The sequence below is a fragment of the Olea europaea genome, chromosome 18, assembly GCF_002742605.1.
Source record: "Olea europaea var. sylvestris chromosome 18, O_europaea_v1, whole genome shotgun sequence".
Classification (NCBI taxonomy): Eukaryota; Viridiplantae; Streptophyta; class Magnoliopsida; order Lamiales; family Oleaceae; genus Olea; species Olea europaea.
Window position 1 is genome coordinate 4259880 of NC_036254.1, and position 71244 is coordinate 4331123.

A 71244-nucleotide genomic window follows, 5' to 3' on the forward strand; every position below is an offset into this window, starting at 1 on the left:
CTTGGCTATCATCTGAGAAACTATACGACACGTAGGATAGTTCATCTTCGCTAAACGGGATGCTTTGAGAAGGAAGTAGTTGAACAACAGGCACAGGCAACTCCCAAGTTATAACATTTGTAATTGTATTTAATGGGTTAAAAATTTCAATAGTCCACTGGTTAAGATTAAATTGAATATTTTATCAGTTGACAACTAAATATATATATGTATCAATTGAAATCGATAAAAAAGAAAAAAAAATTATTGGAAGAAATAAAACAAAAAAGTTAAAATTTTTCAATATTTGATTTAAAAGATGTTCTTTATTATGTTCAAAATGTTCTTTGAATAGAATTGATGGATCATAGTGTTGGAATATTATTTAAATGACAACGAGGAATGATTTTGAAAGTGATTAATCAAGAGAAAAACAAGAGGAAAAAAAAAAACCGAGAACAAAAAACAGCGAAGGTTGAAAAAATGGCAGGCAGCCACCCAGGCTTAAGGCCGGGTTGTAATTATAGTGGCCATTTTGTTGAACTAGGCAGTGCCCAATGTTGTACTCGGCGACCGCCCTGTACAAAAATCTGACCGTTTGAATTATGGCGTCGTTTTGAAGTATTTCACACTCTTTTGCTTGATTTTTGTATTTTTTTTCGTGCATGGTGATTGTAATTCTATATATATGAGTGGTTTTCATGTTAAAAATATATCACAAATATCAAATTCATATATCAACATCCAAAATCAAATATCAAACCAGTTTTTATAAGTTTGTTCTTTAGTTCATTTTTTTTAAGCTTTGATTGCTTTATTTATATTTGGATTAAGGTTTGTTTACTCATGCAAACTATTTGCTATTGAAACCTTCAAGCACTTATCCCGATGGTGGAAATATTGTTTGAGCATAGCGATTTGTAATCGTGTTCGAACATTCCATTTTGATGATTTCTTGGTGCTGGTTTTATTTTCGTTCTTCATCAATTTTGTCCAACAATCTCAAACGATATTTGAAACATGGAGAATGTGATAGCCATGGTTAGATAAAGATGATGAATCAATACCTTGTAATGTTTAACAGATTCGATGGGTCAAACTTTACAAGATGAAAGGACAAGTAGAAATTTCTTCTTCCAACATTAAAGATCTTTTATATCTTGGATCTAGACAGACGCCATTGTCGGAACGAACCCCAAATGACACCGAAGAGACAATAGCAAAAAAGGAAAAAAAGAAAAGAAGATGGATTGATATGTAGAGGACACATTCTGAATGTTCTCTCCGATTGCCTCTATGATCTCTACCCAAAAACACCTCGGTAATGGAGATATGAGAATCGTTGGAAACCAAATACAAGGTCGAGGAGGAAGGTACAAAAATGTTTCTTATTTCTAAGCCCTTGTTTGATTTCCATTATTTCTTCATTAAAATGAAAAATATGACCCTTATACATCACACCAAAGTCACCAAATTTTAATTTTTATCTCTTGTGTGGGGTCCGTAACAGTTATATTTTTCATTCTCATTCTTCCAAAAATGAGAAACAAATGGGGGCTAAGTATTTTGATTCAAATTTTTGGATAACTTGTATTTGTTAGGACAAGTTCAAGAATTGCAAATTATTGTCAACAAAATGAAGGCTGTAAAATAGATCTTCCTGAAACTTTCCAAGTTGGTGCAATCATTATGAAATTGCCATTTTCATGGAAATGTTATAGGAAGAAAATTCTTCACAATTCCTTAGATTACTCTTTGTGAGAAATACAAAAGCATCTTCAAATTGAGGAAGAGATAAGGGTACGAGATCGGAATGAACATTCTCATAAGGGCATTTCCGAAGTCGATATTGTGGATCAATCAAACAAATACAACAAAGATTCCAAAAAGAGAAAATTCACAAATCCCAATAAAGATAACAAGAACAAGAAGAAATCCAAAAAATTGTTATTATGTGTGTGGCAAACTCAAACATTATGCTTGGGATTCTAGATATCACAAACAACCAATGCAAAAAGGCAAAGTGACTCCATTGACCACATCATTGCTACCGTAAGCATTGTAAATTCGGTCAAAAGAAAAGTTCAAGGGTGGTGGTATGCTACTTGTGCCACCATACATGTACGCTATGATAGATTCCTTTTCAAAATTTATCAAGAAGTGGATGACGAATACATTCAAATGGGTAATGAAGTTCAATCAAAAGTTGTTGGCAAAGGAAATATAGACCTACAATTTACATCCGGCAAGAAGATCGCATTAATAAAAGTATTGCATGTATCGAATATGAATAAAAATCTTGTCAATGATGATTTGTTAGGAAAACTGGGAATAAAGTCCACTTATGAGTCGGGCAAATTTATATTTTCTCGAAATGGTATATTTGTTGGAAAAGACTATTATTGTGATGGAATGATCAAAATTTGTACTATTGACAATAATATCAATAAAACTACAAATTGAAATTATGTTGTTGAATCTATTTCTTTAGGGCATGATAGACTAGGAAATATTGACTTTTTTACTTTAAAAATAATGATTAAAACACGAAATGATTTCATGTGAATACCTAGAATATAATAAATGTGAATTATAGGTTAAAGTCTAAAATGATTAAGAAACATTTTCATAGTGTTAAACGGAAATCTAATTTGCTAGACTTAATTCATTTCGATACATGTGAATTAAGTGGAATGTTAACTAGAGAAGGTAATAAATACTTCATAACATTCATAGATGATCATTGTAGGTTTTGCTATATCTACTTAATGAAACATAAGAATGAAGCTTTTAACATGTTTAAGATTACAAAGTCGAAGTAGAAATCAATTAAATAGAAAGATTACAATTTTCAGAATTGATAGGAGAGGTGAATATTTCTTTGGTGAATTTAATCCTTTTGTTAAACAATATGGTATAATACATCAATGTAATGCACTTAGAACACCCAAACAAAATGGTTTGATTGAGGGAAAGAATAGGACACTAGTTGAAATGATAAATGCTATGTTTTTAAATGCTAAGTTGTCATCTAACTTACGGGGTGAGCCTTTATTAACTTGTTGCTGAGTCGCTATATTATATATATGAGTGATTTTCATGTTCAAAAGCATATCACAAACATCAAATTCATTCATCAACATCCAAAGTCAAAGATTAAACCAATTTTTTTAAAATTTTGTTCTTTAGTTCCTTTGTCCAAGTTTTGATTGCTTGATTCATATTTGAATTAAGGTTTGTTTACTCCTGCAAACTATTTGCCATTGAAGCCTTCAAGAACTTACCCTTGGTGGTGGCAAATATCATTTGAGGATAACGATTCATAATTGTGTTCAAACCTTTCATTTTGACAATTTCTTGTTGCTATTTTATTTTCGTTTTTCATCAACTTTGTTCAACACATAGATCTATGTGGGATAAGAAAAAGCGAGTTAGACGTTATAAACATTTGCAAAAGCAGGTCTGGGTTGGGCTTAAAGGGTTTGAGGTTGTGGAATCAACTGCAATTCATTCTTTCTTTTTTCCTCTCCTTTTTCCTCTTTAGGAAAATCGTTGCGGCCAGGCTGAACCGCTCATGTGGCGGCGATCCTCAAATTATGCAGGCCGCAATTAATTACATCCAAAAGACGGCAGCGACTTTAATAGCAGGCTTGTGAATTACATTTATTATAAAACTATAAGTACAAGGATATCTAACACTAATTATAAATTGCCAAAAACATTTCAAGCTACGTCCGAAAGAACCTTGTGAAGTACATTGCGGGCTTTGCACCTTGCCTCCAGTGGGACAGCTTTGGGCATAGAGATCCCTACTCCCTCTTTTAAATCAACTTTCATTTCATTTACCCTTTGCCATTCGAAACACTGTACTAAAGATCCTAAGGTCAAACCCACCACCCGCTGGGCTAGGCCAGCACCAGGACACGACCTCCTTCCCATTCCAAATGTCATCAATTTTGGTGGTCCAACTTCACCAACTTCAAATCGCTCTGGCTTGAAGCTTGTGGGGTCATCCCAAACATTGGGATCCCTGTGAAGGGTCCAAGCATTGACGAGCAATATTGTGCCACGAGGTATATCATAACCCTGAATTTTACAGTTATCTGATGCTTCATGTGGCACAAGTAATGGAGCTGCTGGGAACAATCTGAAAGTCTCAGAAATAATTGCTTGTAAGTAATGAAGTTTGGGCAAATCTGATTCATCGACCAGACGATCATTGCCCACAAGACTGTCAATCTCAGCTTTAGCCCTTTCCAGCTTCTCCGGGTGGTTGAGCAAAACCGACAATGCCCATTCTATGGTCACGGCAGAAGTATCTGTCCCGGCATTTAGCATAATCTGTCATTTGGAATTTCACACACCAAGTTAAGTTAAATTCTAAATTGCTTTTAATGCTCCAGAAGGACATGGGAAACAAGAAATGAAAATTTTACCGTCATAATCCCTTTGATGATTGTATCTGTGTAATATTCGGGCTGTGATTCCTGCAAAGAAAGCAAATGATCGATCATGGTATTTCCATTCTTGTTACGGCGGTGCTCCTCAATCAGACCTTGCAAGAATGCATCCATCTTCTCACTTAGCCTAGCCAAATTCTTCTCATGCCCTTTGTAGTCGATCCATCTCAGAAGTGGAAGAAAATCTCCTGGATTTGAACCGAAACCAAGTGAAAACGCTTCATCAATAAGTTCGCGGAAATGCTTTGCCTCCTTGCTGTCCTCACTTTCTCCAAAATATCGCTTCCCAGCCACCATTCTCATTATAATATTAAAGGACAGTTCTGAAAATAGAGATTTGAGTTCAACATTTGCAAAGTCCCTCTGTGAATTCTGACAGAGCTTTTGCAGCAGACGCTTGATTTCATCTTGTCGTACGGACAGGAACATGTTGAGGCGACTGGAAGAAAATATTTCAACTGTAGTGAAGCGCCGGAGGTTGCGCCAGTGCTCGCCATATGGGGATCCAACAAGTGTTGTGTAGTTATAGCCAATGTATTTGCCTTTGAGAGAACGAGGGCGGTTGGCCAACACAATATCATTCTTGGTGAAGCATTCTTCAGCCACCGTTGGCGATGAAACTACCACCACAAGGCGGGTGCCGAATCGGAGGGAAAAGATTGGGCCTAATTTTTAATAGAGACGGTGTAAGGTTCGGTGCAAAGGTTGTTTCAAGAGGTGCAAATGGCCTATGATAGGAAGGGCCGGTACAGGGCTTGGTGGAATGTGGTATTTCCGGGATGACCAAAACTTAAACACCAGAGCTACAAGAAACAGAGATAAAGATGTGTAAAGCCAAGTTGATTCCATGCCTGAATCTCGATTGATGAACATATAATTTTGTATTAATACATCAACTTGAATGATATATATAAATAGGCCAATTCTTGAATGCAGCCTTTGGGAGCTTTTGGTTAAGGATAATATTTGATCCTTCTCAGTGAGTTAATGCGTCTTTTCTTCGCATTGGCTTTAGTTTCGTGTACGGATCAAATTCGTTTATTTGAATAAGATGAAAGGTGCGTCGTTGTCTCAAATTTATTGCTAAAATAGTAAAGGAAAATGTTCAAGATACACCGAGGTGTCCAACATGGTGTCCAAAATGGACACCGGCACCTCGGTGTTGGCCGAGGTGCTGGTGGGCCCCGACGTGGCAGGCACCTCGGCCAATGCCGAGGTGTCGTGTGTCCATTTTGGACACCATGATGGATGCCACAATGTACCCCAAGCATAACCCAATAGTAAATCCGTTTCGAACTTTTAAAAGTAAGCAAATTGACTTTTAATTGTTTATTATCCTTCATTAATAAATAGGATTTTGAATGTTTCTTACGCTTGAGGCTTAATTTTTTTCGTGATCGATTATGCAACAATTACAAACAATGTTGACAGACAATGCTTATAAACAACACTTGGCGCACATTCATTGAAAGATGAAAAAAAAAAAAAAGACGAAAATCATATTTCAATAACAAATTTGTCAAAAAATTTCTACACTCGCGATTTTTTCCCTTTTTATTTTTTATTTTTTATTTTTATGGTTGGAAATAAATTCGTTGGTCAATCAATAAATTAATCCAACATTATTCTGTTCCTTCGAAGAACTGTGTAGAAATATCTTCAGTATGTTTACCATAGACTTATCTTTATAATGACGCATGCAGTGACCAAATTCTAAGGGAGGGGATTTGTGGTGCGCGTGGTTTGCTTATTTTTGGGTTCGTTTGGTAGGGATTTTGAGAATTGATTAAGGTTTTGACGGTCTAAAATTTTATTTAAATTCATAAAGTACATAAATCTAACTTTTGTGTTTTTCATTTTTTTTTTTAATGGTAAGAAAAAGACATCTATCTACAATATACGTGACTTTTCTATTTTTGTCGTTACGTTTTTTATTTTATGGTCAACAATGTCTTACACATTTTGCCCTTGTTCGTCTATTATTAATTGATTTTTTTTCTCAAACTCATTTTCAATCACATTTTTAAAATAAATTATTGTGCATGCAAACTCAAAAAAATTTCCTACTTTTTAACCACACATTTTAAAAAAATTTATTATTTCAAAACTCATTTTCCTACTTTAGTGATAAAAAAAACAGAGTCTTGATATATTTCCAACATATTATAATGAATAATAATAATTTATTCAGTCTCAAAGTCTAGTATATTTTTAAAGACATAATTATGAGCATTATTATATGAATAATGTTACTTGTACATAAGGAGTCACAAAATTTTTTACAATTAGATGATGTGTCACTTTATTTTTATTTAATTAAAAAAATACTGGTCCAATCATATTTCACTATATCATGGATATACATACCAATCTGTAAATGATAATATATATGTAGTACAATCATTATTATATACGATGAAGGAGGTTCAAAATGGTGAAACAATTAGGGTATTGCGTCAAAAAGGGACCAAATGATAAGTTTATTAAGAAAATAATAATAATATTTAATTGAAGAAACGTTTGGTCATTTGACAATACTCTTCCTCTTTCTCTTCCCACGTGCAGCCATTCTTTTTTTCACGCGATTTAATAATTTCAATCATATACTTACAAGTACTAATTACTACTATCCACACATTTTGTGATACACGCTAATATTTTTCCTTAGTAATTATTTATAAATTTGTCAAATGGAGGCAAAGTTGAAGTTTCTTTTACAATATACTAGTAATAAGCATGTATATTGCAAACGTCTTATGTATTGGATGAATAATGAAAAGCTCTGATATCACTTGAAAGTTACTAGTTTGAATCTAAAATCACCTAGAGGGGGTTAATAGATGAATATCGCGGAATTATAATTATTAATTAAAAATAAAAAGTCACTTTTTATTTGTTCTAGATGGTTAATCAAATAAGTCATATTATCTTATGTTGAACTGCCACAATTTGTAATATGAAAGCAATAAAAAATGCAAAAATTGTTAATGAAGAAACCTAATTGGGTCAAAGCTTCAGGACCAAACCAATAACCTTTATTATGAATAATAAGAACTAATAGTACGATCCAACCTAGAAAATCCACTAGACTTGCTGATCTAATTCCTGCAATTTTCAAGATCCACTGGAACGTGCTTCACTCACTTGATCCAATCTTCTGAAGTTGTCTATTTCCTGTAAATCACCAAGAACATCTTTTTCTTGTATTCTTCCTATTCTTTTAATCCAACCTCCCTTGATTTTTAGCAACCTCTAAAAGTTATTGAGAAAGTACTTTCTTGTATGTGCTTAGGAAGTAGGTGTTTTGGATTACATGAATTTGATGTTTTTCTCCAAAGATGTTGTTCTATGAACTCAAGAATCAAATGATTAATCTAAAGGTAGATTATGTTATTGACTCTTTAAATGATGTTATGACGGAGAAATATAATGAACAACCATAACAAAAAACGTATTAGGGCAAAGATATATATAGTAGAAGGCAATTAGGTAGCATGTCCTAGATAAAACTCTTGAAAAACGCGAACTAGGATTTTACACGTAATACCGTTGCTTAAGTGCTAGCTAGTGACAGGAGAGCAACCGGTGTGTCGCTTGAGCGAGAACTTAGTGACGGAAGGACCACAATATTGTGGGCTGTGTATGTGAGGTGGGGGCAGTATTGATAAAGTGCAAGTTAATGGGATTCACATGATTAGAGCGTGTCTTAGTAAGATTATCCCCCCCCTCTCCTCTTGTTTCATGGTCTTTCTCTCTCTCTCTGTCTCTCTCCAGATATGTACATATATGTAATTGATAAATTGTAGAGAGAAGTTCTTACTTATAGGCAATGGGGAAATACTACTTGATAGATCTTGTATTTCTAGGATTTCAAAAACTTGTTTTTAGTATTGAATTTCACTCTTTCTTGATTGAGCATCAAATTTGTATAAGATTGACCTAAGTGGAGGTAACTGGATTGGCTGAGTTAGTAGATGACAATGGTGGTAAATTGATTTAAATATGCTTAACATTTTGATTGGTGTTTTGTCATTGAACTGACTTAAAGATGCATGCACTGAACAGAGAAAGAGGGGGGATGGTGGTTGTGTCACTTTTTTTTTTTTTGTCATTTACTTCTGTCATTTTATTGATCTGATTCCAATGTTTTAATTTGTGTTTTGTTACTTTTTTTTGTCACTTTTTGAGTGTTTTTAAATTTTTGTAAATTTCAATCATTTGTCACTTCTTTTTGAATTTATATCACTTTTTAAATTTGTTTCAGTTTCGTAGATATATATACAATTTTGCAAATTAATTCATTTTCCCCTTATTTTTCCTCTGTTGCCTAAGTTTATCATTTCTGAAATAATCTTGATTGAAGTAATTGGGAATAAGACTCAAGGATTTGTTGACAATGTGTTAAGGGCAAAATCATGTTTTGATGCTTGTGTATCCTCTTAGGAAGCTTCAATTGACACCAAAGGTTGTGTTTGATGTAATATTTTTAGTGACCGGTTGTCTGTAGAGTTGGCCTTGGTGGAGGTGGAGTGGTGTGGAGGAATGGTTGAATACTTGAATTTGCATAAAATGATATATTGTAAGGTTTTGATTGAGTGCGTGTCAATCTTTTTAAGTTTTTGTTACATTTTGAATAAAATATTTCACTTTTTTCTTCACTTTTTTTTTTTAAAATAAAAATGTGGCATACAATGTCACTTTTACCAAAAAATGAAACTTAAATTTATACAATATTTTTATTTTCAAAAAACTTCTTAGGTGATCAATGGGTTGACAGAGTTGGTGTATGACGATTGTCGTGAATTGACTTAAAGATAGTTGACGTTTTGATTTGTGTTTCGTCGGTCAATTAAATTAAAGATGCTTGACGGTGAATGGAAGAAGAGGAGAGATGATGGTTGTGTCACTTTTTTCTGTTACTTTATTGAATTGATTTCAATGTTTTAATTGGTGTTTTGTCATTTTTTTTATTTGTCAATTTTTTCTGTGACTTTTTTGAGGGACAAACATCATTTTTAAAAAAAATAAAAGTCCATGTCATTTTTTAATAAAAAAGTGACACTTAACTATAAAAAGTATTGTGACAATTTTTATAAAAGAAAAAGTGATAATTAATTTTATATAGTATTTTTACTTTCAAAATACTTTTCATATGATTTTTCGCAAGATCACTAATTTTAGGGATATTTTTATAAGCTGCCCTTGTTATAATTGGTGCTGTCACTTTTTGAATTTGTCACTTTTTTGAATTCCTATTACTTTTTTTTTAGTGTTTATCATTTTTATTTTATTTTTATCATTTTTTTGCGTTTGTCACTTGTTGAAATGACAAATATCATTTGAAAAAATAAAATAAAAGTGACATTGTATGTCATTTTTTAATAAAAAAAAGTGACACGTAAAAATGACAATTAATTTTACATAGTATTTTTTATTTTCAAAATACTTTTTATATAATTTTACATAAGACTCCCACTTTTAAGGGTATTTTGAAGTTAGTGGGTTACTTGACCCACCAGGCTTCACAACATGTTTGTCAGTGGATATGGATGTCAATCGAGTCGAGCGGCTCGCCAGTTTGATCGCTAGCTCGTTATAATGCGACTCGTGGGTGGCTTGGGCTTGAGCTCGTCATTCGATGAGCCCGAGCATGAGTCGAGCAAGGATGTTGTCCAATGAGCTCGTCGCCCATGAGCCGAAATAAATGTGAACATAATGTTTGAAAATTTTAAAAAAATAATAATAATAAAAAAAAAAATCAAGCTCGTGAACTCACGAGTTCATGGACCAAACCGAGCAATTGCCACCACTACCGGTGGACATAAATATAAAGTTTGGAGAACAATAATAAATTTGAGGATATTAATTCAAAAACTCAAATACAAGAAGAGAAATAGTTCTTTTTTTTTTTTTTTTTTTTTTTTTTTTGGTTTTTCTAAATTGAACTCCGTACATTATCAATAAAATAACTATATATAAAGATTATCGTTTTCTATTTTTGAACTTGAGGTCCCTCTTCTTCTAGATTGTTATTTTCAGATTCTTGATTTTCATGAGAATCGCCTCATCACCACCCTATTCATGGTTTACCCTCCCAAAGAAGGCTCGAACACATAATGACTTAGCAAAACTTCGCTCTTCCGCCCCCCAGGGCACTTCTCCACTGGCAAAGGACGGACGCTGTCAAACCTGGCAGAGCAGAGGTCGTGAGTTCGAAACATGGGGCTCTTGGAAGGCAAGGGAACATTTGGAAGGCAAGGATTTATTCTTGGAAGGCAAGTGGGAACTTGGAAGGCAAGGTGCAACTTGAATTGGCTTGCTTGGCACTTTGTCAGACCAGGTGGGGAGCGCTCGGACCCTGGCCAGTTGGAGGCACATCCTGCGATTAACCGGACTGTGTGAAGAGGGGCCGGATCACAGATTCAAGGATTAGTCTAGAATAGGACACCTTGTAAAAAAAAAAAAAAAAAAAAAAAAAACTTCGCTCTAAAAAAAAAAAAAAAAAAAAAAAAAAAAAAAAAAAAAAAATTATTTGAATTGAGTCAAATCGAGCAATAATGCAGAAACATTTGATTTCAGTATATTAACGTCTTCTACGTAATTACGGGCTACATATGTTATTCTACAGCAGATATACTGATATGTAAAGCAAATAAACATTGAATCTGCACGTGATATTGAAGAAATCTCTCAAATATTGATTATAAAACTGAAGTACATGCGTAATAGTATTACAAATATCCAAATAAAGATTCAGGCAACACCAGAAACAACCTTGTGAAGTACATTGCGTGCTTTGCAACTTGCCTCCAGTGGCACAGCTTTGGGCATAGAGAGCCCTTTTCCCTCTTTCAAATCAATCTTCTCTTCATTACTCCTTTGCCATTCAAAACACTGTACTAAAGATCCTAAGGTCAAACCCACCACTCGTTGGGCCAGGCCAGCACCGGGACATGACCTCCTCCCCATTCCGAATGGCATCAATTTTGAGGGTGTAACTTCTCCTACATCAAATCTCTCTGGCTTGAAGCTAGTGGGGTCATCCCAAACTGTGGGATCCCTGTGAATGGCCCAAGCATTGACGAGCAATATTGTGCCACGAGGTATATCATAACCCCCAATTTTACAGTTATCTGATGATTCATGAGGCACGAGTAATGGTGCTGCTGGGAACAATCTAAAAGTCTCAGAAATAATTGCTTGTAAGTAATGAAGATTGGACAAATCCGATTCCTCAACCAGACGATCATTCCCCACAAGATTGTCAATCTCAGCTTTAGCCCTTTCTAGCTTCTCTGGGTGGTTGAGCAAAGACGACAAAGCCCATTCTATGGTCACAGCAGATGTGTCTGTTCCGGCATTTAACATAACCTGCCGTTTTGCAAATTCATTTACCACGATAAGATATTTGCTTAATTCATGTTTCTGAAAGACAGAGGAAAACGATTGTGACTTACCATTATAATCCCTTTGATGATTGTATCTGTGTAATATTCTGGCAGGGAATCTTGTAAAGAAAGCAAATGATCGATCATGGTATTTTCACTCTTTTTAAGGCGTCGCTCATCAATGAGACCTTGCAAGAATGAATCCATTTTCCTACCTACCCTAATCATCTTCTTCTGTAATCCTTTGTAGTCTATCCATCTCAAAAGTGGAAGAAAATCTCCTGGATTTGATGCCCCGCCAAGCGCAAAAGCTTCATCAATAAGTTCCCGGAAATGCTTACCCTCGTCGTTGTCCTCATCTTCTCCAAAATATCGCTTCCCAGCCACCATTCTCATGATAATGTTGAAGGAAAGTTCAGAGAGCATAGATTTGAGTTCAACTTTTGCATAGTGATCATGTGACTTCTGGTATAGCTTTTGCAACTGACGTTTGATTTCATCTTGTCGTATGGACTGGAAAACGTTGAGGCGACTGGAAGAAAATATTTCAACTGCACTGAAGCGTCTAAGGTTTCTCCAATGCTCGCCATACGAGGAACCGACAAGGGTTGTGTAGTTATAGCCAATGTATTTGCCTATGAGAAAATGAGGGCGGTTGGCCAACACAATATCATTCTTGGTGAAGCATTCTTCTGCCGCCGTTGAAGATGATACCACCACCACTAGCCGGTTGCCAAAGCGGAGGGAAAATATTGGACCTAATTTTTCAGAGAGATGGTGGAAGGTTCGGTGCAAAGGTTGTTTCAAGAGGTGCAAATGACCTATGAAAGGAAGGGCCGGTACAGGGCTTGGCGGAAGTTTACCTTTTTTGACTGACAAAAACTTAAAAGCCAGAAGTACGAGAAAGAGAGACAAAGCTGTGTATGGCCAAATTGATTCTTCCATCTTCATTGTTGAATACTTTGCAAGTCTATATAATTTTGTTTGATTGCATTAATTCGGATGAGGCATATATATAGTAGCATGTGTTAAGACAATTCTCAGTGCATTCTTGTATGTCAAGGATTCGCCGGCAAATGGCCGCAGTACTCTTTTGAACAACGAATATTTGTGTGTTCCTTGACCTGTGATACGTGTATTATCTAGGAACACGGACTTGATGACGCAGGTAGTGATCAAAATATGAAGGGAGTCAACTTCTTGTAGTGAGTGGTCGATTTCTTTTCGGTTTTGTGGGGGTGGGACCAAATGTTGGAGTATTTAGGGGTGGCAAACGGCTGGTCGGTTTAACTCATGGACGATTCGGGCTCTTTTTAAGACGAATCATGAATCATGCTGAATGTGTTTTTTTTTTTTCATGATTCGACATTTTTGGCTGGGTTTTGTGCCCGTTTTATGATTTTTTTATTTTTTATTTTTTAAATGAGCCAACTCGTAAGTTTGTGGTCATGAGGTCCATGAGTCAAAATGAGTCTATTTTGTAGACATCAACCGAACTCAAGCGTTTAAGGATCAAGCCAACTCAAGTTGATTGCTTGTCAACCCTAATAATAATATATAAAATTCCAATGGATTTGCCGATGTAGTGAACTTCAAGATTCATGGATTAATTTTTTATGTTTACTTCAAATACTCTATTTGGATTGTATATTCTTTTACTAAAATGTTACTTTTAATGTCAAGCTTTAATTTCAATCATAAGTATTTTTTACTTATTTATCACTCATTTATTGAAAAGTAACTGTTTAGTAAAAATTGAAACCTCACATAGGCAAAATTTTCTACCTCATCTCTTTTTATTTAAATTTTATTGAAATATCTTTCATTCTTAGATTATTTGATGATATAAAATGACTAATAATTTTACGGTTAGTGTGTCCAAATTTTTTAAGGAATCAAATTTCACTTATCTAAACATGACACAATGTTTCTCTTGTAATTCATAGATTCAAATTTATCTATCAAATAATTGATTTGTTCATTTAAATAAGCAACGCTAATTTTGAAGTATGAAAATATATAATTGGCAATTCAATAAAGAGGATTTATGTACTTAACCCATATGATTATGTTCGACGCATCGAATTTGATTGTATATGAAAATCTGTATAGAATCATAATAAATAATTATTATGGTGGATAATATTCTTTAATTTTTTTTCTTTATCAACTATAAAATATAATAAGTATGTTAGATGTGGGTTAAGATATGGTATTTGAATGAAAAATCAAACAATATTATTCAACTCAATTCACCATAATAATATCTACCTAATAATATTCATTATAATGTTATACTAAACTTTTTATAAAGTCTATTTCAGTACGCCAAATGCATCCTACATATGTATTGAGATTTTGCCTTAGATGTGCTAAAAAATAAATTGACCTCAATTAAAAAATAAATAAATTGTGAATCCTTTTGTACGAAAATTCTTTAACAATTGAAAAGGGTGCTCCAAAGTAATCCGTGAAAATGAAGGGTGCGACCGCCTCATGAAAGATTTTCACCTTTCTTGGACCGAATTGTGTAGGAAGAATTAGTTTAAATATTGAGCGTGTAGTTCTTATATATTAATGTATTTTATTCTCTTTTGTGTACTGATTGTTTTTTTTAGAGAGACAAATTTTGAGCCTAGCATCCTTAAGTTTGTGTGATAAAGCTTAGGATTATTTTTCCTTGGGTTTTTGGTAGTTTATAGTTCCGTATGATTTTAAATATTTTTTATATTGTGAAAAATCTTAATTGTCCATAATTTTTTCTGTCTTTTTATATTTTTGGGGAAATAGCACAAAATGTACTTACCTTTTAATGTTATTGTGGACAACGTACATACATTTCATTCTTTGAGATTTGCTCTCCTATTTCCACCTTTTATTGCTCAGAAGGTCATTTTCATCCATTTGTTGACGATTTTAACCTCCTATTCAAATAAACAAAATGAAAAGGAAAGAAAAATAAAGAACTAATTGCAATCATATATAATGATTGATTCGTAATTTTTTTTTTTAAAATTTGGGACTATAGTTACGGTTAGTTCTTTATTTTTCATTTCATTTTTTTTTATTTGAATAAGAGGGTAAAATAGTCAAAAATAGATGAAAATGACATTCTATGCAATAAAAGGTGGAAATAGGGACGAAAGTGTCAAATGTTTTATACAATGAAATTGAAAGATAGGAACGTTTTGTGATATTTACCCTAATATTTTTCTACATGTGAACAAAAGATCATGTGAAAATCAAAGAATTGATTTTTCTGGTCTGCCATATTAGACATTATTTTATTTTGTAGGTCTTCCATCTAGACTTTTGTACATTTATAGAAATCCAGCCACATTTCCGTAAGCAAAAGCTTGTTAGAAAACCTTAGTATGCCTTACAAAGAACCCTCATCAAAAAGCCAAAAATTATGTAGAAGAATCATTAATATTCGACATCTTGAACTTACTTATAGATGTATTCCGGAATATAGCAATGCATAATGGCTAACATATGATTCGTCATTAACTATAAGAAAAAGAAATCAAGAATTTTTCTTCACCTTTAAGTTTCTTGATGATAAGATTGTTCTTGTATTAACTTCTTTTTGAAGACAAACACGTCCTCCAATTTAATGTCATAATCAAAATACCCTTACCAAAATACCTGAATGGAGTGTACACATCCATTTGGCGAAGCAAAATGGACAAAATTAAACCACAAAGATATTTTGCACAATGAAAGGTTGATATGAGGACTCAAATGTCAAAAGTGTAACAAGGGAAACGATTTACACAATGAGGATAAATGATATGAACTTTTTGTGCAAATTGCCCAAAATGAATAAAAAGTAAGATTGAAATTTTAAAACTATAAACTTGTTTAAGAAAGATTTCTTAAAATTATTTTCAATCACACATTCTATGAGACCTTTTAACTTTTTTCTCAATTTTTAATCATACATCTTTTATAAATGTATTTTATAAAAATAATTTGGAGCATTGAATATAATTATTTATAATTAATTTTGATGACTTACGACTTATAGATGTTACTTTTGTTTTGTTTGCTAAAACTTGAGGCAAATTGGGTAAATTGAAAAAAATAAGCGAAAAATAAAGAAGCATAAAGTTCAGGACCAAATTACAATTATTAAATAGTTGACTCAAACCACAAAACGATAATTGAAGACTACTAGGAGTCAATTGGATGCAATCAGAAATAAAAAATGAGTAAAATACAATCAAAGAATTTTTACTAATCAATTTTCAATTGCAGAAGTTATGTTTTTTGTTTTCAGTTGGAGATTGAGAACAACTTTTGACATAATAAACATTTGAATTACAAATACTATTTCAACGATAATTGTAGCAATTTGAGTTATCTTTTTAACACGATTTGAATCACCTCAATCAAATATCAGGAAAGAACGTTAAGAACAAAATATTGACAATTGTGCAAAGACATATAAACATGCGGATTTGGACATAATTATTGACATAATTTTATCTTATATAATGGAAGACATGGGCAACCATTAAAAGCTCTCTCTCTCTCTCTCTCTCTTTTGATCACTTCCGTATCATAAAATCATTCAAGAATGAGGGGCAAAACCATCATAATAAGTTGGAGTGGAGAACAAGAATCTGAAGGATCAAAGCTCAGGGTAGATAATAAAGAACAAGAATTAGAATGTGACATCTCTTTCTTATATTTATAAATTTCACGTGATACTTTTTCATCCTTCTTGTCGTTTTATCATTGAAAACATGGTTAACTAGATTATTTGTATTCGATGAGATGAACCCTATTTTTTAATATGTTGCGATTGTGATTAGGGAAAATTTATATTTAAGAGAGTAAGTGTGCTACATTTCAAAATTATGAAACAAAGTTTAAAACTTCAAAAATCAGATTTTATTAAATTTTATTTATAAAATAATTAATTAAACATATATTTTATTAATTATATATATTAAGGTCATAATTTTATACAATTTGGTCACAAATTATTGAATTAATTAATTACAAATTATTTCTCGATCACAAGAAATTTTTTTTATAGGTCACCAATTATTTCACAATCATAAATAAAAAATTTTATAAGTCACAATTTGTTTAGTTCACTAGTCAGAAATTTATTAAATTAGTATGTCATATTATTCATTGATCATAAATAACTAATTTCATAAGTCACAACTTATTTTATAGTTACAAATTATTTTTTTGTCACAACTTATCAAATTATTGGTCAAAACTTAACAAATTTTTAGGTCACACATTATTTGTTGGTTACAATTTATCGATTTGATTGGTCGCACATTACGTATTGGTCATATATTAACAAATTTATTTGTCACAAACAATTAAATTATTTGTGATCACCACCTCACCACTGCTACCATGCGCATTGTCGTCGAAACATTGCTGCCGGGACCACTACCAACATTTTTGGCAGCAAAACCATAATCTCAAACACCTTAGCCAAACACCACCACCATCAGCCTACAACTCCACAATCACAAGCCACGCTAAAAAAAATCCCCAAATCTGTCGTCGGACACTTACCACCCCCTGTAACGCAAAATCATTACCACACTACAGACTTTAGCACCATCATCACTGCCTGATGGTGACATCACCAAACACCTGGAACCAAATCGCGAGTGATGTGTGCACCACGTGTGACCACCAACACCACCACCTCAAAACCTACCCTCAAAGCCACCTCCATCACTTGTGACCACTGCCTGCTCCATTACCATCACCACCGCACAACCACCAACACAATCCAACAACCCAACAATAATCGCTGTAGGAGCTTCGGTGCGGGCCATGGAACGCTGCTGTAGGGGAGAGCTGGCACCACCTATGGAATGAAGCTGTCGGTGAAGTGGATGCTACAGGCAACAGTAGCAGGTGCAGCACGCAACGCACTGAGGCTCCGTTGCGCGCCAGGTGGAATTGTGCCACTTCAAGCAATATTAGCGTCGCCTCGCTTAGAGGTACTCCGGTTGCAAGGAAGGCGGTGGTTTCCGAGGCCGGATGAGGGAAAGTAGGAGAGGAAACGAATGAGGAGAAAAAGAGGGAGAGGGAAGGAAAGAATGTGAAGTGATTTTTAGAATTTGAATGAAAATTGGGAATTAATTTTATTATTAATATTGAATTAATATCTGATTTTTGTATATACAAGCTTCACATCTGATTTTTAAAATTGGATATGGTTGGGTGTAATTTTGACTAAGATTGCGTTACTTTTTGATCCATCAAGAGAAGGTGATATTCCTCCTATGTAACCTCAGACTACAGGCCCCCACTAAAGATAAAAGTATTGGCCCAATTGTATTTCGCGTTGATCCAACATGACTCTCACCAATTTCCATCACTTTTCAATATTGCAATAATTTTAAATAATTCTACCTCTGAATGCAAATTAATTTTCAGAACAACCAAAAAAACTCAAGAAAAATATTGCCCTTTTTCCTATTTAAATTACAATATAGAAAAAACGTAACCTTAAATTTCTTTATTCTTCTTTCTTGAGAAATGAAAAAATAAACTTAACAATATTACGAGTCGAGACATGAATGAGAAAAAAATATATACAGACACACCTTTTACCGCATCCAAGCAAGAATGTGATCCCTCATTTCATTTCTCCTTTAATTGTGCATTGTTGGGTTCTTTTTGCTCCTTAAACCTCTTCAATACTCCATCAATAGCAAGATCAAAAGCATCTTGTGTAACATCACTACCGATATAATTATACACAAATCTTGGTATAAATTCAATCACCTTCTCTCTCATTCTTCTTATTTGTTCCCTACTATACCCTTCCATCACTTTCTTTATAGACACTCCATTTCGCACATCTTTTCGATCTATAAACACCGAGAAGTTTTCCGGTTGTCCCATCAAGAACCATTGATATTGATCATATATGCTTCTTTTCCAGAAAAATACTGGGATTGAACCAGCCAACATGCAATCAAACGTGGATTTTCTTGTATGCGCATCGCCCCTAGGTTGCAAGCAAAAATCCGAGTCCAAAAATGCTTCAAGAACTTCCCATGTCCCGTCATAGCACCGAGTCCCGGAACAATCCACAACCCGACACGAGTCGGACTCATTGTAACAGTGACTCGATAACAGACTTCTGAAATCACTCTTCACCTTGCGTTTCCCACCAACAAATGCGAATAAATTCGTCCTGTTTCGAGTTTGCACAAAATTCAGCCATTGATCGAGATCTGATTTTGACTTTGGGTGGAATCCAGTGGGGTAAGGAACACTGATCTCAAGATGATCCCACGGATTTCTTTCAACGCAGAGCCGTAAGATTTGTTTCATCACAGGCATGTTAATGAAACTGGAACCCCAATCTTCATTCTTTGACCTTCGAAAATCCCATGTCATCCTACCGAGCATGATGAAGTGATCTGAGCCGTTGGATCTTTTCCAGTAGTGTTGATTCTGGAGCCACTTGAGTAACATCTCACTGTGCCAATCCCGTTCTTTTGCAGTATAATTTGTGAACAAATATTTTGCAACTGCAAGTCCAGCATAAAATGGTATATAGAAGGCTGTAGCCCTTTCGGGCTCTGTAGTTCTACACTTGTGCTTCAACATGCTTGCATGATAAATGATCTCGCCAGCAAACATGTCTGTCCAGTACCATGCCGGAGCTAGATTTTCCGGCATGCCGGCAGAGAGCCCGGCTGTAATCGGGCCAAGTCCATCATTGGAAACTGCATTGCAACGCGAATGCCACGGGTCTAAATCCTGGCAGTTGTCTATTAGTTCTTTGTTAAACAAAACTGGAAGATCATATACAAATACCATTCCTGACTGGCATTCTTTGTTTTCAAGAGATGGCAATGTCAATGGTAAAGTCTTGGGTTTTTGCTGTAGAATCTGAGTATGAATGGATATAGATTTTGATGGAGTACAAAGAACAAAATTTAGGATGAGAATCTGGAAGAGCAGAATAAATGAGAGACACAGACAGCTGTACAAGGAAAGCTTAAATGAATTTAATGTGTTCTTTAGCAAAATAATCTTAGATTTTTTGGGGGATTGAGATTCAAATAGTGAGTGTTCCACCATTTGAACTTGAAAGGATCAAATTTAATGTCTGTTTATGTGCGTGAAAATATGAGAGAGAGTTTAAGAGAGGGAGACAAATAGGTTTTGTAGCCGCCCGGAGCATCCAGCTACATATAGTGGGAAAGGCAAATGCAGCCATCACATGCAGGTTTACTGGTCGGCGGTGCCTAAAATAAAATCAAAACAGAATTTTGGAGCTTTTAAATTTTTTAATCCAAAATTTATCAGAATGAAGAGATCTTGACAATGACCTTCGATCAGCCAGTTTTACAGATTGACTAGGAATTTAGTTAAGCTGATATGGTTGACTTTAGGACAATTCTGAATTATTTCCGCAGGGAGCGGGGGAGAGGGTGCATAGAGCCGATTAGAAGCCTCCAATTCATTAAATAACGCCTAAGAGTGGATTAGAAAGGAGAGTAAAGTGCACGTGCTAGAGAGAATAACACGTGGCATTATTTCACCAATTTTAAGGTGAAAAAATGTTATTAGTGCTACAACACTATTCTATGTGATGCTGCTAAACCACCGTTTGGCCTCCATTTTGTGAAAATAAAGATGAGTGAAATAGTATTTTTTTTGAAAAATTAGTGGTCGAAAATAAGGGAAAGTTTTCGATTTATGTGTAATATTATTTTATAGAAGATTGTATGATTGAAAATATGAGAAAGAAAAATGAAATGTAATAGAATGAAAATTAATGGAATGGAGGCTAAGTGATATATTCAATAAAATATAAAATTAAATGATTCATTTAATTATACTTCGTTTAATGACACACTAGTGCTCTAACATCGATGAAAACAAATAAGAAGTTGTCTAGTAGTATATAATAGGGTGTACCGAATGGTATACACTCCACTCACATGGGTGTGGAACCCATGTAAAAGAAATGATATTTTATTCAAGTGAGTCCCTCGCTCATGTGAGTGGGGTGTACACCATTAAGTACACCCCGATGTATCACTAGCAAAACCGAACAAATAACGTTACTTTGTGGCTAGATTCTCATTTGGCACTTGTACAAGTAGTAGAGACCAAATTGCTGTCCAACTCTAATGAAACTAAAACTAATGACTAACTTTGATAAACTTTGCTAAAATTTGAATGAGTATAATCACAAAATATTATCAAGGTTACCATCCTACACAGTTTACTATAAAGATGAGCTTGTTTCTATTTTCACACAGTTTAAAAAATGTAATTAATATAATTGAAAATATGTATTTTTTTACATTTTTTCTAATAGACTCCTACATTAAATAATGGTTTAAATTTGATTAGTTTATATTTATTGATAACAATGTACATTAAATAAGTACATATTAAAAAATTGAAAAATATCTATATTTTCAATAAAGAAGGCGACATATAATTTGGGATAGACGAAAGGAAATTAAACCTATTTTTATGTGTAGGAGACTATGAAATTATTCACTATCTCCATAACCCAAAGAATCACCATTGTAAACAATAGTAATATTTTATTTAATTTTTCAATTATTATTTTCTTCATTTTCTATTGGAATTTCAAGGAGCGATTTGTTTGATTTAATTGTAATAAGCAACCACTGAAACTATTGAGTTGATTAAAAAACATTTTTCATCAATTAATTTTTACAAGTACTATGTTAATTATATTTCCTTAACTAAATACATGTGCCCTACAAATTTGGATCTAAATTGTACTAATATCGCATTGCTCGTGCGAGTTATCGAGGGAGACTTAAATGAGTCAATGCATAATAAAAGGGATGGTGAATTTGGAATCTCAAGGAGGGAATCAAACAACGGCAACGGGCGGCGACGGCAACTTCAACCAATTGACCTTTTATGGCATCCATACCACAAATTTATAAATCAATTTGTCTTTTGTTGAACTTAACAAAATTTTAAATAAAAACTAATATTTTTACAACAATTTGATACACAAATAGATAAAAATTGTATATTTCAAATGAAAGTTGGAAGTGAAAAATTTAGCAAGTTTCTAAACACATGTTGTTAAATATAAAAGTCAATAATGAGCAATTAAAAAAATATGCATCTAATTCTATAACCGGCGAGAGGCAAGGATAGAAATGAGAAAATTGCAACTACACTTAAACAATAAGGACTTAAAAGTCATAGCATGGGTTTTACAAGAGGGAGATGTTGTGTGTACAGAACAAAATTTCACAGAAGCTGTACAGATAACTCACAGCAGGGGGTGAGTGAATTTTTTGACAATTTTTTATTACGTGGGGACCACTACATGTGAGGTTCTGGTAGCATTCTATGAGAATTTATTCTATACAAATGGCTTTTTCCTTTATAAGAAGTAAAGGGCTTAGAAAGCAAAATAGCAACCTATGGGTTGTTGATAGAATCACTATGTCAGTTAGAATCACATCCAGTTGAGAATTTTAAAATATAGAGTTGAATCATCTTACTTGAAATTCTAAATTATTAAAAAAAATAGAAAAAAAAATTAGTACTTTATTTATTTTAATCATCTTTTAAAAACTACATACACTCTAAAATATATGATTGCTCATTTATAGCCGGTAGCACAACCATAACAAAGGTTAAAGTATCGTGTTTGGATTTTATACAATTTGTCTATATATAAGATAAGAAATAGAACATAACACGGAGACCTAGTGGACGAAAGCATGGCGTAAGTTAATTTTCACTTCAACTTCATTACAGGGGACCATCTTTACATTAAAACGACGTTCAACTACTATTGCTACAAGAATACAATTTTAGGACAAATCATGGAAACGTAGTAGAAGAAAGCATGGTATAGGTTAATTTTCACTTCAACTTCATTAGAAGGGATCATCTTTAAATTACGACGTTCAAACACAAGAATACAAAATTTAGAACGAAACTTGGAGACATGGTGAAAGCAAGCCTTGGTAAGGGTCAATTCTCGCTTCAACTTCATTACAGGGTACCATCTTTAAATTAAAATGATGGTCAACTACTATTGCTACAAGAATACAATGTATAGGAGGAAACATGGTAGAAGAAAGCATGGTGTAGGTCAGAGCCGGCCCTGACAATTTGGAGGCCCTAAGCGAGTCGGCAATTTTGAGACCCCATACTTTGTTTTTCTACACGTATAACAATATTTAAATAAAAAAAAATATCTACATTAAATGAAAACTTTGTACAATCTAAAAGATAGAAGTGCTAAATAAAATCACTTACAATCCGAGAGATTAGGCTAGCATCATATTTATCTTCTCATATTTTGTTTAAGACGCTGATAGAACAAATTATTAAGAGTAAAACAAATAAAAAAATTCAGATAAATAACATAGTAAAGTCGCACATACTATGAAGTAAAAAACAAAAAAAGCTTTCTTAGGCTATGTGCAAAGCTTAAACAATTAAATCAAACACAGACGAGCTCACATTTTTCTGCTTCAAAGCTTAATTGAAGGTCTCTTTATATCACATAATAAAGTTTATTACACTTTCTATAAATATTGTAATTTAAAGGATTTTATTTTGAATTTTTTGTTTGTTTGAAATTAAAGCTTTCCAAGAATCGTAAAATGTTGAACCGTCGGTAAGAAACTGGAATGGAAAGGTTGTGGTGGATATTAGAGAGTTCTATTACAAAGAAAGCAAGGACATGCCTGGGAAGAAAGGTTTATTTTTTGTCTTCCTTTAATAAACAAGTAAATATAATTAAAACCCAACATCCAAGATTCCAAATCAACTATATCTTGTGTTATTTGTAACTTGTTCAGAAACGGGAAAAATGGATAGGTATGAATCGTAGTTACCTCAAATTAGGGTGAAATTGCTATCAAAATTCAGAGGGATCTCAACGAGGATTGTGGAGAACCCAAACTCCCTAAGCGTGGAATGTAAATTGCCGGCAACGTCGTAGGCTCGTAGCAGTAGAAATTGCTTTGCTTGCAACTGGTCTCTATATTCTAGAAGCGCCGAAGCAAAGGATTGAGAGGAAGTCGAAATGTCGAATATTCCAATTGAAAAGATACAGAGGCTGAAAAGATACATAGGCTGAGCCGGTTATGTATGTAAAGTCCAAGACTCCAAGGCCAAAAAGGCCCCAAACCATTTTTTGTATTTTGGAACTAACATGAATTTTGAGGCCCTGGGCCCAAGCCAAAATTTGGAGGCCCTAGGCGGTTGCCTATGTGGCTTGGCCCAAGGGCCGGCCCTGGTGTAGGTTAATTTTCACTTCAACTTCATTACAAGAGATCATCTTTAAATTACGACGTTCAAACACCAGAATACAAAATTTAGAACAAAACTTGGAGACATAGTAGAGGCATGCCTTGTTGAGGGTCAATTTTCATTTCAACTTTATTACATGGAAGTATATTTAAATTACGACGTTGTTCAAACTACTACTACAAGAATACAATTTATTTATTTCCTCATCTCAAATGGAATGGGAACAAAAATCTCAATTAAATTAATTTCATAATTATTGTTTCCAAATTAATTTATGATTGACACCTAACTTTGTTTATGAGCACTTGAACTTTTTTTTAATGCCGAAGATAAAGAACATTTTTTATGGAGGACTATTGGGGAGAACGTGCATTGCAGGTTAGTTGAATAGTATTAAAAATAAGTACATATAAGTTTGAAGAAATTCATTTATAAACGTGAAAGATATTCATAAATTGATTGGAATTGACTTACTTCTCGTCTCTTTTCTTTCATATCTCATGTTAATGGTTTATTCAATCTGTTTAAGCTTATAAAAAACCAACCCCAAGGGAAAGAGGATGTAATCTGCTGGACCTCCCATATAAAAATATTAATTGGTAAATTTGTTTTAAATTGTACATGCTTGTAAGTTTGGCTACTAAATTTTGCTATGACGATCAATTTATGTTCTATTGCTTCCATCCACCAACCCCTATGATGAACAATCGTCAATCTGAAAACTTCAATATTCCCAATTGAATTGTTTATAATTCCTCGTAGATGGGTACTTAGCATACAAAATATAATTTTGATATATCAACTTGGACCAAAATCATGACATCTATTTCTTGTGACATTGTGGTAGTCTCACCAATATTGTTTGTTGAACATGATAGATTAACTCAAACTTGTACTGAATCGCACAGTAGCATGAACAAAAAGATTGTTATACCCAGAAACAGTCAAAATATCAAGGTCAAAATCTAAAACAAACATTCCAACTTAAAATAGGTATTAATGCTTTGCTAGCATCATGAATGGAACTGTCAGATATTTCAGCCTTGCTCAATTGGAAGTCTAGTCCTTTCTCATCCATATTTTTTGAAGACCAAGATATCGATGAACTTGTTTATAATTTGCTAACAGCTTCCATGCAAACATGTTTTCTAGATTGTAGAAGTCCACGTTATCAATTCTGTTGGTTCCAAATGAACAAGCTGGAAGAGTATAACATTATAATCAAGAGGCACTTCAAAATCTTCTATATTTTGTATTAAAAATTAGAAATACTGAGAGAGATAATCTTACTTGGTAATTGCCCCATCTACATCAGAAATTAAAATTTGCGTGTTTCCATAAGTATATATGAGCTTCAACCTATTTCAGTGATTCGTAATTAGCAACAACATTAGAGGGTATCTAGTCCAACCCATTACCTATTTTATAGCACAAAACTTGACCGGGAAACAAATTATAGACCTTCTGAGATCCAAGAACCCATATGGCGAAGATGAAATTCACCATATTCCGTCCCTCTTCGAGATTTAAAGAAACTATTTGATCGGTGGTGTGGACATTTGTTCCTATAACTTGCTTTCTAGAAGACTCGCTGGCAGCACGAGGTGTTGGAGTTGGTTCAACATGTTGGCTCTCTGAGATAGATTCAGAATCTACACAGACCTCCTCATTTGATGAGTTACTACCAGTATATTCGAGTATCTTAACCCTCCTAATTGGAATTGGCCAGAGCCTCCATCCAGAAGGAGTCGAAGTCAATCCAGATTCATCTTCCTTGGATTTTTCATTTTTATCTATTTATTTATTCTGTTCCACTAGAATTGTGTTTTCCACCTCAAGAAGTAAATCCAATCCATAAGCTGCTATTCCAAGAATGATAGGAGCAGTTTTATTCCATTTTAAGTACTTCCCTTGCATTCTAACTAATAAGTTTTCATTTTTAACAATTGATGAGGTAGAAACTTTAAATTCCTCCATCGCTATGTAGCTTCCGTCAAAGGTTTCTGTTGCACTCAAACCCACGCCAGCATGAAGCAAGTACCCACGGAGAGAGATCTCTATTCCTACCAAAACATATTGAATATCATTAGAGAAACTACAAAAGGGTATTAAAATCAAATAACAGCAAGTGATTCCAAATTTGTTATAATATCAAGAAGGCATGCCTAACCTCTGTGGAAGTCTATATTCATGTCTCCACTTGAATCTGTAGAATGAGGGTGAAGATGTGCGCTTTTACTGCATTCACCTTTGGTTACTAAATCAGCATCCATCAAATTCACTAGCTTCTGATTAGTGCTAACAAATGGCAAGTGCATGCTATCAGAATCACTGTGATCTATATCAAGTGTATTGTTTCATGGGTTTCAACTTCAACTGGCAAATCCGCCAAAGAAACAGTCCTAGGATATTCAGAATTCAAGGGAGGTAATCCATATTGATTTATTGATTTTCCAAGATTTCCCTCTTCAGTTTCATCATTTGTCAAAGGACTTCAAGTGGACTTCTCCTTTAGATCTTCAGCAAACTTATGAATCTGCATTAAGGAATCTGTTGTTGGGAATTTCCTTAAACATGCGCAGCGAAAATAAAAACAATTTCAATTTCCACCAAGATTCATTTTTGTATTTAGATAGGAACTGTGATAAAAGTTATACCTTTTATTGAATTTGCAAACTCCTTTGCGTTACCTTTGTTCCAGCAACTTGGATCTGCTTCCCACAGCTGTTCAATTGTCCAGCCTCCAATGAATTCCACACAGAGAATAAATTGCAACTACCAGGGTTTCTCCTCTTGTGCTAGCAAGAATTATGAAAAATCTATAGATTTAAAATCTTAGCCATGTATTTATATAAGCCCAAACGGGCCGAGCCTGGTCCGGTCCAATATTTAATTAATCCATTTAATTAAATCCGGTCCGTGAATTAATTAATCCAATTAATTAATTTATCCAACGGTTGTTAAATTAATTAATTGACAAATTGCAATCTTCCAATTTTCTTTTGTGTGCGACCCATCAAGTTCCCGATCACGATACCTAACGACTTGAAATATTATTTTGATCTAATAAAAAACTGATAAATTAAAACACCCTTTTAATTTATCACCAATTCACACTCGCCGTCCCAGATTGACATCTAGCAATGTATCAGGGCAACACAAGTGACGGGAAATATCACATGGTATGACAAAATCAAACCTTTTCGTTTACCATGAAACTATAATCCATTCGTCAATATGATCCGATCAATTACGAGATATGGAAGTGTGTCAATCTCGATTATCGATCATATCTTTCATTCTGCCATTAAGTCAATATGAGTCGAAACTCCTTTTCGACTTATGAGTACACCTTGGCCAATGATTTTGTTATCGACTTAATTGAATGAAATGCAGATTACAATATCTTACATCTAAGAGTGACGAATCTTCTATCGGTCATTCACAACCTCCATATGGTTCTTGACATACCCGAACAATGCCGTATTAGCGACCCTTGGCAGATCAACATCCAACACCGTCAAAGCATGATTGTCCTCATATAAGGTACTATGCCAAACTCAAGTCAAAGGACCAATTCCACTACCGAACGTTAGAAATCAACCACTGACACTTAGATAGTTATCAATGTGGAATCTCTTAGCGGGTCTCCAATGTTTCATTCTATAACAAAACATCCACACGTTCATTTAAGTGTCACCACACTTTAGCTTATGAGATCAGCTACTTACTTCACAAGTAAGAAATGCCACACATGATGGTCTATCCGTAATAATGATATCCGTATCTCGTTATTACTTATGATCATGGATTGTTCAAGATCCAATTATATGTAATTTGCATCTCAGAATCACAACTCCTTGTGATTCACAAATCACTTAAACTTGAATTTTCGGACTCTATCATTTAATATTATTTATCAGAATGTTAATTTAAGTAAATAATAGATCTTGCCAAAAATAAATACATTAAACATATTAAAAGTGTTTACAACCTAAATCGATTGGGTTTAGGGCATAACACTTACAAACTCCTACTTGCACTAGATCCAATCACTCATGTATCTAATATCATAAGTGTCCATGTTTCTGTTGTGACAATGGCTTTATCACTGGATCTGCAATATTGTCATCTGTGGGAACTTGCTCTATCTTTGCGTCATTTCTTTGTATAATCTCTCTGATGAGATGATATCATCTTAGCGCATGTTTGGATCGTTGATGAGACATCGGTTCCTTCGTTTGTGCGATGGCTTCATTGTTATCACAATACAAATATATGAGATAAACAATGCTAGGAACGACTCCCAGTTCATTAATGAACTTTTTGATCAAGACAGCTTCCTTCGTTGCTTTAGAAGCAGTAATGTACTCGACTTCTGTTGTTGAATCAGCAGTTGTCTCCTGTTTGGAACTTTTCCAACTAACCGCTCCATTGTTGAGAGTAAACATATATCCAGATTGATACATGCTATCATCCTTATCGGATTGAAAGCTAGCATTAGTATACCCATGAACCTTTAGTTTATCTCCTCCATAGATCAAAAACACTTTCCTTCTCAAATACTTAAGGATGTTCTTAACCGCTATCCAGTGTTTCTCACTAGGGTTTGCTTGAAACCTGCTTGTAACACTTAAAGCATATGAAACACCTGGTTTCGTACATAGCATTGCATATATGATAGATCCTATCGCTGAAGCATAGGGAATCTTATCCATGCGATTTCTTTCATCATGTGTTTTAGAACACATATTTTGAGAGGTAAATCCCATGTGAAGTAGGACACAAATTTTTCTTGGACTCTTCCATGTTAAATCTTCTCAAAATTTTGTCTATGTACGAAGATTGGGATTAGCCAAGCAATCGTTTAGATCTATCTCTATAGATCTTAATTCCTAAGATATACGCTGCTTATCCCATATCTTTCATGAAGAAATTTTTTGACAATCATAATTTTATCAATTGAAGCATTAGGACGTCGTTTCCCATTAATAATATGTCATTGACATATAATATTAGGAATACGACCGTGCTCCCACTTGTCTTCTTGTAGACCAACGGTTCATCTTCATTTTTGACGAAATCAAACCTTTTGATTGTCTCATCAAAACGAAGATTCCAGCTCTTTGAGGCTTGCTTAATCCATAAATGGATCGATTAAACTTACATATCTTGTTGGCTTCTTTGGATTCAAAACCTTCTGACAATGTCATGTACACCTCCTCTTGCAAGTTTCCATTAAGGAAAGCAGTTTTGACATCCATTTGTCATATCTCATAATCTTGGTATGCAGCTATTGCAAGCAAAATCTGAATGGACTTTAGCATGGCTACAGACGAAAATGTTTCATCGAAGTCAACGCCTTGTCTTTGTATATAACATTTCGCTACTAGTCTTGCTTTGTATGTATGGACATTTCCATCCACATCAACCTTTTCTTGTAAACCCATTTACACCTATCGATTTTATCCCACCTGGAAGGTCGACCAATGTCCAAAACTTGTTCTCATACATCGAGTTCATTTCCGATTCCATGGCCTCTTGCATCTCTTCGAGTCAACACTTAACTCCGCTTCTGCGTAATTTGTAGGTTCATCATCCTCGACTAATAATACTTGATTAGTAATCGTGAATTCATACCTTCTAGGAGGTCGAATGATCCTACTTGATCTACACTGAGCTGGAGTGTCCTCAGGAGTTGTCTATTTGGATATCCCACAAATATGCATTTATCAGATTTAGCCTCAAACTTATCCTATTCATTTCACTTCACATAAGCGTCACAGCCCCAAACTTTCATGTGAGATAAGTTTGGTCTTTTTCCTCTCCATAGCTCATATGGAGTTTTGTCGACTGATTTAGATGAGACACGATTAAATATGTAGCTGCAGCAATTAGTGCATGATCCCAAAATGATTTTGGGATGTTTGCATGGCTCATCATTGATCGCACCAAGTCTAACAATGTGCGATTCCTCCGTTTAGATACCCTTTTATGTTGCGGTGTATATGACGGAGCCCACTGCGAGAGAATCTCATTCTCTTCTAGATAATCTAAAAATTCTCCATTTAAATATTCTCCATCTCAATCTGATCTTAGCGTGAGAATATTTTTACCGGTCTGTTTCTCTACTTCAAGTTTGAATTCTTTGAACTTTTTAAGTGCTTCATGCTTGAATTTCATCATATATACATAACTATATCTAGAATGATCATCAGTAAATATGATAAAGTAAGAGAAACCACCTCTGGCGGTAATTGACATGGGTCCACACACATCAGTATGTATTAGTCCCAGTAGTTCTGCAGTTCTTTCTCCTTTTCCAGTAAAAGGGAACTTGGCCATTTTGCGTAATAGGCACGACTCGAATTTGTCAAATGATTCAAAATCAGTTGATCCCAAGTATATGTCTTTTTGTAACTTAGAAATACGTTTGTCGTTAATATGACCCAGTCTGTAATGCCAGAGATATGTATTATTTAGATGATTACTTTTATGCCTTTTACTTTATATACTCAAATTAGACGACTCAGTATCAAGAATATAAATTCTATTTTGCAACACACCACAACCATAAAAGATCTCATCTTTATAAAACGAACAACGATTGTTCTTAACATTAATTAAAAAATCATTCATGTCCAAACACGAAATAAAAATAATGTTTTTAGTAATGGCGGGAACAAAATAATAATTTTCTAATTCTAATATTAAGCTCGAAGGCAGTGGTAAGAAGTATGTCCCTACAGCTAATGCAGCAACTCTTGCTCCATTCCCCACGTGCAGGTGTTGTGGTCTACTTCTCTTTAGTCTCTGCATATTTATACAAATATGAGATCAACATCCGGTATCTAATGCCCAAGAAGCTAATGAAGTAGACATATTCACCTCAATAACAAAAATACCTGAAGTAAAAGTTTCAGAAAACTTCTTTTCCAAAAATAATAAAGAGCTCGCAGGCCCATAACAATAACAATAATAATGAACTCGCAGGTCCAAAACAATTAAGAGCTCGCAGACCCATAAAATGACAAGAATTAAATCAATCATTCAACACATCTACATGGTCGAGTCCATAATCATCCATAAATAAACATTCATCCATAAATAAACATTCATCACATAAATGTTTCCTACATATAATATCTAATATTATATGCAATGTCTCAAGAATTTAGCAATTATAGTCGTCAAAACTTATTTAAAATTTTGGATCGAAATAATTAAATAATTAATTAATCATATTAATTAATTAACTTAATTGGGGGACTTATTTAATTAAAATCAAATTTTAACTAAATCTCGAATTAGAGTCCAACTCTAATTCCATAACTATTGAGTGAAGTTATTTAATTAAAATCAAATTTTAATTAAATTCCGGATTAGAGTCCAACTCTAATTCTATAAAATTTAGGGTGTGATAATTCAATTAAAATCAAATTTTAGTTAATTATTAAATTAGAGTCCTACTCTAAATTTAATTTGCATTGGGAAGTAGTATTAATTAAAATCAAATTTTAATTAACATAATATTAGAGTCCAACTCTAATAAAATTGAATTAATATTTTAATTTAGGACAAAAAACTCCTAAATAGAATAAAAATTCAATTTAGGTTGAAAATTAAATATTTAAGATAAAATTTAATTTTAACAAAAATATAAAAGTTGACAAATTTTAAATATATCATTAATTTTGAGCTTAATTAGAAACATGTGTCAAATCCAATAAAATCATAATTTCAAAAACCATTTTGAATTCAAATTTAAAATCAATTTCAAAAATTGCAATTTGACCCAATTCAAAATTAAAACACAAGTCCCTCAATTTTCTTAAATAGCATGACAGGCCCCTCTATCAAAATTGTAAAAAACACCAATATATATTTAATTGCAGGTGAGGGCTCGCAATTACATTAATTGCAATAAAAGCCCCCGCCTCCACCTTCCCCTGAAACCCTAAAAAAAAAAAAAATTTCTTTCTGGTCGATGCCGCCCGCCCAAAGAACGGCAAGGGATGCCGCTTGGAAGGCGGCAGTCCCCCGCCACCTACAACAGCGCTAAGGTGTTGCTGCCAACGAGTAGTAGCGCGCTGTTGTACACGCGCGCGCCATCGCCCGCAAGATCCAAAAATATTTTTTTGTTTCTTTGTTGTTTTGTTTTTCAAAATCAAATTTTGAAGAAATAAGATTACCTTAATTGCTAGATTCAAGAATATAATGAAAAATCAATTTTTGATTTCATAAATACGTAAATCAATTACTAACAAATACAAAGTTGGCTCTGATACCACCATTGGAAATTTACTTAAACATGCGCAGCGGAAATAAAAACAATTTCAATTCTCACCAGAATTCATCTTTGTATTTGGATAGGAACTGTGATAAAAGTTATACATTTTCTTGAATTTGCAAACTCCTTTGCGTTATCTTTGTTCCAACAACTTGGATCTGCCTCCCATAGCTGTCAAATTATCCAGCCTCCAATAAATTTCACACAGAGAATAGATTGTAACTACTAGGGTTTCTCCTCTTGTGCTAGCAAGAATTATGAAAACTCTATAGATTTGAAATCCTAGCCATGTATTTATATAAGTCCAAACGGGCTCGACCTGATCCGGTCCAATATTTACTTAATCCATTTAATTAAATACGGTCAGTGAATTAATTAAACAAATTAATTAATTCGGGGTTATAAATAACCAATCCAATTAATTAATTTATCCAACGATAGTTAAACTAATTAATTGAAAAATTGCAATCTTCCAATTCTCTTTTGTGTGCGACCCATCAGGGTCCCGATCACGATACCTAAAGACGTGAAATATTATTTTAATCTAATAAAAACCCGATAAATTAAAGCACTCGTTTAATTTATCACCAGTTCACACTCGCCGTCCCAAATTGACATCTAGCAATGTGTCATGGCAAAACATGTGACGAAAAATGTCACATGATATGACAAAACCAAACTTGTTCGTTTACCATGAAACTATAATCCCTTCGTCAATATGATTCGATCAATTACGAGATATGGAAGTGTGTCAATCTCAATTATCGATCATATCTTTCATTCTACCATTAAGTCAATATGAGTCGAAAACTCTTTTTCGACTTATGAGTATACCTTGGCCAAGGATTTCGTTATCGACTTAATTGAATGAAATGAGGATTACAATCTCTTACTATCTAAAGTGACGAATCCTCTATTGATCATTCACAACCTTTATATGGTTCTTGACATATCCGAGCGATGCCGTATTAGCGGTCTTTGGCAGAGCAACATCCAACGTCGTCAAAGCATGACTGTCCTCATATAAGGTACTATGACGACCTCAAGTTAAAGGACCAATTCCACTACCAAACGTTAGAGATCAACCGTTGACACTCAGATAGTTATCCATGTGGAATCTCTTAGCGGGTCTCTAATGTTTCGTTCTATAACAAAACATCCACGCGTTAATTTAAGTGTCACCATATTTTATCTTGTGAGATCAGCTACTTACTACACAAGTAAGAAATGACACATGTGATGATCTATTTGTAATAACGATATCCGTATCTCGTTATTATTTACGACCATAGTTTGTTCAAGATCCAATCATATGTAATTTGAATCTTACAATCACAACTCCTTGTGATTAACAAATCACTTAAACTTGAATCTTCAGACTCTATTATTTAATATTATTTATCAAATTATTAATTTAAATAAATAATAGATCTTGCCAAAAATAAATGGATTAAACATATTAAAAGTGTTTACAACCTAAATCGATTGGGTCTAGGGTATAACATTTACATCTGTATCTTGTTGAATGGCATCCATAGATTGCACTACCAATTCTTGGAGCTCCAAACAACTTTTGAAAACCTTAGCCCTCTTGAAACTATTAGATATTGTCTCTGAACTACTTCCCATGTAACAGTCTCTTCCTTGATTAGTTGTACTAAGGATAAGTCTCCAATGCAAAGTATCTAAATTAGTATCTAGTAGGAAAGATCTGATGTACCATTTGCCATTTATAAAGGCCTTAGGTTAAGCAGCATATCTCAAATTGGAAAAATAGTACTCGTCAAAACAGGAGTTAGGAGTATAGCATTTTTTTTTTTTGCTCTTGATTGATGACATCGTAAGAGTTCAATGGAGACAGATTATGACAAGGAAATTGATATCAATATTTAAATTTAAGTCGCTGGCACCAATGTTCTTTGGAAGCCAGGAACTATTGAATTTTTCTATGGACTCTATATGCCTACACCCATGAAAGAAGTTGCATAGCCACTTTAAAACATTTTCAGATGAAATAGAAAATAGAAGCAGAAAACCTCACATATGCAGGTAGGAACACCAAGTTATGATGATATAATTTTTTATTATCCACAATAAGCTTGAAACAGTTGTGGTACATGTAAATAAAACATCAATTGATTAAAAAAATTAAAGGATTTCTGAATAAGTACAACTCCACAGACTAGTGATGACTGACTTTGAAGAATGCTTAAGCTCATGAAACTGAATTGAAAAGAACTAGATGGATATCGAGGATTCACACTCAGGTTATATGACTTGGTACTTGTATAGATCTCAAAATAAAAACACTTCTATTGCTCATCAACTAATAATCTTTTGTCTCATGCTCTTCATATTTTTCCATAAAAATAATAATGTTTTTTAGACCTGATTGTGCATATTTTGAATATTCAAATTTGGTGGCTTTATGTGATGGATAACGGTCATATTTTTTATTTTAATGGAGAAAGAATGAGAAACAAACAGGGGTATAAATAGCTTTCAAAAAAATTGCAAATGTAGGGAACAGAAGTTTCCTAAATAGGAGGGCTATCCTTCAAATGTATGATATAGAAACAAGCGACGAATTTACGCTTCAGTCCTGTACTTTAGCCAGGTGTCATCATATTGGTTAAAAACATCAATTTTTATTTAGGTTTAGTTTTCCCATTCATACAAAAAAAAAAAAAAACGAGTGACAAAATAATAGTAAGAGCACACGCAAACGAAGATGGAAAGAGAGAAACAAAATTAGTTGAAACACAAGCCGAATTTCGAATTTTGGATTATTTACTGCTTTGCGCATCTTAATGATAAAAGCCATGGGCTTTTCTCTTCAAACCTATCTGAATCATGCACATTGATCATTTAAATCAAAAGAACCCTTCGATGATATGAAGAAATCCATTACAAAAGCAACATAGCCAATAACACAATTATTTTCTGCTTTGGATCATCATATAGTTCAACTAAGAGGATGACTATACAGTAAATCATTCTCCAAGATTAAAAATATCCGTTCCAACTGACCGCAAACAATAATTAACAGTTTGAAAAGGCATATTTAAGTAAATTTAAGTAAATATTCTTCTAAAAGTAGCGCACTACATTAGATTTATCTTGTTAGAATATTCGAACCAACATAACAGCAAAGGGGAGCTTACTACTTGAATTTGTTGTGCATGGTGGAACAAATTCGGTTATGTCACATGGTAAAAGTTGGTGGAATTAGAATATTCCTTTTGTATGTAAATGCTTGTATAGATCCCCTGTGTATAAAAGGTAGATAAAATGTAAAGATCAGTATCAAAAAATTCTCCATCAAATTCGTTCAATTTCTAACTTGGTATCAGAGCCAAAATGGCTAGCACCGGTTCTAGTGTTCAAGCTCCTTCAAGCGAGTTGAATCCATCATCATCCATAGAAGTTGCTGTGGGTTAGTCTTCACCCTTTGGGATGAATCTCATTCAAACTCCATCAGTGAAGCTTGACAAAAACAACTTTCTCTTAGGGTAGAACATGGTTATGCCTATAATCAAAGGCCACAATCTTGAAGGCTACTTGCTGGGAACAAAATAATGTCCACCTGAGTTCCTTAGTATCCAGACTAATACTAGAGCAGGAAAAGCCATAAAAGTGACCCAGAATCCAGATTACAGTAGATGGATGTCAACTCATCAGTTACTCATAGGATGGTTGTATTCATCTGTGACCCCTGAAATTGCTATGAGGGTCCTGGGATGCACTAGCTCAAGCAGTTTGTGGATTGCAGTTAAAGAAAACTATGGAATATTGAATAGATCATGAGTGACATTCCTCACTAGGGAGTTGCAGAGAACTAGAAAATGCTCTATGACTATGGATCAGTACCTTACCACCATTAAGAAGCTGGCTGATAACCTGCAAATAGCAGGAAAAAAATGTGGATCATAGTGATCTTATAACCCAAGTTCTTGCAGGACTTGATGAAGAATACACCCATTGTGGTGCAAATTAACAGCAGGGATGATATTTCGTGGAGCTGTTATCAGTTCTTATGACTTTCAAAAGCAGGCTTGAACATCTTAATCAAGTCAAGAATGGCTTAGCATCTTTGAATGTCAGTCATTCAAGTATATAGTTGGCTCAAAGGTCTAAATCAGGTGGTGGTAGAACCACCAGAGCTGGAAGTGGTGGAAGGTACACAAACTTCAGAGGAAGAACAAGAGGCAGATGAAGAGTAGGTAGGACAAGTGAAAATTGAGGACCATGTCAAATATGTGGACTGAATAACCACTCAGCTAGTTGGTGTTTTAATAGGTATGATGACAGATACATGGGGAGCAGACCTAGCAGTCAAAACCATCAAAGTAGTACCTCAACTCCTTCTGCATACGCTACTGCACCAAGAATCATTAAAGATTAGCTTGGTTTGCTGATTCTGGTGCCAGCAACCATGTTACAGTAGATAAAGGTAACCTGGACATAGCTAAGAAATATAATGGTAAGGAGAAATTGCTAGTTGGTAATGGAAACTCGTTAGAAATTGCACATATTGGGAAATGAAGTATTTCTGCAATAGATAACACTCTTATATTGAATAAACTGCTATATGTGCCTAGAATAAAAAAGAACTTAATCAGCGTATCTTAGTTTACATATGATAACAATGTGTTCATTGAGTTTTTTCCTAACCATTGTGTGGTGAAGGATCTGAAAACCAGGAAGACCCTCCTGCAAGGGATGCTAAAGATGGTTTATATCAGCTGAAGGTACCAAACCTAAAGTCAAACCATCAAAATAATTCCAGCTGCTTCACAGTGAATTCCAGTTGTGATGAGTCAACCAAAGGAGTCGAGTTAGAGTCTGAAGTTGATATATGGCATAGAAGGCTAGGTCATCCATCAAATCACATGTTGAGTCAAGTCTTGAAGTCGTGTAATAAATCCACCGAAGTTAATGAAATTCCTGCTTTCTGTGAACCTTGTAAACTTGGTAAATCCCATGCATTGCCATTTCACATGTCCTCATTACATTCATTAAATCTTTTGGACCTAATCTATACAGACATCTGCGGACCAGCTCCCAAGAATTCTACCTCAGGGTTTAGGTATTATATCATTTTTGTGGATGATCATAGCAGGTTGACAAGGATCTACCCCATGAAACACAAATCTAAGGCACTAAGAATCTTTACACAATTCAAAATCTTGGTTGAAAATAAGCTTGAGAGAAAGATTAAAACCTTACAATTTGACTGGGAACGTGAGTTCAGGAACTTTTATAAAATTACCTTGGAATATGGAATTGAACTTAGACATTCTTGCCCTTATACTTCTGTGCAAAATGGTCGGGCGGAGAAGAAACATAGGCACATCACTGAGACCAGCCTAGCACTCTTGGCTCAGGCTCAAATGCCCTTACATTACTTGTGGGAGTCCTTCAAAATAGCAACATACTTGATCAACAGACTACTAACATCTATATTACAGTACAAATCTCCCTTTCAAATGCTGTATGGAAGAAACTTCGATTACAAAACACTCAATTTTTGGATGTGCTTGTTATCCTTGCCTCAAACCATACCAGAAACAAAAACTTGATTTCCATTCACAAAAATGCACCTTTCTTGGCCATGGTGATTCACACAAAGGATTTAAGTGCCTAAGCTCTTGTGGTAGAATTTATATATCAAGACATGTTATATTCAATGAACTAGATTTTCCTTTCAAGTTAGGATTCTTAAAAAAAACTGACTCAATCACAAACCTCAGAATCTGTCATAAGTCTACTTCCATTTAACATTGAGTCTAGTCATAAAACAATACCTGAAGGTGCAGCTGATATAATCAGTCCCATTGCATCAACTGCAGCTGGCTCCTCTGGTAGAGAACTAGATCCTGGAGTAGGAGTTGAGATAGGTGAAGAGAACAACAGTACTGACATAAATCAAAATGAATCAGGTGATCAGGTGGTTGATGATTTTCAACAGAATGAATGTGGAACTTAATACACTGAAAATGAAGCTGATGTTGATGATCAAATTGCAAAACAAACTACTGGACATCATATGGTCACTAGAAGCAAGGCAAGAATTTTCAAACCAAAGATTTACACAAGCCAAAGAATGGACAAATCAGCAGAAACTGAACCAGTAACTGTTCTGAATGACAGTTGGAGAAATGCAATGCATAAAGAATATAATGTCCTGATGAAAAACAAAACTTGGACATTAGTACCTTATGAAGTTGGAATGAAGGTAATTGGAAGCAAATGGGTGTTCAAGTTGAAGCGTGATTCAGAGGGCAAAGTACAAAGGCATAAAGCAAGGTTGGTTGCCAAAGGGTTCCTACAAACAATTGGAGTAGATTTTGGTGAGACCTTTAGCCCTGTTATCAAAGCATCAACATTGAAGATCATCTTAACACTTGCTGTATCAAACGACTGGAATATTAGGTAGGTAGATGTGAATTATACCTTTCTGAATGGTAAGCTAAATGAGGTGGTATATATGCATCAACCAGAAGGATTTGTAGATGGAAGAAATCCCAGCTTCGTGTGCAAATTGGAGAAGGCATTATATGGATTAAGGCAGGCACCAAGGACATTGCATGAAAAGCTAAAAAGTACCCTGTTGAAATGGAACTTTAAACAGTACAAGCCAAACAACTCACTATTCTTCTTGATCCAATTCAAAAATTATGAGTAAAGGATCCATGGCAATTGAAATTCCTGGGGAGTTATACATTTGTGTATTGATAAGACCATTCACTATTTCTTGAAGCTCGATCTCTCCCCCGAATGAACCATATAGCCAAGAGAAACCATGAACCAGAATAGAAGAGCTTACCCCACCCCCTTGTATCTACATTATGAGCGATTGCCTCCGCATGATGGAGGCCCTCTACCATATCTGTACAAATCGACTTGGTAAATGGTAAGGATGTAGTGTTTGCACTTGTTCACCGCAAATTCTATTGATCTCATACTTAGAGATCAAAGATTTTATCATTAGTTAGATCATGTCTTTTAGAGAGATACAATTAATTTAACTCATGATCGTACATGAAGAAACATGACTAAAAGTTAATAGTTAAGAAAAACATAATAATTAAATATGGATTATATGCTTTTAAAATGACATATATAATTATACTTTCTGTTTGATTTATCTTTTATTTTTATTTATTTATTTTGAGAATGGAACATGTGAAAAGTAATTTTTAAAGAATGTCTAATAAAAAGTAGGAACAATTTTTAAACTTACGTGCAAAAAATTTTCACCGAAAGAATGTATTTATTGAAAATAAGTTCGTGTAAAAATGAATTTTGAAAAATTTATACCAAATGGGGATAGAGTTTCTTAAAATCAGTTGGTCCTTGGAAGACCAATCACGAGTCATGACTCGTGATCACAAAGAAGAAACTATTTAAAAAATTAAAAGGTTTATTGTTCTTAATTTTTAACTACATATTTTTCATTAATTTACTATTCATGCATTCTTTCCCTAAAATCCTTGTTTAATTTATTTAAAAGGATGATAAAAATTTAAATTAAAATTAACAATTAATTTAACTATATATTTTATAGACACCACCATTTATTAACTTTTCAATAGTGTTCTACAAAGTGTAAAGTGTTCTAGCCGTGAATGTGAAGCTTTAAGTTTTACGAGTTTAAGCGAATTTAGACGAGGCTTAGGCGTAAAAAAATGTTTTCTTATGTTTAATATTATTTTAAAATTTTGAAGATTTTAAAAATCATTTAATAATTAAAATAATACATATAAATCATCTAGAATAATAAAATATTATATTTACTTAATAATTCCTACCATTAGTTAATTATACAGTTTTCAAGTTTTCGAAATGCAAAAATTAAAATATTTTTCATAGTTTCAATTTTCAATTTTCAATTAGACAAATCCTACTTAATAGATTTATAGGAACTTTATACACGTTTTTTGAGTTTGCAATAAAATAAAGAGTTTCAAGATCATAATTACATAATATAATCGTAACTTAAATCTTATTTAACTATTTAGATAAAGTCATTTTTAAATTTTGTACAGACAAATTTTTTAAAAAATTTGAAATCAAAGTCAAATGAAAACTTTAAAAAAAAAATTAATAAGCTAAACTTGAATAAAAGACATTTTAAAAAGAAAAAATTAAAAAAAATAATAACATGCATGGGAAGACGAAAAAGGGGAAGAAAAAAATTCTACCATTTAAAAATTAGAAAAAAAGCATCTAAGCATGAAGCGAGGCATTTTGCCTGAGCTTCAAATTAAGGCGACACCTAGATGAGTGTTTTTTTTACTGCTTTTCAATAATATAAATTTTTATCAAAAGTATAAAATAATTTTAGCAAAATCAAACGTGGACTTTTGTTACTATAGACTATAGTGAATAATTAGGTATTTTAGATATTAGCATAGCTGTCAATAGTGGTGGCAAACGAGCCAGTCTACTTAGACGGTTCGTGGCTCGACTTAAAAAAAATCCAAGCTAAGCCAAGCCAACTCGGAGCTCATTCTACCAGCCATGGCTTGGGTCAAGCCTAAAAATTGAAGTTTGCCCCCAGTCCGACCATCCAGCGAGACCAAATACGGCCTGGTCCGTAAGTGGGCTCATGTGCCTTTAAATTACTTGCATAATTAATTTTTTTAGTTTGTAAATTAATGACCACCTAATTTATAAAATTCAATAACTTGTATAATTATTTTTATTGTTTTTAAACTAATTTGTAGTTTGTAAATAAATGATCAATTTTTTGTATATTCGAGTAAAAATAGAAAAACCCGTCAGGCTCAAGTTGGGCAAAGCCCCATTTTTTAGGGACGAGCCAAACTCAAGCTCGGCTTGAGCGCAAAAGATTGAGTCTTTTTTTTTTTTTTTATTAATTGATGAGTCAATACCAAGTCTCGAGTTTAGGTTCATGAGCCAACTCAGCTAAGCTTGTTGCCCTTTAGATTCCCTAAAGTAAAGTTATATCACATATGCATACAAAAACTTCGTGGCAAAACTTGGACACGTACATGATTACGAAGAAGAAACGATAAGTTCTAACGTAAATAGAGTAATATATGCCAAGTTCGACAGCAGCTGTCGTTGTCGCCGGCCATAAACTAAAAAATAAAAAATGGAGAATATTATCCACGATATACAATGTATCCAACGTCCAGCAAAGTTTGGAGTAAAATGTTGCAACTCTAATTCCCTATGTAACCAAACATTTTCATCCTCATATATTTCACCAAAACGTTGGAAATTCCCCCCCTTTTTCGTTCGGCTTCTTCATTTCTGATTATGGCCAGTGATTCGTCTCTCTCAACGCCACTCGGTCAGGCGTTTTGTGAGAGATTCGCAAAGGCTCTTCGATTTATTGAAGACATAACTACAAATGCAGATGAGGTGCAAGGGAAGGTTTTGGGTAAAATACTTGGCCAGAATACTGGAACTGAGTATCTACAGAGATTTAATCTTAATGGTGCTACAGACAAGGATTCGTTTAAGTACAAGGATCCGGTTGTCACATACGAGGATCTTCTGTTGGAAATGGTGGGTCAATTGGGTCAACTTTGACCACAATTTTAAGTGGGACCCGATGTTCGATGTATCGAAATTAATGTTCAATTAAATTTTACGTTCCGAGCAGATGAGTGTAGAATATTTAATTGTGAAAAACCACTTCAATATGAATGAGAAATTATGGTTGAAAGTTGGACAATAAATAAGATGAATAAATGGGAAAGAATTGGAAAAATATTCCAATCCCACGTAGGTTGCAAACACAATCTTGAACCACTTAATAAACTTCAAGTTTGGATATGGGTTTGGACCCCAAGGGGTACCAATAATCTTTGAAAGGGGGGAGTCTTAGACAATGTCTAGACTAATCCAAAGGCCACACGCGCGCCGCCGTCGCCGACCGGTCGGTCGGGTCGTGGGTGTGAGTGTGGGCCTGTGTTAATATTAATTTAAATTTTTTTAATTCAATTAATTCCCTCCCTTTGATAGTTTATTAACCGATCCATCAGTTTGTTAAAACTGTGCGTTAAGTGGGCGTGAGTGGTGGATGGAAACTGCTCAACCGTCAACTCTCTCCTCTATTTGAATGGTCCTCAAGCTTTCAATTTTAAAACACACACAAAAACATCACGAAATCATTCTGCATACATACTCTTCTTCTCTACAATAGTCTACAGAGAGTACTTCCGTTCTAGTTCGTTGTCTTGTAGTCGAAGTGCTGCTTCTGCAAGTATTTGATCGTTGTATCTTAGGATACGCTTTACCACATACCGTAAGCACCGTGTGACGGGGTAAAAACGTCTTAAGGACAGAGAACCTAGTTCTCGCCTCGATCATCCTCATTCCGAATTCTGGACTTCTTTATGCTTCTGTTTTATTCTGTGCAATTCATTTTCTGGAAATGATATTCTGTTTTTACTGTTTTGCAATTGTTCATCTGGTTTAGCAAGTCATTTATGGAAAATCTGTTCTGTACAACAAATTCGAAAACAACAATCAACAATCTTAAGACGTTTTTTTATAAATTATTTTCCAAAATTGTACTTGCTTATTTCTAACCTTTGCAGACTCTTATGAGAAATTACTATTCTGCAGAATTTTAATTCGTAAATTCTGACTGGTTGATCTTCTGTTTTGAAAACAGAAATGGCTAACACTGTTGGGATCAATGCAATTCCCCTTGCTGTGGTTGTGACGCCAACTGTGGCTACTGTAACGCCGACAATGTCTGGTCCTTCTGGTTCAACTCATGTTCCTCACGGAGAGAAACCTGAAAATTTTAATGGAGTCGATTTTAAGAGATGGCAGTAGAAAATGCTGTTCTATCTCACCACTCTGAACATGGCAAAGTTTCTCACGGAGGATCCTCCTACTGTTCAACAAGGAGAAAATAATCGAGCTTCGATTATTGCATTGGACGCATGGAAACATTCCGATTTCTTATGCAAAAATTATGGACTGAATGATTCGCTATATGGTGTATATAGCATAATGAAAACTGCAAAAGAACTATGGGAATCTTTAGAGAAAAAATATAAAACTGAAGATGCTAGATCTAAAAAATTTCTTGTTGGAAAATTTTTGGAATATAAAATGATTGACTCTAAATCTGTTATTTCCCAAGTTCAAGATTTGCAGGTACTCCTCCATGATTTACATGCTGAAAAAAGACTGTAAGTGAGTCATTCCAAGTAGCAGCGGTAATTGAAAAACTCCCGCCTTCATGGAGAGATTTCAAAAATCACCTCAAACACAAACGTAAGGAAATGAACATGGAGGAGTTGATTGTGCGTTTGAGGATCGAAGAAGATACTAAGAAATCTGAAAGGAGGAACGGGGGACCAAACATGGAAGCTAAGGCAAACGTGGTTGAATCAAGTTCAAAGAAGAACATGAAAAGGAAGCACTCAAACTTTGCTCCGAAGAAAAAAGAAAACAACCAGAAGAACAAGAAGTTCAAAGGGGACTGCTTCAACTGTGGCAAACCTGGACATCGTGCAATTGACTGTCGCAAGCCTAAAAAGCAAAATGATCGTGCACATGTTGTTGAAACTGAAAATCTGTCTGAAGGTGTTCAAGAAATGCACCTATCTGCTGTAATATCTGAATGTAATAGTGTTGGAAATCCCAGGGAATGGTGGGTGGACACTGATGCCACTCGCCACATTTGTGCTGAAAAGAATGTGTTTTCTGATTACAAAACTATCAATGGAGTACAACTGTTCATGGGAAATTCCTCAAGTTCAAAGGTTGAAGGACAAGGAAATGTGACCTTGAAGATGACATCTGGCAAGGAACTCGTCCTCAACAATGTGCTACATGTGCCGGACAATCGGAAAAATCTTATTTCTGGTTCTCTTCTTAGCAAGAATGGGTTTAAGTTAATATTTGTATCTGACAAATTTGTACTAACTAAAAATGGGATGTACGTTGGAAAAGGTTACATGACCGATGGGATGTTCAAGATGAATGTCCTTACTGTTGTACCTAAATTGAACAAGATTAATGAAACTTCTACTTCTGCGTATATTGTTGATTCTTCTTGTTTATGGCATAAAAGATTAGGACATGCAAACTTTAAATCTGTGCGCAAATTAATGAAATTAAATTTGCTACCTTCTCTAAATTTCGATCCTAATCACAAATGTGAAACTTGTGTTGAGGCTAGTTAGCCAAAAGACCATTTCCTTCAGTTGATAGAAATACTTTACCTTTAGAATTAATTCACAGCGATATATGTGATTTGAAATTCGTACAAACTAAAGGTGGGAAAAAGTATTTCATCACTTTCATTAATGATTGCACTCGGTACTGTTATGTTTATTTATTAAAAAGCAAAGATGAGGCTTTGGAAATGTTTAAACATTATAAGAATGAAGTTGAAAATCAACTTAGCAAAACAATAAAAATTGTACAAAGTGATAGAGGTGGAGAATATGGAACGCCGTTTGAAGAATTTTGTTCTCAACAAGGCATCATTCATCAAACAACGGCTCCTTACTCACCTGAATCTAATGGTATTGCAGAACGAAAGAACCGCACGCTTAAAGAAATGATGAATGCTATGTTGATTAGTTCTGGCCTACCACAGAATTTGTGGGGGGAGGCTATCCTCCCGGCAAATCACATTCTTAACAAAATACCACACAAAGTAAACGATGAAACACCTTACGAATTATGGAAATGTCATAAACCTTCATATAAATACTTGAAAGTGTGGGGGTGTTTGGCAAAGGTAGAAGTGCCAAAACCTAAACAAATAAAAATAGGACCAAAAACTGTAGATTGCATATTTATTGGATATGATCATAATAGTAGTGCATATCGCTTTCTTGTGCATAAATCCGAGATTACAAATATATATGAAGATACAATAATTGAATCAAGGAATGCAAGTTTTCTTCGAAGATGTCTTTTCTCGTAAAGACAAAAGTGATGTAAGTTCAACAAAACGAACTTACGATACTGCAAATGATGATGAAAATGAAGAAGAACTCAGACGCAGTAAAAGGGATAGAAAGTCTACGTCCTTCGGTTCAGAATTTATAATGTACATGATCGAAAATGAACCAAAGACATTCAGTGAAGCAATGTCAATACCAGAGGCTCCTTTTTGGAAAGAAGCTATCAATAGTGAAATTGAATCGATAATGCAAAATCATACTTGGGAGTTGGTTGATCTCCCACCTGGAAATAAACCTCTAGGTTGCAAGTGGATTCTCAAGAAAAAAATTAAAATCAGATGGATCTATTGATAAATACAAAGCTCGTTCGGTAGCAAAAGGATATAGACAAAAGGAAGGTCTTGATTTCTTTGATACTTACTCACCAGTAATGAGGATTATTTGGATAAGAATCCTTATTAAAATTGCTGCGATACATAATCTCGAAATTCATCAAATGAATGTTAAAACAGCTTTTCTAAATGGTGAGTTGGAAGAAGAAATATACATGAAGCAACCTGAAAGATTTGTCGCTCATGGACAAGAGAAAAAGGTTTGCAGACTCGTTAAATCTTTATATGGACTAAAACAGGCGCCAAAGCAGTGGCACCAAAAGTTTGACAAAACAATGCTGTCAAATGGTTTTAAAATTAACGAGTGTGATAAATGTGTGTATAATAAGAGTACACCGACAGCATATGTCTTAGTATGTTTATATGTGGATGATATGCTAATTCTGGGTAGCAATCATGATATCATTGTCTCCACTAAGAAAATGCTAACAAAACAGTTTGACATGAAGGACATGGGTATAGCAGATGTAATTCTTGGAATTAATATTTCTAAAACACCAGATGGCCTCGTTCTTTCACAATCTCATTATGTTGAGTCTGTGCTAAAGAGATTTGGAGTCTTTGATGAAAATCCAGTCAAAACTCCGGTAGATACGAGTCTACACTTAGCAAAAAATAGAAGTAAACCTCTACATCAATTAAGATATTCTCAGGTTATTGGAAGTCTGATATATTTAATGAACTACACACGTCCTGACATTGCGTTCGCAGTTAATAAATTGAGTAGGTTCACATGTAATCCAAGCAATGATCACTGGAAGGCATTGAATAGGGTACTTCGATACTCAAAACATACCTTAAAATTTGAATTACATTATATGAGATATCCAGCATATTAGAAGGATATTGTGATGCAAATTGGATATCTGATATGAAAGATTCTAAATCCACAAGTGGTTATATATTTACACTTGGTGGTGCGACAGTGTCTTGGAAATCTTCAAAGCAAACTTGCATAGCTCGATCAATAATGAAATCGGAGTTTATTGCATTAGATAAAGCTGGAGAAGAAGCAGAATGACTTCGTAAATTCTTAGAGGATATCCCGTGTTGGCCTAAGCCGGTGCCTGCAATTAGTATTCATTGTGACAATCAGTCTTATATTGCAAGGGCACAAAATTGCATGTATAATGGTAAGTCTAGACATATACGTCGTAGACACAATACCATAAAGCAGTTGATCTCAAATGGTATTATCTCCATTGATTATGTGAAATCAAAGGAGAATCTCGCGAATCCGCTTACAAAAGGTCTACCAAGAGATCAAGTATATTATCTATCAAAAGAAATGGGATTAAAGCCGAACATGCATGAATCTTGATGATGGTAACCCAACATTGTTGACTGGAGATCCCAAGATCTTGGTTCAATGGGACAACTAAGTTATTAAGACTCGGTTAAGCACTTAACCATCTCTTTATAAAAAGTGCTGTCTGCGGAAAGTAAAAGGCTAAGTTGTAACTTTTAATGATTCCTATAGCTTGGATAAACCAAGTGGGGTATAGTAGAATACTCTTAATAGGAGATCACCTATATAAGTGTGAAGTGAGGCTGCTTCTATGAGAATTTGGGGCTTAAAATTCTCAAAAGCACTTATGAATCCCAAGAATTGTTCAGGACCAAAATGAACACAACTATGAGAACCTAAGAATTGAATAGAAAGGTTATTGTGTGGATACTGTTGCCTTGGTTTACACCAACGGCTGAACAGTTCAAGACATCAGTTCACTGATTAGCCAAGTAAACTCGATAGTATTCCACTAAGGCAGGTTCAAAGCCAAAAGCTACCTCTCCTGATGCAATAAGTCTTTTGCCTGTACTCTCTTTTCGTGTTTGCATTGCATAGTCATGATTATTTCCATTCATGTGGGGGATTGTTGGAAATTGTGGGTCAATTGGGTCAACTTTGACCACAATTTTAAGTGGGACCCGATGTTCGATGTATCGAAATTAATGTTCAATTAAATTCTACGTTCCGAGTAGGTGAGTGTAGAATATTTAATTGTGAAAAACCACTTCAATATGAATGAGAAATTATGGTTGAAAGTTAGATAATAAATAAGAGGAATAAATGGGAAAGAATTGGAAAAATGTTCCAATCTCACATAGGTTGCAAACACAACCTTGAACCACTTAATAAATTTCAAGTTTGAATATGGGTTTAGGCCCCAAGGGGTACCAATAGTCTTTGAAAGGGAGAGTCTTAGACAATGTCTAGACTAATCCAAAGGCCACACGAGCGCCGCCGCCGCTGTTCGACCGGTCGGTCGGGTCGTGGGTGTGGGCCTGTGTTAATATTTATTAAATTTTTTTTTTAAATTCAATTAATTCCCTCCCTTTGATAGTTTATTAACCGACCCATCAGTTTGCTAAAACTGTGCGTTAAATGGGCGTGAGTAGTAGATGGAAACTGCTCAACCGTCAACTTTCTCCACTATTTGAATGATCCTCAAGCTTTCAATTTTAAAACGCACACAAAAACATCACGAAATCATTCTGCATACATACTTTTCTTCTCTACAATAGTCTACAGAGAGTACTTCCGTTCTAGTTCGTTGTCTTGCAGTCGAAGTGCTGTTTCTGCAAGTATTTGATCGTTGTATTTTGGGAGACGCTTTACCACATACCGTAAGCACGGTGTGACGGCGTAAAAATGTCTTAAGGACAGAGAGCCTAGTTCTCGCCTCGATCATCCTCATTCCGAATTCTTGACTTCTTTATGCTTCTGTTTTATTCTGTGCAATTCATTTTCTGGAAATGATATTCTGTGTTTACTATTTTGCAATTGTTCATCTGGTTTAGCAAGTCATTTATGAAAAATCTGTTCAATACAACAAATTCGAAAACAACAATCAACATTTCTGCCGGACATCCAACGTATTGCCAATGGCGATCTCTCCCCTATCCTTTGCTCTCATCCCATTTCTGAATTCCTCACTAGGTATATATATAATTAGCCATACATATTTAGATTTTGCATGTTTGTGTATGTCCAAGGTTCCTGTTATTTGTATTTGCAGCTCAGGGACATCGGCAGGTGAAAGAAAGCTCATGCCTACAATACCTGAACAAATGAAACGCAGACAACTTTTGTTCTCCCTTCTCTTGCCAGTGATGCATCTGTGAGTATTGAAAGTCCTTTTCAATTTATAATAAAATATTTACTAATTATTAATTAAAAATATTGTCTTTGATTAATAGTTATGTGCCAGGACTAGATAAAGGAAAAGCCCTCTACTTTTTATTTGTGAAGGCAGAAACCGAGACTCCAGGTGGGCTACTTGCACGTCCAGTCCTTACCAGCTACTACAAAAGTGAACAATTCAAGAATAGGCCATATGAACCCTACAATGTTTATACAAGCCCTAACGAAGCAATTCTTTGTTCTGATTCCTACCAAAGCATATATACACAAATGCTATGTGGCCTCCTCATGAAAGGAGAGGTCCTCCGTATTGGGGCGATTTTCGCGTCTGCTCTACTCCGTGCCATCCGATTCCTCCGGGTCAATTGGAAGCAACTTTCTGATGACATCTTGTCTGGAAGTTTAAACCCTAAAATTACTGACCCTTCTCTTATTGAATGCATGTCCAAAATTCTCAAACCTAATCCAGAACTTGCGCAATTCATCGTCAAAGAATGTGAAGGAGAAAGTTGGGAGAGGATAATCACAAGAATTTGGCCCAACACAAAGTACCTAGAGGTCATTGTTACCGGAGCAATGGCTCAATACATCCCAACCCTTGATTATTATAGTGGTGGCCTGCCAATTCGTCGTACAATGTATGCATCGTCCGAGTGCTATTTTGGAATCAATTTGAAGCCAATGAGCAAGCCTTCCGAAGTCTCTTATACCATTTTGCCTAACATGGGATACTTTGAGTTCCTCCTACTTGACCCAATCAACCCGGTGCAACTGTCCCGTGACTCACTGCCGTGCCTGGTGGACCTGGCGGACGTGGAGGTGGGCAAGGAGTACGAGCTCGTGGTCACCAATTATGCAGGGTTATGCCGCTACAGAGTTGGTGACATTCTCCGAGTCACCGGGTTCCACAACTCAGCACCCCAATTCAAGTTTATAAGGAGACAGAATGTGTTACTAAGCATTGATTCTGACAAAACCGATGAATCTGAATTGCAGAAGGCCATTGACAGTGCTTCGATGCTCCTTCATGAATTCAACACTAGCGTAGTCGAGTACACTAGCTGCGCGGATACAAAAACAATCCCTGGACATTATGTTATATACTGGGAATTGCTTGTAAAAGACCAAGACAAATCGCCTAGTCATCAGGTTCTGGACAAATGTTGTTTGGTTTTGGAAGAGTCATTGAATTCAGTTTACAAACAAGGACGAGTGGCAGACAATTCAATTGGACCCCTTGAAATTAGGGTAGTGAGAAATGGCACATTCGAGGATCTCATGGACTTTGCAATTTCAAGGTGTGCTTCCATTAATCAATACAAGGTTCCAAGGTGCGTCAATTCGACATCGATGCTGGAGCTACTCGACGGCCGGGTGGTCTCTGTCCACTTTAGCCTGACAGCACCGCATTGGATCCCTGAACGCCGCAGTTGACGGTGGCTTAGAGGAAATCTGGTTAGCCAAATTGAACAATATCTCTTTCTAGATATTTTTTACTCACTCCCCAGAGTGTGGATTGTTAAGCATTAGAAAGTTTAGTTGTAACTATTTGGAGCTTTCATCTGTTTGTTGCTCAATTGTAAATTAATTTATGACTTATGTTACCAATTGTTTGTCTTACTTTGTGTTGCGTTTTGACACCCAATAAATTCGGATAATTATTTAAAATAGTTGATGGATAATTTATCAACACCATAGGCTAAACTCTTTTGAAGGGCCAAGCAATAATTGGATTTGTTGTTTGGTGATCGTATATGAACTGACCTTTTTATCAAGTGGTCTTTGACCTATGGATTGATGGCCCAAGTTGTTTGGCCCATTTAGTGAACTTAGCCCATATTGGTAACCCAAATTTGGTGCATATATCTATGGGAAAATTTCATAAGTGAGAAATTAAGTATGATATATTTCAAAATTAAGAAAACAAGTTTCAAATTTCAAAAATCAGATTTTTATTAAAATTTAATTATTTTATTAATTTAATATATTTAGGTCACATACCTATACAATTTAGTCACGAATTAACAATTTAAATACTAATTTATTATTTTTTGGTCACAAATCAAAAATTTTATGTCACAAATTATTTTACGGTCACAATTCAAAAAAATTATATGTCACAGTTAGTTCATCGGTCACAAATAAAAAAATTAATTAGTCACAAATTAATTTTTAGTTACAACTTATCAAATTATTGGTCACAACTTATTTCTCGATCACAAATCCAAAAATTTATAGGTCACATATTATTTTATGGTCACAATTCAAAATTTTTATAGGTCACATATTGTTCATTAGTCACAAATCAAAAAATTTATAAGTCACGATTTATTAATTAGTCACAAAATCAAATTTTTTATTGGTTACAATTCATTTGTCGATGTCAAAAATTTCATAGGTCACAATTCATTAATCGATCACAAATCAAAATTTTTATTGGTCACAACTCATTTGTCAGTCTCAAATAAAAAATTTCATATGTCACAATTCATTAATCGGTCACAAAATCAAAATTCTTATTGGTCACAACTAATTTGTTAGTCACAAATTAACAAAATAATTGTTCACAATTAATGTTACAGTTACAACTTAATAAATTATGAGTTGTGCAATTATATTTTTTATGTCACATTATTTATTGGACACAAATTAACTCTCACGTCCCATCCCATCAACCCCAACTAGCACTCGCAACCACCGTCATCTAAGCAAATTGCAAAATCACCTCCACAGCAACCACCATACACCGCCAGAGCCACCACCACCAACTCTCGACTGCAACACCATCGCTTCAAACAAATTAACACATCACTGTAAAAACACAACCACAATCTTCGCGCCAAACCTACCACCACCGCGATAAACCCCACTACAATGCAAATCAACAGTCCTAAATCACCGGCCAATACCCATAACCCACTAACCAGGAAATCTCAACTCAAAACCATAAAACAAATCGGCACCGTCCACCTGCTACACCCTACCAGTACACTTATTACCTATCCAATCGCGTCGTCTCCCACCACGTGTCGGATTCACAATCCGTATCGCCACCGTCCGCACAGCCAACGATTTTCATCCACCACAGGTCACAGTTATTTACTATCGTACACAAACATCAGTTGCAGAGCAACAGATCTCGGCGGTGAGCAGCGCCCACACTTCTGTGAGCAAATCGTACAATGCTACTCGGATCGGTCGATGTGATTGCTGGCTCCGATACTCATAGCGACGGTCAGATCTAGGACGATTTTGCAGTAGTCGCGGCGAGGTGACTGGCGCTTAGATGACGCTGTGATAATTTCGTTGCTCCGTTGTCGATGTTGGTAGAGATGAACAAAGTACAGCGAGAGAGAAAGTGGAGAGAAGAAACAGAGATCGGTGCCAGTGAGAGAATTACAGTTTAGAGAGAGTGAGTAGGAGCTTCCGATGACCGCTTGTCCGGCGATTGCGGGATTTTGGAGAGAGAGAGAGAGAGGGGAATTGAGAGAGAGAAATTGAATTGAGATTTGGTAGAGAGGGAGGAGATAATTAGGTTTGTTTATTTAATTAATTTTTAAATATATTAATTAATTTAAAAAATTATGATTAGTGAAATATTAAACATGGCATCATATTTATGAAATGGGGATTTTTAATCTATTAGAATCTGTAATTTCCACTATATCTATCCCTCTATAGCCATTTGTTTCTTGTGCGTGTGCGTAGTGCAATAAAGAGAAGAAATAAGAGAGGCAGCCGATTTTCATTGCAATTGAGAGCTTTGCTTGAGTTATTGGTGTCTTCCTTCTTCTCTCCCTTTGTGATATTGCATACTACAATCATTAAAGTCTCTTTTGTGGAGTGAAACTTGGAAAAACCAAAGTGGAGGTTTGGTTTGGGTTGAGCTTAGGTGATTGTGATGTTCGTTTGGTTGTTTTTCGAGCCCAAAATAAAAGATTTCTTGAAGATTTCAACGACACGATGTATGGATGTTGTTTTTCTTATTATTCTGTTCGCCACGGTTTCACTCTCTCTAATTCGAAACTTTGACCCTTTTTTGGACTGAGGAAATTATATAACGGTTTTAGAGAGTATCATAACGTCTATTTCATGTGCATTCTTGTGGGTGCATGATTCAGTTATTGCTCGATCCTTTCTTTTTTCTTTTTTTTTCTTTTTTTTTTTTGAAGACAAATAAATCTTCCATTGATAGTATATAAAATAAATAATCAAAAAATAAAAGTTTGGACTAATTATCTTTATAAGATTGACTTTTTAAAATTGAAAATTAAGTTGTACCATGATTTCATGGCTCATTAAAAATTAACGATCAAATCAATCTGACTAAAATAAAAAACAAGCACACAAATTTAAAGATTAGCGTTCTCAAACGAGCCATAATTTTGAACGATATATGTTAATGAATAAATCCTACATTGGTAGGAGATAAAATTGAAAAATCAACATATAAGAGTTTTGACTACCCATGTTAAGGTTGACCTAATTTTAATGGCAAAATTGTAGCCAACCTATTGATGTAGTTTCTTTAACCTCAATTTTTCTATTTTAATAGCATAGTATTCAACCTCTATGTGGTGTAGTAGTGCTGGGAATTGGCACATTTTTTTCCACCAAGAACGTTTTCTAAAACTCTTTGATCCTTAAATTTGGAGGATCTTACTTTCACACAATTCACAGGGATCAACAAACAATCGCTATTTCACGATCAAGGGTGTAATACTCTTTGTAATAGATGTCCATATATATATAGTATTAACAATTGAAATATGGTTGAAAGAAAAAATTTCTATTTGAGAGGATTTCTTCCCATGCCTATGAATTTCATTGGACTCAAAAATGATACATTGAAAGAAACCGTTGAATCTTTCAATATCAATAGATTTATTCTTTCAAATCACAAGAGCATGATGTAAAACATAAGTAATAAAGTAATTATTAGTCCATCATCAATCATAACAAGATTGTGTATCTACATTCAAAATTACTTACTACTTTCAAGAGACGAAAAGTAAATTTGTGAAAACTGTCATTTTATTTATTTTTAATTAAAAACTACCGAAAAGCAACTAAAAATTAATTACAGCTGCACGAACTTGAGGAGAGAATACGAATTAATTAGGACTCGGATAATCTGATTTCACCAATACTAATCCACTTTAATTTATTCAATCAACCATATAAATTTACGTGGACATTCAATGTTCTTATACCATTTAACAATTTCTCTCGAGAAAAATAAACATAAGTTTATTTATGAACATTCAATTTCTCTATGAAAATTGTGAATAAGCAAAAGGCATTAAGAACAACTAAACATCATGTAATAATTGTTCCTATTGAAATTTATGTTACTCATTACTACGAACATTCACACATATTACCTCTCGGTCAATATGGTGTTCAAACAGTGAATATAATGGCCAATTAAAGAGAAAGCATTCAAACCATTAAGAGTAATCAATCATGAAATCACAAGTAATCTTAATACTAGAAAAATTAAATTAAAGTTTCATAATATAGTGTAGGAATTGGTTCAAATATTAAAAGAAAAGGTGTGTAAAAATTGGAAAATGAAAAGGTGTGACTACGTGTCAATTTCGACCAAATATTCGGACTTGATCCGATGGTCAAATTATAAAAGCAAATAAACCAACTTATTCTACTCGTCGAGTAGATCGTCGTGGTATATTTGGAATCTCGAAACCAATTCCGGATGAATGAGAAATTGCGGACCAAAGTCGGAAGAAATGAAGTGTTGCAACTTTTCAAAAGGTGCAGGTTTTGGCCAAGTGTTGCAACTTTTTTGAAAGGATGCATGTTTTGGCCCACACTACTTCATTTGCACCCTTTCTACATCTATAAATAGAACCCTATGGACATGGTTTTGGGTACACCAATTACATTGAGCATTCATTCTTCTCTTGCAATTCTCTTCTTTCTAATTTTATAGCATTTCATACATTTCCTTTATAGAGGGAAAATTCTGTCAAAACTTCGTCGGTTTCTTGTGGTTTGAAGTGCTGCTACCACAAGTTGTGAATCCATTGTATCTTGGGAGACAAGTGTCATTCACCGTGAGCACCGTAGCGGGATAATTTGTCTTAAGGAAAGAGATAACGTCTCACCTTAGATTATTCTCTATTTCTACTCCTTCTTAATCCTTGTTTTACGTAATCTTTATACCGAAACTCTGTCCAAGTTTTTATTCATATAAATTGTGTTTTAATCACGCTCTTGCGGGTTAAAACTGGTCAAACAAATATATCAAAAATCAACCCTTACATAATCCTTTTTTTATAAGTTCTCTCCAACAATCTTAAGGCAAATTTTGTATGTCTTTGTGGTTGGTTGTGGACAAACATTACTTTGTTTGAATAGTACTTTGTATACTATTCCTCCACCGATATTATCATCATTTTGTTGAACTTCTATTTGTGTAACAGAAATGACAACCATCGGGACTTTGTCAAGTCAAAATAGTTCCAATAATGTGGTACCGCCCGTGGCCATACCGTTGCATAATACTACTATCTCACATGGGGAAAAGCCAGAAAAATTTGCAAGAGTAGACTTCAAGAGGTGGCAACAAAAGATGTTGTTTTATCTCACCACTCTTAATTTAGCTAAATTTCTAAAAGAAACTGCACCGGCTGTACAAGAAGGGAGAAATAATTGTGAATCGATTATTGCTTTGGATGCATGGAAACACTCGAACTTCCTATGCAAGAACGATATCCTAAACGCATTGGATAATACACTATATGAGATGTATAGTTCAAAGGAATTAGCCAAGGAACTATGAGATTCTTTGGAGACAAAGTACAAGATGAGGATGCCGGAACAAAAAAGTTTATTGTTGGCAAATTTTTGGACTACAAGATAGTGGATTCTAAAACCGTAATTAGTCAAGTGCAAGAGATTCAAGTTTTGTTACACGACATCCACGCCGAGAAAATGGAATTGAGTGAATCATTCCAAGTGGCTGCCATTATTGAGAAACTCCCTCCTATGTGGAGAGATTTCAAAAATTACCTCAAGCACAAACGTAAGGAAATGAACTTGGAAGAATTGATTGTGCGCTTCAGGATTGAAGAGGACAATCGAAAAATCGAACGGAGATCGATTGATCAAGATGGTGCAAATTTTGTTGAAATGGAACCAAAGGCAACAAACAAGAAACGAAAGGCTCCTAATTATGCACCGCGAAGAGACAATTCCAAGAAGGCTAAGAAGTTCAAAAGGAATTGTTACAACTGTGGCAATGCTGGACATCGTTCAAGTGAATATCGAAAGTCAAAGAAGAATGCTCAAGCTTACATGGTTGCAAATAACACTCTATCCGATGGACTGCAAGAAATGAGTTTATCTGCAGCAGTGTCCGAATACAACATGATTGGAAATATTAGATAATGGTGGATTGACACTGGCACTACCCACCACGTGTGTGCGGACAAGGGGATGTTCTCCAACTATCGAGAATTGAATGGGGAACAACTATACATGGGAAATTCTGCAAGTTCCAAAGTTGAAGGACAAGGTAAAGTCACTTTGAAGATGACATCCGGGAAAGAACTCGTCCTCAACAATGTCCTAAATGTGCCGGATATAAGAAAGAATTTAGTGTCCTAGTATCTACTTAGCAAGAATGATTTTAAACTTGTATTTGTATCTGATAAATTTGTGTTGTCTAAAAATGAGATGTATGTAAGGAAATGATACACGTATGATGGAATGTTCAAGTTGAACATTCTTACAATTGTACTGAAGTAAGTCGTTATGAATAAAACTATAAATTCCATTTACTTGTTTGAGTCTTCATGTTTGTGGCATAGTCAATTAGAACATGTGAATTACAAATCGTTGCGCAAACTAATAAATCAAAGTTTAATTTCGGCGCATAAAATTAATCCTAATCATAAATGTGAAATATGTGTTGAAGTAAAATTGGCTAAAACACCGTTCCATTCAATACAAAGGAACACAACCCCTCTTCAATTGATCCATAGCGATATATGCGATCTAAAATTTGTACAAACTCGAGATGGTAAGAAATACTTTGTGACATTTATTGATAATTATACAAAGTTTTGCTATGTCTTTCTTTTGAGAGGTAAAGACGAAATCTTAGATGCATTCAAAACTTATAAGGCTAAAGTTGAAACACAACTTGAAAAACGAATAAAAAAATATTCGTAGTGATAGAGAAGGTGAATATGGGGCACCGTTTGAAGACTTTTGTTCTGAACATGGAATTGTTCATCAAACAACGACACCTTACTTTCCTCAATCAAATGGTGTTGCAGAACATAAAAACTGAACACTTAAACAAATGATAAATGTTATGTTAATAAGTTCGGGTTTACCACAAAACATGTGGGGGAGGCTATTTTAACGGCAAATAGTCTTCTTAATAAAATACCTCTTAAGAAAATGGAAGAGACACCATATGAATTGTGGAAAGGCTATCCTCTATCCTACCAATACTTGAAAGTGTGGGGTGTTTGACTAAAGTTGAGGTACCTAAGCCTAAACAAGTGAAAATCGATCTTAAAACGATAGATTGCATATTTATTGGATACGCCAATAATAGTAGTGCATATCGATTTCTTGTACACAAATCCGAAATACAAGACGTATACGAATGGACCATAATTGAATCAAGAAATGCGACATTCTTTGAAAATATTTTTCCTTGCAAAAATAAGGAAAATACGAGTTCTAACAAGAGAACGTATGAAACTATCAATAGAATTTCAAATGAGGAAGAACCAAAGCATAGTGAAAGGGCTAGGATTTCCAAGAAATTTGGCCCAAATTTTTTAACCTATATGATAAAGGATGATCCAAAGACTTTCGATGAAGCAATGTCTACACTGGAAGCACCGCATTGGAAAGAAGCTATTAATAATGAGATAGATTCTATAATGCAAAACCATACATGAGAGTTGGTTGATTTACCTCCCGGTAACAAGCCTTTAGAATGCAAATAGATATTCAAAAAGAAATTGAAAATTGACGGATCCATTGATAAATATAAGGTTAGATTGGTTTGCTAAAGGATATAGGCAAATGAAAGGACTTGATTTCTTTGATACCTACTCACCCGTGACTAGAATTACGTTGATAAGGTTGTTAATTGCAATTGCGAAAATACACAATCTTGAGATTCATCAAATGGATGTAAAAACAACATTCCTAAACGGTAAGTTAGAAGAGGAAATTTACATGGAGCAATCTGAAGGGTTCGTTTCTCCTAACCAAAAACACAAAGTGTGTAAACTTGTTAAGTCCTTTTATGGATTAAAACAGGCTCCTAAACAATGGCACCAAAAGTTTGACAAAACAATGTTGTCAAATGGATTCAAGATCAACGAATGTGACAAATGTGTATATATTAAACATACACCATATGCCTATGTAAGTGTTTGTCTATATGTGGACGATATGTTAATAATGGGCAATAGTCACGAAATGTTGCTTAACACCAAAAAGATGCTAACAAAGCATTTCGATATGAAAAATATGGGTGTGGCAGATGTAATCCTAGGGATTAAAATCTCTAGAACGCATGGTGAAATTGTACTTTTACAATCTCACTACATAGAAAAAGTACTTAAAAATTTTGACGTGTTTGAGGAAAGTACTGCGAGAACTCCTCTTGATCCGAGTATGCACTTAGTCAAGAATACGGGAGAAAGCATATTACAACTAAGGTATTCACAAATAATTGACAGTCTTATGTATATTACAAACTGCACTCGATCGGATATTGCTTTTGCGGTGAATAAACTTAGTAGATTTACAAGTAATTCAAATCGTGATCATTGGAAGGCTTTGACGAGAGTTCTAAGGTACTTGAAGTATACCTTAACCTATGGATTACACTTCACAAAATATCCTACTGTACTAGAAGGATATTGTGATGCGAATTGGATATCTGATATGAAGGATTCCAAGTCCACTAGTGGTTATGTATTCAACATTGGTGGAGCTGTGTATCATGGAAATCAACAAAGCAAACGTGCATAGCTCGATCAATGATGGAATTTGAGTTTATTACTTTGGACAAAGCTGGAGAAGAAGCAAAATGGCTTCGAAATTTCTTAGAAGATGTTCCATGTTGGCCCAAGCCAGTACCTGCGATAAGTATACATTGTGATAGTCAATCAGCAATTGGAAGGGCTCGAAGCAGTATGTATAATGGTAAGTCTAGACATATTCATCGTAGACACAACACCATTTAGCAACTGATCTCAAATGGCGTTATCTTCATAGATTATGTGAAATCAAACGAGAATATTGCGGATCCACTTACGAAAAGTTTGCCTAGAAATCAAATGTGTTGCCTATCGAGAGGAATGAGATTAAAGCCTACTACGTAAGAGTTTTTGCAATGATAACCCTACCTCATTGACTGGAGATCCCAAGATTTTAGTTCAAAGGGACAATTAAGTTGTGAAAATTTCATGAAGCACTTAGGAAATTAGAATTCCTAATTCATTCCTATGATACTAAAGTGCTTTCTGCAGAGTAAATGGAGGCTAAGATTATCTTTTAATGATTCCTATATCTTGATTAAATCAAGTGGAGTAGGGTAGAATACTCTTAATAGGAGGTCACCTATGTGTAAGTGTGAAGTGGGGCCGCTTCGAGAAGAATTGTTTAAAGTTTGAATTCTTTAAACACTTATAAAACCAAGAAGGGTTCAGGGCCAAAATGAACCAAGTCATGAGAACTAAGTACAAAATAGGGAAGATATCTGTGTGAGTACTGTTGTCTTGACTTGCACCAAAGGCTGAGTGGTTCAAGACCTATGGTTCACCAATTAGCCAAGTAAGTCCGATAGTATTTCACTAAGGGAGGTTCAAGGCCAAAAGCCACCATCCCTGATGTAGTATTTTTTTGCACCCTCTTTACATTGCATCATATTATCGCATTTACATATACGTACCCGAATTTCCATTCATGTAGGGGATTGTAGGAATTGGTTCAAATATTAAATGAAAAGGTGTGTAAAAATTGGAAAATGAAAAGGTGTGACTACATATCAACTTCGACCAAATATTCGGACTTGATCCGATAGTCAAATTACAAAAGTAAATAGACCAACTTATTCTACTCGTCGAGTAGATCGTCATGGTATATTTAGAATCTCGAAATCAATTCCGGATGAATGAGAAATTGCGGACCAAAGTTGGAAGAAATGAAGTGTTGCAATTTTTCGAAAGGTATAGGTTTTGGCCAAGTGTTGCAACTTTTTTGAAAGGATGCATGTTTTGGGCCACACTACTTCATTTGTACCCTTTCTACATCTATAAATAGAACCCTATGGACATGGTTTTGGATACACCAATTGTATTGAGCATTCATTCTTCTCTTACAATTCTCTTCTTTCTAATTTTATAGCATTTAATACATTTCCTTTGTAGAGGGAAAATTCTGTCAAAAGTTCGTCGATTTCTTGTGGTTTGAAGTGCTACTACCACAAGTTGTGAATCCATTGTATCTTGGGAGACAAGTGTCATTCACCGTGAGCATCATAGCGGGGCAATTTGTCTTAAGAAAAGAGATAACGTCTCGCCCTGGATTATTCTCTATTTCTACTCCTTCTTAATCCTTGTTTTGCGTAATCTTTATACCGAAACTCTGTCCAAATTTTCATTCATATAAATTGTATTTTGATCACTCCCTTGCGGGTTAAAATTGGTCAAGCAAATATATCAAAAATCAACCCTTACATAATCCTTTTTTTATAAGTTCTCTCCAACATATAGTTACATCAATTTCCTAGCAATGGAAAATATAGTGCATCATGTTCCTAGTAAATAAACACATAATAAATTAGCATAATGCCATCGGATTAATTGAAATGGAAGAAAACAGACTAGCAATTGTGGATAATCAAATCTTGAACTTAAAAACTCCGCCTTAGTGCACTCTTTCCCTTTTTAATTGCCTTCAATCATAGGTGCAGAATTTGTTTGTATGATTTTTCTCCATAACTAGGAAATTTGCAGTTTTCATCTCAATAATTGCAAGTTGGTAATAATATTCCCTCAACTAATTTTTAACCATCGATCATTCCAAACCTTTCACTTATTTGTAAATCACGTCTATGCTAACAAAACCCATCCAATTTTGACATATTTAAGATTCTGTCAGAGACAATTTCACCTTCACTTTAAGCAAACAAAAAAGAAAAGCCAAAATAACAAAATTAAATAAACAAAAAATTCCACATAAAACCCCAAAAATGGAACAATAACAAAAAGATCCACCAAATCTTCAAATTTACCCCTCCACTCAGAACAAATGAACCAATCTTTCCATTTGGACGGGATGAAGAAGATGATTACCGTCAAAAGTATAAATAATGGGATTGGAAGGATCGTGATGAGGACCCAGAACCATTAAATATTAGCACCGCACTTGCAGCCATGTTTCATCCTCCAATAAATCTCACTCCTAAGTAGAGTTTTGAAAATAACTAATCGGATCACATTTGGAAAGTAAAAAAAAAAATCAAAATTCCAGAAAACTGATGGATAAGTTGACAAGATTTTTCCAGCAGAAGCAGTATTGAACTAGCAGTCTGAAAATGCCATAAGATAAAATTTACTCCTCAAAAGGATTGATGAAAGTTAGCAGAAAATTGTAAGGACTCTTAAGCAACAAGTTGTTATATTAATCCCTCCATTAAAGTCTACAAATAAAGAATAGAGACTATTCATAATGAAATCATGACTCTTCTAACCAAATGACTCCCTTTTGCTGACCAAGAAAAGGAAATCAAGTGGTTAAAAATCAATTGATTGATATGGAATCCTAAACCTTCTTCCCTTTTTCAGCACAAATTGGCCTTTTTCCTCATCAACACAATCCTCAGCATACAGCTAACCACCTCAGAATTGTCTCGCTATTCACCCTGAAGAATACGAAAGAAAGACAAGGCCATCTAAAGTCACAAAAAGACAATCACAAATGATCAAACTACCAGAATCAATAAATAACCCTTCTTAAAAACCATCATAAATGATGATAAAAAAACCATATCTCTACCTTCCTAGAAAAATGTAAAATCCAGAACCTAATCATATCACAACTTTCACGCACTTTCATAACTAATGACATTAGCTCTAAGTCTTATGAATCTTTCTCAAATAAATATTACAATCCTTTATATGTGGCTGACGAAACACATAGGGTTCAAAATTTGAAGAATCATCTAGTGAGGCATACTCTGAACAACATGAAGATGAAGATTTGCCTGACGTAGAAGATGGCCAGACGATTTCAAATAATTATTATTCTCAATATGATAATTTATGTGTCAAATTTATTCTTGATATACCACCTTCACGATGGAGATCGAGGTTTTAAGAAATGTTGGCATGGGGAACTGTAGAATTGACAAAATCTGATATGATGCATAATATCGTCATTAGAGGAGCTCTAACTAGGTTCACATCATGGGCCTCATGAAAAGAATGGTTCATATACTTTAGAATCTATAGATAACGGCAATGAGCAAATTCTCAAGATCTTGATAACTTATTTGATAATCTACACTAGGAGTTTTGTAAAAAACCAGACCATGTGAAGGAAAGGCCCGCAAGAAATCTTCCAATTAAAGCGTTGTTCTTACAAGCCAAAAAATTTAGACAAAAACTTTAAAGAAATCATGAAACAATATTATATTCTTGGAGAACTTGATGATACTAACTCAAGTAGGCATACCACGAATCTCTTCTACAATTCTTTGGTCAGAAGAAAAGGAAAAAAAATTCCAAGGCTTTTCTTAAAAAGAGATATTTCAGAAAAAAATATCACCAAAGAAGGGAACAGATGTTTTGTTTGTAGCAAAAAATGTCATTTCGTAAAAAATTGTTCTAGCATAAGAAAAGACAAGATTCTCAACCAAATCATTCGATAGCTCAAGTTGATCTTGTTGAAGAAGATTTAAAATCATTGTTTTCAAAAGAAGAACAATAGTCACCAGAAACTACCTTCTCTCTTGAATACCATCATGAAACTAATTGTGATGACGGTAGTGACAATAGTAGTGAAAATATGCAAGAATGTTTTGCGATGCAGGTCATAAAGCTCTTATTGGCACTACCAATGGTTGAAATCAAACTCTTCCCAAGAAAGTATGAAAGACTCATTACGGTTGTAGCACTACTTGATACAGAAGCGGCATCATCAATTCTTAACCTAACCATACTCTCTGAAAACATGTGAAAACCCTATTAGAAGATCTTTCAAGTAGCCAATAAAGAATACTTTGCCACAAAACTTATGAGTAAACTAGTAACACTCCAATTCTTTCCCGAACTCAATATTTCCCATAAACTACTTGGATCATCATTACTAAGAAAAGATCTTGTCATTGTTTTGATGTTATCAAACAATTATGGGAAAGATGAGTAAGACCTCTTTCAAATGGATCAAATTCGAATATTATTTTAGCCCTTACACTGAGCCAATCACATATTTTACCCTTATAATACCAACCACAATAGACACATTTATAAGAGATTGTTTTAAAGAATCTCATACAGAATTCCTTACCAAAAGCACGAAGTCTCTTTGAGAAAACCCAAACTTCTTTTATAACATTACCCTTCAAAAAGGATGAGGATGTCAATCCAACAAAAGCGAGTCACACGGGAATGAGTCATGAACATTTGAAGCTTGCAACAAAAGAATTGGCTCAATTACAATCAGAATAACTCATAGAATCCACTATATCACAATAGATGTACCAAGCATTCCATGTTAACAAAAGAAGCGAACAAATCAGAGGAAAGTTAAGACTTGTCATTTATTATAAGCCATTAAATCATTTTCTTGCAGATGATAAGTTTTCTCTCCCTTATAGAAAAACCATGTTCGCAAATCTGGCAAAAGCAAAGATCTTTTCTAAATTTGATCTGAGTGTGGGTTTCTGGCAACTGGGGTCAAACTAGAAGAAAGGCATAAAACAACATTCTGTATACCTAATCAACACTTTCAATGGACGGTTATGCCTTTCGGTCTTAAAATGATACCTTCCTTATTCCAAAAGGTGATAGTAAAAATCCTTAAGCCACTACTTAAAACGACATAAATTTATATTGATGATATTATATTATCCTCTGAGAATAAGGATATTTATGAATTACTGTTCCAGAGATTCACAGAAATTCTCACAAAATATGGGATCATGTTATCATAGAATAAGATGATCATATTGCAATATTTAAAATTGATTTTCTCGGGATGCATGCGAAAATGATAGTTATTTGCTTTAGCCACACATTGCCTAGGAATTCCACAAATTTCCTTATGAGAATTTGACAAAATGGCAGGTTCAACAATTTCTTGACATGGTAAACTATATGCCTGACTTTTTCAAATAGTTGGCCCCTGTTATACGACATTTACAAGAAATTTTTAAGAAAAACCCTCCGCAATGATCATCCAAGCAAACTCAAGCCATCAAAAGAATCAAACAAGAGGTCGATAACCTTCCAGCACTAAAAATTCCTGTTGCTGGAAAGAAAATTCTACAGACAGATGCAAGTATCTAATACTTAGGAACAATATTTCTAGAAGAAAAGGACGGTGAGGAAAAACTTGTGGTTACAGAAGTGGTATGTTCAAAGAATTTGAAAAACATTACCATTCTACATTCAAGGAAATTCTAGCAGTAAAATTGAGAATCGAAAATTTTCAGTTCCACCTTATTGGTCACAATTTTTTGGCAAAATGGACATGAAGGCATTTTCTCAAATGTTGAAATAAAAAAAAAATGCAAATTCCAAATTCACAACCTTTGAGGTGGTGGAATGGTTTTTCAACTTTGACTTTGAGGTCAAACACATCAAAGGCAAACAGAATCTCTTACCTAATTTGCTCTCTTAAACAAAACTTCTATCCAACCACAAATTTCTACCATCTGTATGATGAACTCATCCTCACAAAATCTTCCAATTCAAAACTTTCCTCGTGAACTTGAAACTCTCATAAAAATCAAATTATCCACTTAAGAATGAAGGAACTTATGCTAAAATACTAATATATTGTTATTAGGCAAAATGAGATCCATCTTCTTGGTGAGCTTAGCTTTCATCCGAAATGTCCATTTTTAATTTTTTTTTAAAAATTTTAACCCAGAAAAAATTCAAGAAAAAATTTCAAAAGAACTTTTATGTTTTCTATGGTATCTTCTTGAGAAGCATCAAATTGCAATCTATTTTAATGCTGATACCATGGTTTTATGGCTTTCAGAGATAACTTTACAACTTTTGAATGATTACCCAGAATTCATTTCTCACTCAAGCAATAGAGTTGTAAGATTTTTTGAATGGTTATATCCACTCTTTCATTGGAGAGAAAAAATTTGAAATTTTTATTTAAAATTCAAAGATCTTAGAACTTCGTCTGCTAATGTTCATGTAATCCTAATGACAGGGTTATTTTATTGAATACGGATACTATGAACATCTCTCTCATGTTCAAGAATATGGGTCAAGCCGTTCAATCTTCATAGAGTATGGGAAAGATATAATCAAGAATTAAGAATATTCTAGAGAAATATTGCAAAAATTAATTAACAATCCTTCCAAAATTTTGGCCTACCACGGGAAAATCTTCCAATGGACTACGATCAAAGGATTCATTAGGACATTCAGTCTCATATGAAAAGCTTAAGCCAACTTCACAACTGGTATCCAATTATTCTCCCTAAATATTATCATTTTGACAATTGTTTGAACCAATTGTATTTGGGATAAACGGCATAGAGCTCGGTACAGATAGCTAAGTACTCAAAAGATGCTCTTGAAGGACACTAACTCAGAGAAAGACTTCGGAAAATGTTCTTTTACCACTCTTCACACGGGACGAGAAAACGCACATCTCACAAGAAAAAAGAGGAAAATGAAAGAAATTACAAAAAGGAACAAGCTTAACTTAGCAAGTACCAGCAAGCCAGCCAGAACCCACAATATCTCAACTCCAAGAATCTCAAGATCAATGGGAATACTCTTTTGAGCCTTTTGACCTGACAATCTTGAAACGCTTCAACAACTTGATGAAGAAAAAGAAAGAGAGAAAATGGAAAATATGCCTAGAAAGCATTGGTACTACCATCAAATTCTGACGATTCAGACGAACTAGCCATGGCAGCAAATTTGGGCCCCATGATTCCCAAAGATCATCAAAAATCTAAGTATTTTGTCATTTTGTATTAGGAGTGGGCATTTTTCCAAGAACCTAGTGGAACCGAATCCAATCAAATATAATCAGTCGGTTTGGTTTCGATTCTTCTACTAAATGGGTTGATTTTGGGTCTATGCATCGAGAATCGATAGACTTTGGTCCAATTCTCTGTACTATCTTGAGAACTAGTGGTAAATTCGGTTCTCCTGAGTTTTTCTCATTGTATGCATCAAGATACACTATATCTTTCAACGATATACCCTAAAATTATCTCTTGTTAAAATTTCATTTTCCATATGCTTCTTTTTCTTTCCTTTAATGGGTAATCAAAATTCAATTCTAATTAATTTTATAAGTACTTTACAATTTTATAGTTTTAATGCAACCCAATAGGTAAAATATATTTTTAGTTCAGTATTTCATAAAAAATCACATTTTTCATTATTTCCCAAGTGATCGGCTATCAAGAATCAAGATCCATGAGGATTACTAAAGATAATCAGGTTGTTGTTATACAATTTTTCTTAAAAACTATTTTTCAATCGAGATTTTACCATTTATGTTGAGTTTAATCATTTTTTCGCATTTATGGGTTGATCTTGAGTTTTGAATTGAATTTTTGTTTGTTGTCTTGTTCAATTGATTTTTTGTGTTGTTGGATTAAAAGAATAACAAGTGGTTTATACTTTATTATTTTTCTTTTAATTGACGAGTAGTTTCATACTTTATTTTTATAATTTTTAGATATAAATAACTAGATCGGACCGAATCGGAACTGAATGGTTTGGTTTCAATTCGATTCTATATTTGGACATGGAACTAAAGGTTACATTTGTAATATTCCTATTGGTATTTGTGGGAGCCGGATCGAACCAAACCATGCAAACTCATATTGTATGAGCTGTCTATCATTTTGCAAAATAATTAATAAAGTATTGTTTGCTCCCAGGGCACATTTCCAAGTGGTAAAAGGGGAAGGTGGAGAAATCAACTTTGCTTGAGGCTGTCGCGTCAAAGGTTCGAATCCTAAAATATGGATTTGACTCTTGGGTAAGTGCAAGTGTACAAGCAGCTTTCCACCCTGTACTTTGGAAGCATAATCTGCGATTTACCTCCCTCACAATACTCCAGAGCAGGGGCGGTGGGGGACCCTTAAGGTTGGAGTTCAACCTTTAATCAATAAAGTATTGTTTGCTTTATTATAGTAGATTCCAGTTTATCAAAAGTTGTGTGTCCACCTGTCTAATAATTGTACTCGAGTTTAAAAGTTGTTTGTCCTTTTGTCTAATTATTGTACTAGTTCATGTTATTGCGTCTGTAGGTCTAAAAGTAGGAGACCTTTTCTCTATAAAAGGGGCTCTCCCCTTCATTTTAATTTCATCGAAAAATTCAAAAATAAAATCCCAAGTTCCTTTAAGATCATAAGTTTTTAAATTTTCTCTGTTTCTCACTGGAATTCAAAATACCGATACTAGTTTTAAATAGTCTTGGTAAACCAACAATTTGAGCAGTAACAAAAGTATGCTCCCCTATTGCCTCTCTCGAGAATCTTTAGCACCAGAAATTGTACTACAGACTGAACGATTTGTTAGAAAAATTTGCAATCCTAAGAGTCAAACTCTTTGTTTGTATGCCCTATATTTAGCTTTTGTTTGTGAACTAGAATACTTGGATTGTACTTCTCTCTAGTTACAAGCCACTGCCACTAACCATCTCCATCCATCAACTGTGGCTCCACCTTTAATATAAATAGATAAGGCATCTCCACTTCACCATTAAACAATATCACACAAATTCGCAAATTTTCTCTGTTTCTTATACTATGATACTATGGTTTCAAAATGTATTATTATGGTCCGTTTGATTACAAAGATGGAATTGAATTGAATTGAAAACGAATTTCAGAAAATTGAATTGCCTAAAAATTATTTTCCTGAGAATTGTAAATTATTGTGTTTGATTAATATAAATTTTCACGTGGAAAATGTTGAAATAGAAGTGTTTTTTTTATATTTATTTGACTTTATTGTATATGAAAATTTTCAATTAAAGGGATATAATTTACTGGTGTTGGAGATGAAATTTGTTTCCATTGCTAAAAAAATAAAAAATTCAAGAAAATCATCTATCTTTTGGTATTCGTTTGACTTTGTTTTATATGAAAATTGTCAATTAAAGGAAAATATTTTTTTAAAATAATTCTTAAAATTTGTTAACTTTGCCAACAAAAAAGAAAAAGAAAAAAATACATATATGCTACAGTAACCGAGAAAACCAATTCCCACCCTAAAAAGGTAGAAAAGACCAAAGTCCAAGAAAACATGGAACTTGAATTCCATGGCAAAAAAAAAATCATATCAAACATTTGAAAGTGGGAAAGTGGAAAAGATTTGCCAATCAAACATACCCTTAGATAGTAATGCAGCTGTTTGTACGTAATAAAATATTACAATGACATGCATTCTTTTCTTGACAAGGACGACGATTAATTTATTTAGAGGCTGTTTGGAAGTGATTTTGAGAATTGATTTTTTGACCGTTAGGAGAAAAATGGGATCCACCTATGAGAGAAGAAGTCAAATATGACGGCTGAAATAGTGAAATAACGGTCAAAAAATCAATTTTTTGGGTGAAAAAATCGGGCCCAAACAGCCCCTTAACTTTTCTATCTTTTAATACTTAGCTGCGCTAATTTTCTCCACGTAATTTGCTTAAAATGTAATATTTGTCTCTTACACTGTAGTGAAATTTAATGTATTTTTGTCAAATTGGCAGGCTAGCCAACTTAAAATTTGTTTCTGCGTTATTCTTCTTGATGTTGCTGGCTTGGCACATGATATTCTCTATGGACATATCGATCGAAAATTTTGGTTATACCAAATTAAACATAGCTCATAAAATAGTTAAAAGAAAAGGGAAAATATTCCAGTAATTATACAAAACAACTGTTTTAAACTATTTGAAATCAAAGATCATTTTTATTTCAACATTAGAAAAAGACATTTTGAAATATTAGTCACAAATCTGTTACCTGTCAATTGCTTCTTTTCCTATGCGTAATCATGTCGACATGGCGTAGAAAAAAAAATAAGCTACCTGAATGATAACATTTTTAAATTATAGGTGCGAGGGAGAAAATTCCAAACATTTCAATTTTCAAATTTGATTCTCTGAAACAACAGTCATTCCAAATCGGCCATTCTTTTCTTCACGCAAGCCAATAGTGGAAGATACCTCCAAATTGAACCATTCGTCAATCCTAAAGAACCATCGCTTGAGGCAGCGTGCAACCCACTTTCCACCATAATGAGAGAACCGATAATGGTTCGGATCTTGAATCTGGTCACTTTTCTTTTTTATTTCTTTAGTTTTATCATTTCAAATGAAATTATCACTGAAGAAACACCGGCTGTCATTGAAAAGAATTATTAGAAATTTACTTCATTCTTAGGAAGCATTTGGGAAAACTCTAACAATAGTCTGAGATTATTACTCATTTGGTTAACTATAGATGTGATAAAAGTAATATTATTTGTAGACACAATTTATCATGGCAGTTTATGTGACAATTCAAATCGTATTTAATATTAATAATTTTTATTTAAAAAAAGAAACAGTTAAATGAGTAATGCTAAATAGAACGTGGCTGTCACCTAGATTGTGTTTGATATGCAGTGCCTTGAATAGTATTATTCATGTGTTAATTGCAATGTAAGAGCATCTTCAATGTATCACATGCATTGCGATTATATGGCGTTTGATAAACTAATTTTCAGTGAATGTGACATTGATATTCAATGAATAAGCGATCAAGTCTAAAATTGTTTTCCAATGAGTTACATCTGTATTTTAATGTTTTTGCGCCAATTTGGCCCCGATATTCTACATTATAATGAGAGAAATAACAATTTTTTTGATAATGTGTGGTTAAGAAAGAAGGTAAAAAATTTAAAATTTACATATAATATTATTTTATTGAAAAACGTGTGATTGATAAAAAGAAAAAAAATATATTAAAATTTAATAAGAGATAATGGGGTCAAATTGGGGCTTTGCCCGCATATCTCATATTAACATTAAAATAAAATTTTTAAATAGAGTAGACTTTAAAAATAATCCAATATTCTAAAAATAGGAATAAATCAATTAAATTGTGGAACCAACAATACGACATCTACATCTAGTCCTAGATATATGATTACAAAGTGCATTTGGAAGTTGTCTGCCTCTTCTTTTATAGGGAAGAACTAGTAATCAAAATATCGATCATATAATTGTAACTCAAAATAATTTAAACAACATAACCATCAAGAAAAGAAAAAATTTCTATATTGTGCTCGGTTCTCTTGATCATTTTTCAAATAACTCGTGCATTTTTGAGTTTGTTATCGATCATCTTTGTTAGCACTAAATATTTGATATGTGATAATAATTTGAATCGTCAATTTTATTTGTTCAATCACATATTTTTTATTGGATGCATTTAGTCTCCATTCCACATTCGACTATGTACGAGTTGAAGATGGACAAGAATTGTTATGGATCGAACCATTGAACTAATTACTAAATAGACCCGCTTGTTCGGGTCTGGGTCTCGAACTTGGATACTAAGTTATACCCACCCATATGACCGCCGTAAGAGCGTGAATGCACGCATGAAGAAGGCAAATTAGGAAGGAATTTAACTTTGACACATTATTTGTACGTAACTTTGTCGTGAAATGGGAGTTCGGGCCGCGTGTGCAACCACGGGCCTAGCTCGACAGTGACACACGCTTGCTTGTTGAGCCCACAATTTACTCATTTCTTCCCTGTCCACTCACCATTAGGGCCTGTTTGATTCCGAATATGGAATTTAGGTGGAAAGAAAATGAATTTCAGGGAATTGAATTACCTAGAAATTGTTTTTATGGAAATTGTAAATTATTGTGTTTGATTGTATAAACTTTTCACGTGGAAAATGTTGAAGTAAAAATTATTTTTTGATGTTCGTTTGACTTTGTTTTACGTGGAAATTGTCAATTTCAGGGATATCCTCTTTTACAATTATTCCTAAAATTTGTTCTCATTGCCAACAATTAAAAAAAATAAAAAAAAAGCAAAAAAAATAAAAATAAAAAAAGGTGGAAAACCAAAAACCACCTATCCCCTAGGAAAAAAAAAAGGTGGAAAATCAC

At 34.3% G+C, this 71244-nt stretch overlaps 3 protein-coding genes and 1 pseudogene across 3 annotated transcripts; 1 reads left to right on the plus strand and 3 right to left on the minus strand.

The window, feature by feature from the left end:
* Positions 1-3592: 3592 nt before the first annotated feature.
* Positions 3593-5447, minus strand: LOC111367219 (annotated as a pseudogene).
* A 5664-nt stretch (positions 5448-11111) lies between these two features.
* On the minus strand, positions 11112-12952 carry LOC111367220 (cytochrome P450 81E8-like). Its single transcript, XM_022987976.1, has 2 exons — positions 11897-12952; positions 11112-11810 (listed from the first exon to the last, which is right to left on the minus strand). The coding sequence occupies exons 1-2, from the start codon at positions 12776-12778 to the stop codon at positions 11193-11195; spliced, it is 1500 nt and encodes a 499-aa protein (XP_022843744.1). The 5' UTR covers positions 12779-12952; the 3' UTR covers positions 11112-11192.
* A 5336-nt stretch (positions 12953-18288) lies between these two features.
* On the minus strand, positions 18289-20215 carry LOC111367221 (xyloglucan galactosyltransferase XLT2-like). Its single transcript, XM_022987977.1, has one exon. It carries the CDS (start codon positions 19913-19915, stop codon positions 18461-18463), a length of 1455 nt encoding a protein of 484 aa, XP_022843745.1. The 5' UTR covers positions 19916-20215; the 3' UTR covers positions 18289-18460.
* A 21481-nt stretch (positions 20216-41696) lies between these two features.
* Positions 41697-50293, plus strand: LOC111367222 (probable indole-3-acetic acid-amido synthetase GH3.1). Its single transcript, XM_022987978.1, has 4 exons — positions 41697-41945; positions 48585-48655; positions 48735-48836; positions 48916-50293. Exons 1-4 carry the CDS (start codon positions 41697-41699, stop codon positions 50291-50293), a joined length of 1800 nt encoding a protein of 599 aa, XP_022843746.1.
* The last annotated feature ends 20951 nt before the right edge of the window (positions 50294-71244 follow it).

Coding starts and splice junctions, on each gene's coding strand:
- LOC111367220 (XM_022987976.1), bottom strand. CDS start 12,778: ATGAAGATGGAAGAATCAATTTGGCCATACACAGCTTTGTCTCTCTTT. Junction 11,811..11,896: donor TCATCAAAGGGATTATAATG/GTAAGTCACAAT, acceptor GCAAAACGGCAG/GTTATGTTAAATGCCGGAAC.
- LOC111367221 (XM_022987977.1), bottom strand. CDS start 19,915: ATGGTGGAACACTCACTATTTGAATCTCAATCCCCCAAAAAATCTAAG.
- LOC111367222 (XM_022987978.1), top strand. CDS start 41,697: ATGGCCAGTGATTCGTCTCTCTCAACGCCACTCGGTCAGGCGTTTTGT. Junction 48,656..48,734: donor ATTTCTGAATTCCTCACTAG/GTATATATATAA, acceptor TTGTATTTGCAG/CTCAGGGACATCGGCAGGTG. Junction 48,837..48,915: donor CTCTTGCCAGTGATGCATCT/GTGAGTATTGAA, acceptor TTTGATTAATAG/TTATGTGCCAGGACTAGATA.